At 36.5% G+C, this 53,405-nt stretch overlaps 2 protein-coding genes across 5 annotated transcripts; both read left to right on the forward strand.

Moving 5' to 3' along the window:
* Positions 1-20,008: 20,008 nt before the first annotated feature.
* On the forward strand, positions 20,009-27,665 carry SAMD9L (sterile alpha motif domain containing 9 like). 3 transcript variants are annotated; one of them, XM_011363644.2, is made up of 2 exons: positions 20,009-20,132; positions 22,599-27,665. In XM_011363644.2, the coding sequence occupies exon 2, from the start codon at positions 22,620-22,622 to the stop codon at positions 27,366-27,368; it is 4,749 nt and encodes a 1,582-aa protein (XP_011361946.1). In that variant the 5' UTR covers positions 20,009-20,132; positions 22,599-22,619; the 3' UTR covers positions 27,369-27,665. The 3 variants fall into 3 exon arrangements, with proteins under 3 accessions (XP_011361946.1, XP_011361950.1, XP_023388938.1); XM_011363648.2 differs by having other exon boundaries at positions 20,015-20,132; positions 22,603-27,665; XM_023533170.1 differs by having other exon boundaries at positions 20,026-20,147; positions 22,603-27,665.
* SAMD9 (sterile alpha motif domain containing 9) lies at positions 20,016-48,592 on the forward strand. 2 transcript variants are annotated; one of them, XM_011363624.2, is made up of 2 exons: positions 20,016-20,132; positions 42,337-48,590. In XM_011363624.2, the coding sequence occupies exon 2, from the start codon at positions 42,345-42,347 to the stop codon at positions 47,115-47,117; it is 4,773 nt and encodes a 1,590-aa protein (XP_011361926.1). In that variant the 5' UTR covers positions 20,016-20,132; positions 42,337-42,344; the 3' UTR covers positions 47,118-48,590. The 2 variants fall into 2 exon arrangements, with proteins under 2 accessions (XP_011361926.1, XP_011361934.1); XM_011363632.2 differs by lacking the exon at positions 20,016-20,132 and adding an exon at positions 33,708-33,992 and having other exon boundaries at positions 42,337-48,592.
* Positions 48,593-53,405: the final 4,813 nt, after the last annotated feature.

Here is a 53,405-nt window from a genome sequence, read left to right on the forward strand (position 1 = left end):
TGTCCTCTCTTCATATGTAGCAACGGAATACGGCACTGCTAAGTATGACCCTGTTTTTGTACTTCCGTGTTATGCTCTCAAATAAAGAGTGACTGCTATTTCTCTATTCCACCTCCCATGGCTGAAACACAGACATAGCAGCAACGGAGTAGCCATCCTGAGTCACAAAATGGAAGCCATGTGTTGAGGATGGCAGAGTAGTAAGATGGAAGAAACTTGAATCACAATGGCTGTGGAGTTTTCACACCAGCCTTGGTCTATCTATCTGAACTTTTACATGAAGGAAAAATGAACTTTTATCCTTATTAAGCCACTGGTACTTTTGGACAGAGTAAATAATGTTTTATCTCATATAACAGCATTAATATACACTATCATTAATGTTAAATTTTATACTTTCTTTCACAGTGTAGTGGGTAAAAAGTTCCTTAGTTTATTTCCCTGGTACTACTGCTGTGAAAAGATGAACTCAAAAATAGATTTTTTTTTTCACTACGAACATTACAGATAAAAGAAACAGTTTAAATCATTTCCCTAGAACTGTGTTAACTATTCAATTTAATGGATAAATGAAAGGGTGCTGGCTTTAGTAACAGATCAGACAATCAACATAGGCTTAAAACAGTCTTAAAACTTATAATCTTTTTACTTCTCCGCTGTATTTCCTTCCTTCATTTGTTGGACCACCATTCAACCTGTTTCTCAATTTTAAAAATTTAAGACTTCTTCCTTTCCCTCACACATCCACATCTACCTGATACTCCTAACAAGTCTTAGCAGGAAAATCACTGGAAATTTTCTAGTATGAATCAAGTATTTTTAAATAAGTTTTTCATAGGCTTATATGATACATATGGAAAGTGCACATATAAAAAGTGTACAGCTTGATGAATTTTCACTAAGCAACCACAGCTATGTAGCCAGCACCCAGATCAATAAACAGAACACTATCAGCAACCTAGAACGTATCCTTGTACACTCCCACTATCAGTGTATGAGAGCTCCAGTTGCTTGATCTTTATATATTTTTTTAATTCATCACTTTTTCCTTATTAGCACTTTTTTTGTCCTATTTAAAAAAGTATTTGCCTACCTTCATAGTCTTCTATTATTTTTTCTTCAGGCTTTCTTTTTCAGTATTTATAGTTGTGATAGATACTGCTGAATTTCTCTCAAGGTTATTATCATGTACATCTCTATCTATGGTTTATGAGTTAGCTTATTTCCCCATGCCTTCCCCAATACCAGATATTATTAAACTTTTTCATTTTGGAAGCATGATATGAGAAAAATATTTTATAGTGTTTTGCATTAAAACATTTGATTATGAGTGAGGCTGAGAATATTATTATGTTTACTGACTTCTTTTTTTCTTGAAAGTCTTCTTCATATCCTTTGCTTATTTTTTTTTTTTAATTGAGTTCCTGGATTTTCTAGACTGATTTGTACAGATTGTTTATAAATTAAGAAAATTAGTTCTTTATAGATATTACAGGTGTTGTAGTTTGCTTGGTTAATCAGTGCTCTTTTGGCTTATCTTGTGATATATTTTGCAAAGTGATTTACATGTTTATGCAACTCAAATTTATTAGCTTTTCCTCTGTATTCCTTTTAGGGTATGCATTATACCTTCCCCATTTGGATCTTAACTATCTGTTTCCTTTTTTGGCTTTCACTGCTGGAGATATTCTACTTTAGAAAAATCTGATTTTTCTATCATCTCTCTGCTACTTTCCTGTGGAGTGAGGATGGAGACACTGAGATGACAAGAAAGGTTTGTATTCTCAAGGGGTTTTGCATCTCTCCTCTTTGTTGTCTGCTGACCCATTTTGGTTGGTTTCACCACAAGCTAAGAGTATTTGACAATTTCCAGGATTTTCTATACTTACTTTTCTTATTTTGAATTTTGAAAGTAGATTCCATATGTCAATTCTTGGATTATTGTGGCTCTCTTTTCATGATTAACACTTTAAGTTTAAGAAATAAACCGATACCCCTTCCTTTGTTTGAATGTGGCTGGAGGTTTTTTCTTCTGATTTTTATCTTCCTTTTTATTCATTTATTAAGTTTTGAAAAAGATATATCTTTTATTTGTTTTAATACAAAAGAATGAAAGTCCAAGACTAGACAATTAAAAAAAAAAAAAGCTGGAAGGTTTTCCTTACCTGCTATCAACTTCATTATAAAACAATTTTAATAAGTCAGTGTGGTTTTTCATAAAGGGATAGCCAATACACAATGAAACAAACTGTGGAGCTGAGAAGTAGGCCAATGAATATTTTGATATTTGAAATATGGTATGGTTCTGAAGTTCAGTGAGAAAATGATGGATTTTTAAAGATATGGTACGGGAACAATTTGTTAACCCTGCGGAAATAAATGAAATTGGACCCCTTACCTCATACCCTATACATAAATCAACTCCCCACAGAAAGCAACTCCTTTGTAGAAAGCATTTACAAAACATTATGGAAGAATATCTTACAACCTCAAAGTAGGGATATTCTAAATAAGACAGAAAAAGCAGAAACCATATGGAAAAGACTCATATATGTAACCACGCTGAAATTAAGAACCTCTGATTATCACCACAAAATAACTGAAAAGACAAACTGAAAACTAGAAGATACAATATATACAGTGAAAAAAGGATTAGGATACAGAGCATATTAAAACATCCTAAAACAAATAAGAAAAACATAACCAATCTGATTGAAAAATGTAAATAAATAAACAAACAAACAAACAAACAAACAGAAAATTTCGTAGAAGGGGAAGCATAAATAGCCCTACTAATATGAAAAGATTTTCAACCTCAATACTAATAAGGAAAACAGAAATTAATACCACAACCACATACGACTTCATACTCACCCAAATGGTAAAAATAGAAGCCTCGTAATACCAAGAGTTGGCAAGGACGTAGAATAAGGAGAACTCTTTTTTATTTTCTGGCTTTATTGAAATATAATAGACAATTATATTTTTAGGTGCTCTTGTTTACACTGTACAATTCACTTTATATCTCCATGTCTATTTTATAACTAGCCATTTATACTTCTTAATACCTTTGCCCTTTTTCACTGTCCCCCCTAACCCCTCTCTCATCTGGTAGCCCTCAAAATATTCTCTGTATTCATATATTTTGTTGTCATTTATTTTGTTCTTTAGATTCCACATGTACGTGAAATCATGCGCTACTTGTTTTTCTCTGACTTACTTCATTTAGTGCAATACTCTCTAGGTCTATCAAGGCAATATCTTTTTCCATCTCCTTTCTTTTAGTCTGTGTGTGTCTTTTAATCTGAAGTGAGTCTCTCGTAGGCCGCATATGTAAGGGTCTTGTTTTCTTATCCATTCAGTCACCCTATCTTTTAGTTGCAGCACTAATTCTCTTCCATTTGAGGTAATTGTTGATAGGAATGTTAGGTATTACCATTCTTTATTCACGTTTTTGACACACGTTTTTTTTCTTCTTAAAAAAAGTCCTTCCAACATTTTCTGTAATATGGCTCGGTGTTGATAAATTCCTTTAGCTTATTTTTGTCTGAGGAGCTCTTTATCTGTCCTTCGACTCTAAGTGATAGCTTTGCTGGATAAAATATTCTTGGTTGTAGATCCTGGGTTTTCATCATGTTGAATATTTTGCGCCAAACCCTTCTGTCCTGTATAGTTTCTTTTGAGAAATCAGCTGCCAGTCTTATGGATGCTCCCTTTTAGGTAACTAACTGCTTTTCTCTTGCTGCTTTTAAGATTGTTTCTTTATATTTAACCATCGGCATTTTAATTATAATGTGTCTTGGCGTAGGCCTCTTTGGATTAATCTTCCTTGGGACTCTCTGAGCTTCCTGGGGTTGTGTCTATTTCCTTCACCAGGTTAGGAAAGTTTTCCATCATTATTTCTTCAAATAGCTCTTCAACTTCTTGTTCTTCTTCAGGTACCCCTATGACACACATTTTTACATTTAATTATATCCCATAGGCTTCTTAAATTATTATTATAGTCTTGGCTTCTTTTTTCTTGCCGTTCTCACTGGATGTCCCATCCTCTATATTGGTGGTTCGATCCTCTTCTTTATCTACTCTGTTGATTCCCTCTAATATACTCTTCATTTCAGATAATGTGTTCTTCATTTCTGACTGGTTCCCTTTTATAATTTCCATTTCTATTTTTATGTTTTTTATCTCTTTGTCGAAGTTCTCACTGAGTTCATCTATACTTCCTCTAAGTTCATTGAGCATCTTTATAACCAGTTTTGAACGCTGCATCTGTTAGATTACTTGACTCCATTATATCTGGATCTCTGTTCTTTGTCTTCCCATTTTGGCTGCCTTTCCGTATCTGTTTCTATGTACTAAGCAAAGCTCTTAAGTCTTCCAGTCTTATTAGTGTGGCTTTGTATAGTAGGTGTCCAGTGGCACAGTTCTGAGAGGGATTCAGCTGCAGGCCAAGTTTAGCTTCAAACTGTGCCCCTACGGGGCCACCTGTTAAGATTCAGCAAACAATCCACAGATGCTGTGCTTATAGTTACCTCAAAAGGCCATGCCAGAAGTCGAGGCTTGCTGCCACCAGTGTGGGTCTTGAAGTTGGCTCAGCTAGGAGGACAGAACTCACTGAGGACACACCTGGATGTGGCTTGGGTGGGGCTGCAAGGTGGGGGAGGTGGAGTTTCAGGGAATCCTCTGAGTAGAGCAACCTCTGTTATCTAGTTCAATGACATCTCAGCTATGGCGGTGCTGAGTCCACATACTGGGAGGGATGAGGGCTCAGCAGAGGAATAATGGATACTGCTGGCATTTCTTCCCAGGAGAGAGCCTCATCTCCAGCCGTGGCTCCGACAACTCAGTATCTCCCTGTAAGTCCCTGGTGCCCCCCGAGCAGCCCGCCTGATGCTGGTGCTCAGACTAAGCGAGTCTGTCAACATAAAAGTCTGGTCACAGACACGGCCCCTTTAAGAGGAATATCTACAGCTGCTGCTGCTGCCATAGCCTCTGTCCCACTCAGCTTCTCCAGACTGGACAGCCTTGCATCTTCACCCCTACATTCTACCATTACAGGTTGATTTCCTATTTCTCTCCCTAATTGCAGGGCTTCTGTTCATCTAGATCCCATGTGACTCTACTTGCTGTTTGCTCTGTGTTTCCATCACAACTTTGATTTGGTCATGAGAGGGACAAACAAAGCCTCTATCATCTATGCCATTTTTCCCCTGACTCCAGAAGAACTTTTAATCTACTATTCGTAGCAGTATAAACTGGTATGATAACTTTGGGAAACACTTTAGCATTACTTAGGAACGCTGATTATGTGTGTGGTCAACAAACAGCACTTGCCTTCCAGACAATCTTCTCTAGAATAGCTATTGCTCATGTGCATCAAAAGAGATGGACAAAAATGTTCAGAATTGCAGCATGCCAAATATTCATCAGTAGAAGCATGGATAAGTCAGATGTGGCAAGTTCATATAATGAGTATTAAATAGCTGTGAAAAAATTAACTATAGTTAGATCAATATGGATGAATCTCAGAAACAATGCTGAGTGCATAAATAAATAGTATAATTCTAATAGAAAAAAACTAAGCATTATATAGCTTAGAAAATCCAGAAACTCTAAACATATTTGTATATTGATACAATTTAAAGTAGGAAATTTAAAGTGTAAAGATAAGAAGGCAAACTGTTTGAGTTAATCCCTGAGCCTGAAGAAGAGAATGGACTTCAGAAGATTACATCTTTGTTTTATTGCGGATTAAGAGTATTATACAGGTATCAACTGTATGATTCTTTTTTTATTTTTAATAATCGCAAACCCACTAATCACTAATTTACAGGTTAGCAGGAACTGCAAGGACAAAACCTTTTGTTTAATAATTTCAGTAAGATGTCCAACCATCTTTTAATACTTTAGTGTGCATTTTAGCAAAGAAATTCTAACCACAATACAAGGAAATGTAACCACAACATAGCCATCAAAATCAGGAAGTTAACACCGATGTTTGTTAACTTAAGATATTAATGCTGATTACTTTAAGCTAAGCCTTGCACTTCATTCCAGTTTCACCAATTGTCTCAATAATGTCCTTTAAAGTAAAAAGAGCCAGTTTCTAAACACATGCTATATTTAGTATCTACTAGTCTGGAACAATTCCTCAATCTTTCTGTAATATTTATGACCTTGGCACTTTTTAAGATTACAGGCCAGTTATTGTGTAGAACGTCCTTCAATTTGAGTTTGTCTGATGTTCTAAAATTCTTAAGTTTAAGCTCTACATCTTGGCAGGAATACATCACAAAAGTGATGCTGTATTCTCACAGCATCCTATCAGGTGGAACATGATTCTCATTCGTCCCATACTGATGATGTTCACCTTGATGACTTGAAAATATCACTGAAAAAAGGCACATTGACAAGGCTTCTTCCACTGTAATGTTAGCCTTTCTCACATTTGTCATTAATAAGTATTTTGTAGGGAGCTAATTTGAAAAGTTCTAAATATGTCATTTGTTACTAAAGTTTTCATTTATTCATTTATTTGTTTATACCTATATAGACTTAATGGTTTGCTATTTCATTCAGTGGATTAAAATCTGTTACTATAGTATTTATTTTGATGCTCAAATTGTCCTAGATTTGGCTAGTGAGAGCCTATTCAAGTTGGTCTTTGAGACCTTTTCATATGTCCCCATCTTTCTTTGTACCCTCTTTTGCTTTCTGGCACAATGTTTCATGTTTATCTTATACTTTTCCTGTCCCATCCCTGGAATCAGCCATTTTTCCAACGTTCCATGGTCCTTTATAGGAAAATGAAAAGCATTTAGAAGTCAAGATCTGGGTGCTAGTTGTGTTCATCGCTATTAGGGTATCTCTCCTCCCCCTCTATGAACGATCCTAGATAAAACATTCACAGCTATATTTATTTATCTGAATATACTGAATATCATGAGTTCACACAGATATCTCCAATTGTTATACCATATCACAAGTTACTCTCTTTCCATATTTGAAAGCCACTTCTCTAATAATGAGAAATTAGCTTTCATTTCTTTGCATAATTCCTTATTGGATCAATTCTTTTATGTAATCAACCTCCTGCTTCAATGCTGCCACCCCCTGCCCAGCACAGATGCCTTCCTCTCCTTATTCGGCTCTGACTCTTGACCAAGATGGCCTTAATGAACCCCTCAGCCTGACTAACTCTAGACAGGCTTCATCCTAACCATAGGCACCTGACTAAAGGCCTCCCTTTTCTTAGAACATTTGTAACTGCCAATTCTTTCTTTGCTCCTTTAGAATGTATGCTAATATTCTCCCATTCTTTCGCCAGTTTTACAACCCAGGATTGTCTTTCTCCAGCACTAGGGAGTCATGTCTTTGAAATGTAAACATCAAAGGAGATAGCGCCTCTGTCTCCCAGTCTCTGTGGGAAGGTGGAAGCCTAACTTAGATGGGTGCCAACTAGCAAACCCAGATGGCTTAATGACAGAGAAGAACATTGGTAAACTCAGGAGTAACTCAATGTGCTCCACACATCCCATTGACCAACCTTCCCTCTGCTAGTTCAGTATGTTTCCACTAGCTCACCTCAGGGCTTAAAAACCTTCCCACCTTTTGCTTCAGTACAGTTGAGTTCAATCTCCTTCCCTGCTACTGCCATAGTTCTGAATAAAGTCTTCCTTGCCTATTGAACTTTGTCCGATGAAGTTTTTGTTTTTTCACACTTCATTTCGGGTTACTCTCCCAGAGGGACACTTATTACTCTGCTTGGTGTACTCTGGTATACTCAAGTACACCAGGCTGCATGTACACCCTCCTCACCCCCCTCAGGCTCTGACTCCGGACACTGGTTCACCGCTATAGGTGGACACTTTTTTCACAATGTCCAGCTTCTGACTCCCCTCCTGAGGTCAGCCCTCTGAAGGGCCACGTTCCTGGGCCCTGACTTACTGCTCTGGGCCACCTGGACTCCCTGCCTCTTCCATCAGACACCGATCTTTCTCTGCTCATATAATGGTTTTAAGGCTAAATTGTTTGAAAATGGAAAAGAAAGAAAGAGAAGGTAACAGAAAGAGGGAGAGGAAGAATTCATTCATTTTAGTCCAGATGTTCTTGCCGTGACTGTACATTAGAACTACTTAGGGAGCTTTTAAAAATTATTGATGCCTGGCCCTTTTCCTAGAGATATATGATTATCCAATAGAGGTCCTGGGCTTCTGCTTTTTATAAAACTCCCTAAATGAGGTTACTATGGAATATGAGTTGAGAACCTCTGTTCTATTAAGTACAAATAGTAGAAAGTAGGAGTGCAGGTGAGTTTCAGGATCTGGAGAATGGAGTATGTGAGGAAACCTACCTGATGACTTCAATTTTGTCCATTTGGTAGGAAGAAATGTCATCAGGTGAGAGTGATAGTGGTCAAAATTGTCAGGAGTGGGAAGCCAAGAATTATGAAAATATGCTGATTCTGAGAGACAACGCTTAATAAAGAACTATAGATTATGGGGCAGTGTACATTGTCTATTTGAAGTTACATGATTCAGGACCTGGTAAAATTTTTCAAATATTAAATTTACGTATTTTTACAGGTATTTACAGAAAAAAAATAAAGAAAGTAAACAATGGAAAATAGAGATTGTGTTTAGGTAATATGGTTTTGTCCCCCCTATCTTTGTATATTCTGTATGTCTTAAGTTTGAAAACGAACTCTTATTATATTTATAATGGAAAAAAAAATGTTCTAATTTTGGAAAGACAATGAAATAAATGGTAACCTGGCAAACAAGAATTTAGGGGCACTGTATTAGTTTACTATCATAACAAAGAGCTATCATAACAAAGTAGCACAGACTAGGTGGCTTAAAAATCAGAAATTTATTTCCTCTCAATTCTGGAGGCTAAGTAACCTAACAAGTACTTAGATCACACTAAGATTTAAATTTCCTCCCAGTATTTCTATTTTCTTTTTTCTGTAGATTCCCTCCCAGCCCCCCAACTCCCAATTTTTTCTTCTTATGACTTAAAACTCTGTTTGGTCAATAGTTTCTAAGCGATTGTTTGAATTTATTGATAATTTTTGCTCTGTCAACTTGTTAATATTTTACATCCTTCCAAATCCAAATAAATAGGTTTTTAAGCAAAACCGAAACTCCCTGCTCGTCCACTTCCTCATTCAGCTTCTGCAGTCAGCTGACACACCCTCGGGCAGAGTCAAAGTATCCGAAGACCAGAAAACTTGACAACTTAATGGCTTAATTTTTTAAAAAGTACCCTTACAATGAGATGTCTTCTAGCTGTCAGAAGAGGAATAAGAAAGCAAAGGTTACAATCAACTGTTTCAAGTTTTTGATATAAAAAGAGAACGTTTTCTGGAAAATCCTGGTAAGTTACTGAATCAAACTTTATTTTTTATGCTTATGAGGAGACAGCTATTTTTTAAAACTCCAGCTGTACCTTTTATATTAATGCCATGTGTTTGGATATGAATCATTACTTGTAAAAGCAATGAAATTAATTAGAAATATCAATGGATTAAATACATATCAATATAGTTAACTGGGGCTGACTTTCTAAGTGGTGAGAGTGTTTCTGATTGTGTTGTATGATGAGGAAGATGACAGAGAAACGATGTAAAGAAGTTCAGGAGTTTAAGCATAAAAGATTGTAAAAGAACCAGGGGTCATGTGCAATTATGCAAAATTCTGTCTTCATAACTTAAGATGTTATTAAAAGTTTTATATTTAGTCAAAGGTAACACCCTGCAGAGGCTAATTATTTTTCTATGTAAGTGTTTTCTTAAAATCCATCTCACATGCAATCTGGTTAAAAACAAATGAAAACTCAACTTCAGGAAACGAAACTTTACTTGTATGTAGTTTCAGTTCGTCAGACCAGTAGAGTATGTGTATAGTCCTCCTGGGCAGGAGCCTGGATTCTGAAGTGTCCATCCCCTACTATCAGCTCTAAAAGTACTGCAGAGCAGAACAGCTCCTCAGGGAATATCTGAGGTGCAGCTGAGGATTTTCCTGAGATGAGGGTAAGCAGGTACAGCTGCCGGGCCCTAAGAGCTCCTCTGATTTGGTACTTCCACTTCAATATCTAAAGAGAGAAAACTGGAGTAGTCACTCAAGAATGGCATCTTATATCTCCTTTGCCAATAATTAATGTTACTGCTACTAATAAGTAGAGTTATGTTCGTGATTGTTTCAAAACAGGAAGTGAAGGGCTCCCAGGAAGCCCAGAGTTATGTCAAGTCATTCTCAAAATTTGTCAACACCAGTCATGGCAATTTTGATCTTTACTTAGCTCCAACAATACAAATGCATGTTCTTAAAGTTTATAGAGTGCAAACTATTTAAAAATCATCACTGAACATAACAGATTCAAATCATTACATGTTCACAATTGCTATCATGTGGAGAGAGGGGAGTTGAGAAACTTTTGACATTGTTATCCATCTAATGATATTATTGAAGAGATTAGTATATTATATTGAGACAAATGCTGTCAATTTTTCCATTTAACAGAAGAAAAGCTCCAGATCTGGGGAACAAATGTCAGTGACCTTATTAGAGAAGAGTATTTCTATCTCCCTGGTATCTATTAGCAGAATCTGAACAGAAGGCAGTAAGAGAACGCTGCCACAAAGTTCTCCCTGCAGCATCCCCTACGCTAGACACAGCACACAATGAGTTATTAACTGTATGGAGACCAAAGAGCTGTAAGAAGAGATGGACTGCCGTGGAAATTTCCCGATGTCTCATTTTTAGAATGTTGAACCCTATTTGAATTTCGTGGTCACTAGCTAAACCAAAAGAGAAAATCTGGAGTCTGTCCTCTTAGTCTTTAGAATATCCAGAGAGAGGGTGAATGGTTAAATTACTGAAAGGAGACTCTGGCTCAGAAGAGAGTGAGTCTGTGGAAAGGCACAAGCCCCCACCAGGAGAACAGCTCCCCAGAGCAGAGAGAGCAGATGAAAAGAGCAGAGGTGCTGAGGCCCTGACCCTGAGGACCTGGAGTAGAAAGGGACCTCCTTTGGGGAAAACCCCGTATAAGTAATGGCATCATTTGGGGACTGAGAATGATACAACAGAAAATTGAAAGAGGGTATTGTGAAACTGGGATACTTAGAAGAAAACATTTATTAATTTCCAGGAGAAAATTAAAATTTATTAAAAATGCAAGAGAAAACATTTATTAATTTTCCTTTCCTTTTGATAAAACTTCCTTTTCATTCTTTTTAACAGATTAAACTAGAGTTAGTTCTAGCCTAACAGGTAGTACAATAGATATTTCCCCAGATATCTGTCCGGAATTTAAGCTAAATAAAATATTTGCCCTAGCAAAATGAGCAAAGTCCTTTGACCCACAGACATTGCTAACTCAAGAGTTTTCAAAAATTCATTATTTTTAACAACTGTAAGGAAATATATTCTTTTCAACAAATTTTAATTAAGAAGCTACTATGTGTAAAATAGTGAACAAAACTGTACAAAGATTCTTGTTCTCATGAAGTACACCAAATAATGGACAAGACAAAGTAAACAAGATGAATAGGTAAAACTGTATGGAATATTTAGTTGTGAGAAGTCATAAGTAGATTTAAAAAAAAACAAAACAGAAGAGGAATAGGAAATTGTGAGAGATGGGATAAAGTTTTCAATAGGCTGGCAAAGCAGTGCCTCCGTGAGGAAATGACATTTGATAAAGGACCTGAGAGAAGTGTGGAGTGTGAGTCCTACAAGTATCCAAGGACATTCCAGGGGGCAAAAACAAGTGCAGTGCCAGAAGCAGGAGAAGTTACTACCGGCAAGGAGCAAACAAGGAAGTCAGTAGGCTGGACTCGATTTAAAGAAAGAAATAAAAGTAAGATGTAATATCAGAAGGGTAACAGGGTGCCAGGTTATGTGAGGCTTTGTAGTTCATAATGAGCTCAGCTTTCACTCCGGGTCAAATGAAAAGTCATTGGAGGAATTAAACAGAGTACTGCTATATTATTTACATTTGAACAGGGTTACTCGGGCTGCTATTCGGAGAAGTCCCTAAAGGGATCAATAACAGCAAAGAGGGAAACTAGTGAGGGAGCTACTCCTGTAATCTAGAAGAGAGAAGATGGGGGCTTGGACCAGGCGGCAGTGGTAGAGGTGTTGGCCCGTGCTCAGATGCTGGACAGGTTTTGAAAATACAACCTGTAAGATCTGTTCCACATTGAATGTGGAATGTGGAAGAAAAGAAAGAACATATATGTGGTTGTTTGTTTCTTTTAATAATAAAAGTATTTAAACATAGAAGAGATGTGCTAGGTGAGGGATGTTCCTTTCTCTATTCTTTCAAATCTTCTATACGTTTGAAACTTTTCATGGTTGAAAGTTAAGGGGAAAATACGTCTTATAAACAGTTCCTAAGCAACAGTCCAATCAATTGCATTTTAATTTGCTGTAATATAATTTTTTCTGATGTATCAGATTCTCAAAAAATATATCCTCAGGCAAAACTAGAAAAGGACCAGGTCTGTTCTGCCTACATCTCTACTTCCTCATAGATGCTTTCCAGAACACGATTCCTGCAAATCTCAAGAAAAGGCAACTAACTTAACAGCTCCAGATTAAAGAACCTCATGAGGACTTACTTCGAGTTACTGATATAAAACGTGGAAGCTTTCAGAAAAGCCCTGGTAAGTTTCTAATCATAAAGATATCTGTTTCATTAACTTTCTTTAAAAGTGGTCTTTAAAAACTAATTCTAAACACTAAAGCAGAACTTTGAAAATGAATATACTTCAAAGTGTACAGAAGCTATTTCTAACAAAACAATTCTAAAAGGGATGGGAAATCTCATTGCTTTCATAAAAATATTGCTAGATGTTACTTGTGCTGACTGCAGAATTCTTTTAAAAAGAAATCTTTCCACAAGAATGGTATGGAGTGTTTCTGAAGGCGGAAGACCCTGGGGATGAGGCCAGAAGACCTAAGTGAAATATAGACCAGGAGATCAGGAAATGAAGCATACTAAAGTGTGTAAAAAACTGTAGCCAAGAGCGATTATGCCAAATTCTGTCTTATATAACTCAAGATGATATCAAAAGTTTACAACTAGTTAAAGATTAAACTCTCCAAAGTTTAATTATTTTATTTAAGACTTGCCTTCACAACTAGCTTGTACAGAGACTATGTGAAAAAATGCATAATTTTAACATGCATTTTGTAAAACGAAACTAATTTGCTTTATAGTTTCAGTTCTGAAGAACATCGGAAAGGGCAGAGGCCTGCTGGTCTCCTGCCAGGATTGCTAGCATTCTTTCCTGGAGATAAGGCTATCTGCCAGCTGCTGAGGCCTAGCATCCTAGGGATGGGCCCCAGTGCCTCTCCTGAAAGCTGCTGCTTTGATCCTTGTTAATCGGCTCCCAGAGAGAAAATAAAAGTCCTTAGAGAATAGAATCTAAAATTAAGGAGAACACTGGGGTGCAAAATTTTCCAGCACAGAATAAAGGAGATAAGGTGAAGGTCTCCACAGCTCCAATCAGAACCACACCTTTACCCATTTGAAGGAGCAGAACAAAAACAAACAACCACTATGACAACAATTTCCCTACACCATGAATGGGAAAACAGGTTGGCTGAGAGGAGACACAATTTAATCGTGATGTCGTTCTCCTGATCACAGCTGCTCCCCCTTTATTTACGCTACGTAGCTTCTTTTTCTTTCTTTATTAATTAATTAATTTTTTATGGTGACATTGGTTAACAAAATCCAATAAGTTTCAGCTGTACACTTTAACAGTAAGGCATATATATATATTTACACTGTGCGTTCACCTCCTATAGTTAGATTTCTTTCTGTCACCACATATTTAACCCCCTTTAATCCATCTACCTCCCCTCTTCCTCCCCCCTCAACACTCTGGTAACCACTAGTCTATAGTCCATGTCCATGAGTCTCTGTTTGTTTGTCCTACTCATTTGTTGCTTTTAGGATTACATCCCATATATAAGTGATATCATGTGATTTTCAACTTTTTCTGTCTGACTTATTTCATTTAGTATGATTATCTCAAGGTCCATCCATGTTGTTGCAAATGGCAGTATTTCATCTCTTCTTATGGCTGAGTAATATTCCATTATATTTATGTACCACAGCTTCTTTAGCCAATCATCTATCGTAGGACACTTCGGTTGCTTCCATGCCCTGGCCACTGTGAATAATGCTGCTATGAACATCGGTGTGCAAATATCTTTTCGGATATGAGTTTTCAAGTCTTTGGGGTAAATACCCAGTAGAGGGATTGCTGGATCATATGGTAGATCAATTCTTAGTTTTTGAGGAAACTCCATACTGTTTTCCATAGCGGCTGTACCAATTTGTAGTCCCACCAGCAGTGTATGAGGGTTCCTTTTTATCCACATTCTCTCCAACATTTATTATTACTTGTCTTGTTGATTATAGCTATTCTAACAGGTGTGAGATGGTTTTGATTTGCATTCCCCTAATAGCTCGTGATGTTGAGCATCTTTTCAAATACTTGTTGGCCATTTGTATGTCCTCTAAGGAGAAGTGTCTGTTCAGATACTCTGCCCATTTTTTGACTGGATCATTTATTTTGTTGTTGTTGTTGTTATTGAGTTGTATGAGTTCTTTGTATATTTTGGATATTAGGCTTTTATCAGAGGCATAGCTTGCAAATATATTTTCCCATTCGGATGGTTGTCTCTTTACCTTGTTGACAATTTCTTTTGCTGATCATAAGGTTTTTAGTTTGATGTAGTCCCATTCATTTATTTTTGCTTTTACTTCCCTTGCCTTTGAAGTCAGATTCATAAAATCCTCTTCAAGTCCAAGGTCCCTGAGTTTAGTTCCTATATTTTCTTCTATGCATTTTACTGTTCCAGGTGTTCCATTGAGATCCTTAATCCATTTTGAGTTAATTTTGGTGTGTGGAGATAGATAACAATCTAGTTTCATTATTTTGCAGGTGGCTTTCCAGTTTTCCCAGCACCACTTATTGAAGAGGCTTTCTTTTCTCCACTGTGTTTTTAGCTTTTTTGTTGAAAATTATTTGCCCATATAAATATGGGTTTACTTCTGGATTCTCGATTCTGTTCCACTGGTCCATGTGTCAGTTTTGCTGCCCAAACCATGCCATTTTGATTACTGTCGTTTTGTAGTATAATTTGAAGTCAGACAGAGTGATTCCTCCAGCCTCATTCTTTTTTCTCAGGATGGCTTTGGCAATTCAGGGTCTTCTGTGCTTCCATACAAACTGATGATTTTTCATTCTATTTCTTTAAAAAATGTCCATGGGATTTTGATGGGGATTGCATTAAATCTGTATAATGCTTTAGGTAATATAGCCATTCTATGTTGAGTCTTCTAATCCAAGAACATAGAATATCTTTCCATTTCTTTGTATCTTCTTCAATTTCTTTTAACAGGGTTATAGTTTTCATTATATAGGTCCTTCACATGTTTTGTTAGATTTATCCCTAGGTATTTTATTCTTTTTGTTGCAATTGCGAAAGGAATTATTTTTTCCACTTCCCTTTCTGACACTTCGTTGTTAGAGTATAAGAACACTATGGATTTTTAAACATTAATTTTGTATCCAGAAACTTTACTGTATTTGCTTATTGCTTCTAGTAGTGTTCTTGTGGAGTCTTTAGGGTTTTCTTTATAGAGAATCACGTCATCCGCAAATAGTGACAGTTTGGCTTCTTCGTTTCCTATTTGGATGCCTTTTATATCTTTCTCTTGTCCAATTCCACTTGCTAGGACCTCCAATATTATATTGAATAACAGTGGCAATAGTGGATAGCCTTGCCTTGTTCCTGTTCTTAGAGGGAAGGTTTTTAGTTGTTCACTATTAAGTATAATGTTGGCTGAGGGTTTGTCATAGATGGCCTTTATTATGTTAAGGTACTCTCCTTCTATACCAATTTTCTTAAGTGTTTTGATCATAAATGTGTGCTGTATCTTGTCAAAGGCATTTTCTGCATCTATTCATATGATCAAATGATTCTTATTTTTTAATTTGTTTATGTTAATTATATTTGTATCGCATTAATCGATTTGCATATGTTGAACATCCCTGTGCCTCTGGGATGAAGCCCACTTGATCGTGGTGTATAATCGTTTTAATACGTTGCTGTATTTGATTCACTAGTATCTTATTTAGGATTTTTGCATCTGTGTTCATGAGAGATATTGATCTGTAGTTTTCTTTTTTTTGCATTATCTTTACCAGGTTTTGGTATCAGAATAATATCGGCCTCATAAAATGAGTTCGGAAGTATTGCCTCTTGTTCGATTTTTTGGAAGAGTTTGAGGAGAACAGGTATTAAATCTTCTTTGAATGTTTGGTAGAATTCACTGGTGAAGCCATCTGGTCCTGGACTTTTACTCTTTGGTCGGTTTTTGATGATTGTTTCAATTTCCATACTGCTGATCGGTCTATTTAGATTTTCCAGTTCTTTATTCAATCTAGGAAGATTGTATTTTTCTAAGTACTGGTCCATTTCTTCTAGGTTATTAAATTTTGTGTTATATACTTTTTCATAGTATTCTTGTATAATTCTTTGTACTTCTGCAGTGTCTGTCATAATTTCCCCTCTTTCATCCCTGATTTTGCTTATTTGTGTCCTTTCTCTTTTTTCTTTAGTGAGTCTGGCCAGGGGTTTGTCAATTTTATTAACCTTCTCAAAGAACTAGCTCTTTGTTGTACTTATTTTTTCTATTGCTTTTTTGTTTTCAATTTCATTTATTTCTGCTCTAATTTTGATTATTTCTTTCCTTCTGCTGACTTTCGGCTTCATTTGTTCTTCCTTTTCTAGTTTTTTAAGATGAAGAAGCGTTAGGTTGTTTATTTGGGCTCTTTCTTCTTTTTGGAGATAGGCCTGTAATGATATGAACTTTCCTCTTATGACTACTTTTGCCATGCCCCAAAAGCTCTGATATGTTGTACTATCATTATTGTTCATTTTTATGTAACATAGCCTCTTGACAAGCATAAGTCCCCTGTGTTGAAAAAATATGCCAATATTTCAGAGTATAAATCTGATCAGATAATGTTCACAAAAGGACTTTGTAAGCCTCAGGACACTAAAGTATACTAAAGTTCTCTATAAATATTAACATATCATCAACCAAAGCTAGGTTGAAGACACTGATTGTGCCAAGGAATTATGTTAAAGCGTTATTAAAACCCTTTAGCCTAAATCTTTGTCACCTTGGATTAAATACATGGCTCCAGCCAAATACAAATCATAGATCATATAAGATGCTCATATAATTGACAGAGTGCAAAATTCATATGAAAGCATTTCCAAATATATAATAGCTTTGAAGAATTATATATCTTCTCAGTTCCCATCACAGGAGTGGGCAGCTGAGAAATTTTTTGATGTTATAAAGAATCTTCATCTTTGAACAATGAGGGACACTGTGAGATAAGGTAGAGATAAAAAGACCAGTTTGGGATGGGCAGATGTCATTCACCCTATTTGAGACAGGTGCTTCCATTTCCCTGGGGGTTCCTGGAAGAATTCAAACAATAAAGGAGAAAATGAGGGGAAGCTATCTCCCTGTAAGGAGACACAGAGACAAGCCCTTCTACCATCCCCACAACACACATACATACACATAGTGTCTCTGGGCATGTAGTAGCCAATAAGCAGGAAATCCTTCATGTGCTGCTTCCTGTAGAACAGCGGTCCCCAACATTTTTGGCACCAGGGACCAGTGCTCCTATAAGAATTTAATGCCTGATGATTTGACGTGGAGCTGAGGCGGTGATGCTAGCTCCAGGGAGTGGCTGCAAAAACAGATGACGCTTCACTGGCTTACCCATTGCTCACATACTGCTGTGAGGCCCAGTTCCTAACAGGCCATGGACCACTACTGATCTATTGCCTAGGGGTTGTGGACTCCTGCTGCAGAGTGCTGGAGCATGGTTGAATTGCTGTAATCGCTGGCTAAAACAGAAGATAAAATCTAGAGTTTTTCCTGATAATCTGTGGAGTGCACAGAGGAGACAGTGGGTAGCTTAAATTAACTGAGAAAGGACTCTAGCTAAGAGAAGATATTGCCTCAGACCTGGACAGAGTGAGTCTGCGATAAGATCATTTCCAGAGGAGAGTCTATTTGTCCAGAGCAGTGAGAGCAGTTAACACAACAGAGGGGAAGGAATACTGAGGCCTCGAGGGGTCTGGCTTGCTGAGGTCTAGGATAAAAAAAACCCTGTATGAGAAACATGCTCTTTCAGAGACGATCAGTGAGACAGCAAAACCTGATGAAGGGCGTAGGAAACTCAGGTCACAGCAATATGCCTGTTGGATGAAGAACATATGTCTACCAATTTTTCTTTTAAAAAATTAAACTCCTTTCTCACTCATTATGACCACCTGACTTGTAAGCTGGAGTTGGTTCTGGTATAAATGATGATGAAATGAAGATACTTCAAAACCACAATGAGATATCACCTCACACCTGTTAGAATAACTATTATCAAAAAGACAAGAAATAACAAGTGTTGGTGAGGATGTGAAAAAAAGGAAACCCTTGTGCACTGTTGGTGGGAATTTAAACTGATTCAGCCACCAATGGAAAACAGCAGGGAGATTCCTCAAAAAATTAAAAATAAAACTACCATACACCCTAGGATTCCACTTCTGGATATTTATCCGAAGAAAACAAAAACACTATCTCAAAAAGATATATGCAACCCCATGTTCACTGCAGAATTATTTACAATAGCCAACACATGGAAACAACCCAAGTGTCCAATAAGGGATGAATGGATAAAGAAAATGTGGTATATACACATTATGGAATATTATTCAACCATGAGAAAGAAAGAAATCCAGCCATTTGTGACAACATGAATAGACCTGGAGGGCATTACGCTAAGTGAAATAAGACATAGAAGGACAAATACTGTATGATCTCGCTTATATTTGGAATCTAAAAAAAATAATAATAACTCATAGATACAGAGAACAAATTGGTAGTCATCAAAGGCAGGGGATGGGAGTGGGTGAAATGGGGAAAGTGGGGAAAAAAGAAAAGAAACTTCCCAAGTCTTTTGTTCCATAGGCAATGCTAACACATGGGTTTCCAAAAATACAGTTCAAGCATTACGCTACTCTAAAAACTGTAATTTCTTCATTCAACTAATATGTACTGAGTATTTATTTTATGTCAGGCCCTAGTGATTCACCAGTGAATGAAAGGCAAAAAGCTTGCTCTCCTGGATATTACATTTTAGTCACAGACAGAGAATGGGAAAGATAATTAAGTAAAATATGTAGTGTGTAAATTCTAAAAAAAAAAAAAAAAAATGAAGCAGGGAAAGGTGATGGAAAGTGCTAGAGGAAGGACTGAAATTTTAGAAAGGGTAGCCAAGAAAGGCCTTACTGAATTTAACTAATGGGCTGAAGGAAGTGAGGGTGTGAGCTATGTATCTAGAGAAAGAGCATTCCAGGCAAAAGAAATGGCTACTACAAAGACCTAATGCAGCAGCGTGCCTTGCATGTTTGAGCAATAGCAAGACACCCTGGGTGGCTGGGGTAGAGTAAGTTGAGTGACTGGAGGTGATGAAGTTAAAAAAAACAGTGGAGTGGGCACATCGTGTCAAATCTTATGTAAGGACTTTGGCTTTTACTCTGAGTGAGATAGATGAGCAATCATTGGATGGTCTTGGGCAGAGTCTCAGGATTACACTTACATTTAAACAGGATCATGTTGGCTGCTGTATTGTAAATAGAGTGAATGGGTGGAGGATGTGAGGACATGATAGAGGAGTGAGGAAAAGTGAGAAAGTAATAGGATCAATGGGTTAAAGTCTTGGCGTTAAGAGAAAATATATTAGAGTTCAGGCACTAACGGTGGTGAGAATGAAATGTTTGAATCTGAGTTGATGGAAGGCTTGTAGCCATTGGTGATCCTGTGAATTTCCTAGGGATGCTATAACAAAGTACCACAAACTGAGTGGCTTAAACAACAAAAATATATTGTCTCATAGTTCTGGAGGTTGGATGTCTTCAAGATCAAGAATTGGTTGGTTCCTTCTGCTAACTGGCTCAGGACTAGGTGTATCTTGCAGACTGAAGACCGAGTGACTAAGAAGATTCAAGATACTACAGCAAGTAAGTGTCGTCAAGGCAAGTAGAAGATGTTATGCCCAGTGGTTGCATGACTACAGGCAGGATAAAACATTCTGGTGTGCTTATGGTCTTCACACCAGAAATGACTTGCATGGGTTTCCTCTCTGGCCAGTCATTAAGGCAAGAGGCTGAGGCCTCAGTTTAGTTCATCCTTCACATCTGACCTCAAGAAGACCTTCAGGGAAGCTTTTGCAAGCAACCCCAAACATAGATGGGTCAAATTTTAAGTTTGGCTAGATTTTGTGACTTGGTATACACTAAATTTTTTAAAAACATAGTTCCTTAAATTTTACATTTAAAAAATTACAAATCTTTTTAAAAATAATTTTAAATTAAATTTATTGCACGTCTACAATTCTATAATACATCATCTGTACATTGCTTTGTGTGTTCACCACCCAAAGTCACATCTCCTTTGTCACCATATATTTGACCCCCTTTATTCTTTTCTACCTCTTCCCTTCCCCCCATCTCTCTGATAACCACTAAAGATTACAAATCTTTTTAAATGTTCATATTTCTCTCTTTATAATTTAATATTTGGGAGGATTTTTGATCCTTAATAGACTTTAAGTCTATTTATCCTTTTAATACTTTCACTTTCTTGTTTTCTCTTATTTAAATGACATTATAGATTCATCTTTTTAATTCTGATTTAGTAGGTCTGGAGTGGGCCCTGAAAATTTACATTTCTAGGACATGGTTCCATGGCGTAGCAATTAGCACGTCTGCTTTACACGCAGAAGGTCCTGGGTTCGCGCCCCAGTAGAGCCACAGTCCATGGTCTACAGCCATGCCACCCTGAACAAGCCCAATGTCTGATCTCAGAAGCTAACAGGATCAGACCTTAGATGTGAGACCACCTAGGAGACCAGGTGCTGTAGGCATAAATAATGAAAGAAAGAGAAAGAAAAGAAACGAAAGAAAGAAAAGAAAAATTTACATTTCTAGCAAGCTTCCAAGTGATGCTGACATTACTGATCTAGAGATTACATTTCGAGAACTCCTCAAATAGAATATTCCAGACAAATTTTAATCCATTTCCTGTTTAGAGAAAAAAGTGTAGCTGGCTGCCTGCATTAATTTAATTTTACATAAACACAATCTTTGAGACTGAAGCAAATCTGACTGGTTTTCAATGTGAAAATAAAATATGAAAACTGTTCTTGGAGATATTTCTAAAATGGAACTTGTTTCTGATCCTAATGTGACAGAAATGTATACACAAATCGAATTCATCAAATGACTTCGGCTAACTGTTCGAGAACAAAGTTAAATATCACATATAGGAATGCTACTTTTTCTAGGATATGACATTTTCAGCGATCAAGAATTACTATATTATGGAAATGGAAACACCACTACTAAAAACAGAATGCTATAAATAGAATGATGTCATTTGTTTCCAAAAACTATCGATATTCTAGCACAATGCAAAAATAACAATAAAAGCGAGATATTTCGTGGCGAACTTTGGGCGTTAAGTTAGGACTGTAACCCACGAGTTATCTTGGGGTAAATGCTTCAGCCGCAAGCGCCACCTGCAAATGGGAAGTGCGTTAAAAAGTACTAAACCCTGAACGCCACTCCCACTCTCTCAGCCAATTAAATCAGAGTTTCAGAATGTGAAGCCCTCAGTAATTCTAATGTTCAGGCAAGGTAGAGAACCCCTGCTCCAGGATGTTCCATGGTACACAGCTCTTATGATTCAACAGAGTATATAATTATAGAACCTTAATTAGTTCACAAGAATAATTTAGGCTGAAATGGTTTTAAAAGTAAAAACTCAAAGTATTTTCCTTATTTAATTTCAGGCAGGCCAGGCCAGTTTGAACTACAGCATACACTTTGGTATCTCTGAGGGCCACAAGAATTAGCCAACCAAATCGATTATTCTAACATTTTGCTATCACATTGCCCAAAGCTCCACCCTTGATGGACTGACTGCTTGAGTTCCAAAAGAGTACAGGCGATGAGCTAACCAGCTGCCTTGTTACTGTATATCAAAGATGGCCAGCTTCCTAGCTGCAAATGGAGTTTCCAGTGCTCCAATCCACCTCCACTTATCCAGTTTCATATTTTAAAGTTTACTTGCAATATTCAGCTATGGGAACCAATTTCTGTATTACTTAAGATTCTTTTTTTGAGTTAAAAAAAAATCCAACTTCCATCAAGTTAAGCCTAAAAGGGGAAATTATATAGGGTAAAGGGGTATGTCACCCTAGTTAGCAGCTACTGCATATTTCATAATCACAATTACAATCATATAGGAAACATGGACACTAATTGGGACTTAAAACAGTTAAAATAAGTACCAAACAGTTTTAAGAATCAACCTTGAACAATATTTTATACACGCTGTTTATATAAAATTATATACATAATTGACTATATGATTTCAGTGATAAAGTATAATACTAAAATACTAATTGTATTACTTTTCCCAAGGAAGGAAGTTGCAGCTTTGATATGAGTGAACAAGCAAATCTACCCAAAATGACCAAAGACTGGACCAAAGAGCATGTGAAACAATGGGTAACTGAAGCCCTTAAGATTGATGAGAAATATGGGCAGATTCTGTTCAAAGAAGAAGTGACAGGATTAGTCCTACAGGAATTAACTGAGAAAGACCTTAGAGACATGGGGCTACCACGGGGTCCAGCACTTTTGATAAAACGTATGTTTAACAAATTGAATAATAGTTTCCCTGAAAACAACAATCAGGATTCTGGACAATTAGATCATATGAAACTCTCCAAAAATGAACACCAAAAAAAGCCACAACAGACAAAAAAGGACGAGCAAAATTCAGTGTCATCCAATATTGATCATGATCTCAGTGAGACTAGAGATACCAAAGAACAAGACTCGGTTCTTATGACAGAAAATGAATTAAATGAAGTAGCGACCACTAAAAACAAAAAAAAGAACAAGCTGAAAACTGAACAGTTGACTTGTATGCCATATCCTTTTGATCAGTTCCATGACAGCCAGCGTTACATAGAACATTATCTTATCCAACCTGAAACAGGACCACTCAATCTCATAGACCCTATACATGAATTCAAAGCCCTCACAAATACAGAAACAGCCACAGAAAAGGACATTAAGATGAAATTTAGCAATGAAGTCTTCCGATTCACATCAGCTTGTATGAACTCACGCACTAATGGTACCATCCATTTCGGAGTCAAGGACAAACCGCATGGAGAAATTGTCGGTGTGGAAGTCCCCAGTAAGGATGCCTTCATTGACCACTTCAATCAAATGATCAAACAGTATTTCGAAGAAAGTGATATCAATAAAGCCAAGAAGTGCATTCGGGAGCCAAGATTTGTAGAAGTCCTACTACAGAACAATACTTCATCTGGTAGATTTGTCATTGAAGTAGATGTTATTCCAAAACACTCTGTGTGTAAAGAAACCTATTTCTACATTAAGATGCAAAACTGTAAAAATGAAACATGGAAACAAAACCAAGATCATTCACTATTTGTGAGAGAAGGGGCTAGCTCTAAGGATATCCTGGCCAACGTCAAGCAACGGGATGTGGATTTCAAAAAATATATACAAAATTTAAAGTCACTAACAGCATCTAGAAAAGAGGCTGAAGAAAGATATGAGGTGAAGGCAAATAAGAAGGAGAGTGAAGGACAAAAGCTGGTTAAACTTCTCATAGGAAACCGAGACTCACTGGATAGTTCTTACTACAATTGGTACATTCTTGTAACAAATAAATGCCATCCAAACCAAACAAAGAACTTAGATTTTCTAAAGGAAATTAAATGGTTTGCTATATTGGAGTTTGATCCTGAGTCTGAAAGCAAGGGGGTGGCCAAAGCTTACAAAAGAAGCCGGGTAGCAAATCTGCACTTTCCAAATCAGTATGAGGAGAAGACAACTACCATAAGGGAGAAAATTTCTAGTCTGAATCTTTTTGATCAGCCCAGCTGGATCTTCTGCAATGGTAGATCAGACTTGAAAGATGAGAGGTATAGGCCCCTAGAACCACATTTATGGCAGAGAGAAAGAGCTTCTGAAGTCAGAAAACTGATTTTATTTCTCACAGATGAAAACCTAATGACAAGAGGAAAATTTTTGGTAGTGTTTCTATTACTCTCTCCAGTGGAAAGCCCAGGAGACCCACTCATTGAAACCTTCTGTGCTTTCTACCAAGCTCTCAAAGGAATGGAAAATATATTGTGTATCTGTGTAGACTCACAGTTTTATCAACGGTGGAAAGACCTACTACAAGCAAGACTGACAATGGCAGATGAATTAACAAACCATAGTATTTCCACTTTAAATTTAGAATTGATAAACAGTACTATCCTCAAACTAAAACCAGTGACTCAGTCATCTAAAAGGTTTTTACCCTCCAGTGGATCATCTTCCGTTATCCTAGAGAAAAAGGAAGAGGATGTGTTTACTGCACTGGAAATTCTCTGTGAAAATGAGTGTAAAGACACAGATATTGAGAAAAATGAATCTAAATTCCAAGAATTTAAAAAAACTAAAGAAGAGCATTTTTATCGAGGTGGCAAAGTATCCTGGTGGAACTTCTATTTTTCTTCTGAAAACTATTCTTCAGCCTTTGTCAAAAGGGACAGTTATGAAAAACTTAAAGATCTGATACATTGTCGGGCAGACTCTCCTAAACCAATGTTTGTAAAAATTATCAATCTTCATCATCACCCAGGCTGTGGGGGTACTACATTGGCTATGAATGTTCTCTGGGACCTAAAGAAAAACTTCAGATGTGCTGTATTAAAAAACAAAGCAACTGATTTTGCAGAAATTGGAGAACAAGTTACCAATTTGATTACTTATAAGGCAGCCAGCCCTCAGGATTACATTCCTGTACTTCTCCTAGTGGATGATTTTGAAGAACAAGAAAATGTCTACATTCTACAGAATGTCATCCATTCCATTTTAGCAGAGAAGGGTTTGAGATATGATAAAACATTGGTAATTATCTTAAACTGCATGAGATCCCAGAATCCTGATGAAAGTGCAAAATTAGCAGACAGTATTGCACTAAAATACCAACTTTCCTCCAAGGAACAAAGAGCTTTTGAGTCCAAACTGGAGGAAATTGAAAAACAACACAAGAACTGTGAAAACTTTTATTCCTTCATGATTATGAAAGAAAATTTTGATGAAACATATATAGAAAATGTAGTCAAGAATATCTTAAAAGGACAGAATATTGACAGTAAAGAAGCACAACTCATTTCTTTCTTGGCTCTACTAAATTCTTATGTTACAGATTTTACAATTTCAGTGTCACATTGTGAAATATTTTTGGGAATCATATACACCCGCACGCCCTGGAAACCTGAAAGTCTAGAAGACAAGATGGGAACCTATTCTACACTTCTAATAAACACAGAAGTTGCAGACTATGGGAGATACACAGGTGTGCGCATCATTCACCCCCTGATTGCCAATTGCTGCCTAAAAGAACTGGAAGAAAGCTATCACTTGAGTCGGTGTCAAATTGCACTGAAGATATTAAAAGAGAACGTATTCTATGTTTCTGGAATAGGAAGAGACAAATTTCAACATGACGTGCAAACTCTTCTGCTTACAAGACAGCGCAAAGAGCATGGAGATGAAACAGACACTTTGTTTTCCCCATTAATCGAAGCTTTACAGAATGATGAAGTTGAAAGAGTCCTGACTGAAGGAAGTAATCGATTCCCACAAAATGCATTTATTTGTCAGGCTTTAGCAAGACATTTCTACATTAAAGAGAAGAATTTTGACATTGCTCTGCGTTGGGCAAATCAGGCCCAAAAGAAAGCACCTAAAAATTCCTATATCTCAGATACTCTTGGCCAGGTCTACAAAAGTGAAATCAAATTGTGGTTGGATGAAAACAAAAACTGTAAGGATATCACTGTTAATGATCTAACACATTTCCTAGAAACTGCTGAAAATGCCTCAAGAGCTTTCAAAAAAGCTCAAGAGCAAACTGATAGGAAAGACTATGAAACAGAGACCTGGTCACCACAGAAGTCCCAAAGAAAATATGAAAGGTATAACACATCTGGTTTCTTGGGTGAAATAGAAGTTGGTCTTTACACTATTCAGATTCTTCAGCTTACTCCCTGTTTCCACAAAGAAAATCAATCATCTGAAAAAACTATGGTAGAATTTTTATCAGGAAAAAGTAATATTCCTACAAATTCAAAAAATGTATATTATTTGGCTCTTAGCAAGTTCACACCTTATTTACAAAATTTACAATCAGATATGAAAAGGTGCTTTGACTTTTTTCTTGATTATATGAATCTTTTGAAAAAAAGGGATACCCAAAAAGAAACAGAGGAAAACTTAAGCAAGAAAATAAGTCGTTGTTTCAGTAAATATATAGAATTTTTCTGCCATTTGGATCCATTACAAGGCAAAGAGAGTCAGTTACTCCAAGAGGTGAATTATAGGAAAGGTCTAGAAGCTTGGAGAGCAGATAGGTTTTCTGGACTCCTAGCATATCTTAATCCAAATCACAAAGGTGCCCCAACTACCATGGAAACTATAGTGGAAAAATACACTTTCCTCTTAGAGCAAAAGCCAAACAAACAAATGGTAAAGGATAAACAAAATTTCATTTTGGCTAACATTATTCTCAATTGTCTAAAACCCAACTCCAAGTCCATTCAACCACTTAACATACTTAAAAAACAGCTCCGAGAAGTGTTGCAATACATAGAACCAAATCATCAATATCCAGACCCTTATTTCTTAGCCTGCCTTCTGTTCTGGCCAGAAAATGAAGAGCTAGATGAAGATGCCAAACTAATGGAAAAATACGTTTCTTCCTTAAATAGATCCTTCAAGAGACAGTACAGAAGCATGTGCAGATCCAAGCAAGCAAGCACATTTTTCTACCTGGGGAAGAGGAAGGGTCTCAACAGTCTTGTTCATAAGGCTGAGATAGAGCAGTACTTCAGTAAAGTACAAAATATAAATTCATTCTGGCAGAGTGGAGATGTGTGGGAAAAAAAAGAAGTCAAAGACCTCCTGCGTCGTCTCACTGGTCTGGCTGAAGGCAAGGAAATCTCTATAGAATACGGGACAGAGAAAAAAATAAAAATACCAGTGACATCTGTTTATTCGGGTCCACTCAGAAGTGGTGGGAACATAGAAAGAGTCTCCTTCTACCTAGGGTTTTCCATCGAAGGCCCTCTAGCATATGATATAGCAGTAATTTAAGAAGATATAGTAGCACATATATGTTTATTCATCTCTCCCTCTCTGATTTTATTCCTTATTCCCATAGCATTCTGATGACATTATTGGCTTACCTCTAATCACAGATTTTGCTATTGTCTTCCCAAATAGATTAAAAGCCTTTGTAGGGCATGAAATGGGTCTACACACAGTGCTTGGCACACAGTAGTGTCAATGTTCGATGCCTTAAATATGCACTTTAAGACTAACAATTGGTATCCACAGGTCACATCATTACTGGTTGTAGGTCAATAAAATGTTTTAATTCTATTACTCTTATAAATTTTCTGAATTATGAATTATTTCTTCACTGTCAAAGATTTAAATAGGACGAATGTAGAAGAGAAACCCCTTCTTAGTTTATTGAAACTCAAACCCAGAGCTCCACACCAGAGTGCCAATTATTCATCTTGGTATTAATTAAAACATATGTGGAAGGTAAATATTTTGTTACCATCCTCCATCTACCCCTTCACACACACATACGCACACACACAATTCCTTGTATCCCCTTGCCCTTCTCTCAGGCATTGCTTTGGGAGGGGGAAGAGAGCAGAAAACAAGTATCCACAAGTTTGAACTCCCTTCAACAACTTGCTCCCAGTTAAAGATGAATCCGTTTTTGTCCATTCTTGCCTCCTGTCAACGCAGTCTTATCTTCACCTGTTCTTTAAGATTCCATCTTCCCTGGCATCTTTTTTCCGTGTATTTCCCTCTTTACTTCTCAACCTGTGCTATATGAATGCTGTTCTGTCAAATATTCCCTTATTTTCATCCAACATTTTCAGAGTATAGCTATTCTGATTTCTCCACCACAAGTCAGTTAGAGTAACCACCAGGAAGTCTTCCCTAACTACTGTAACTCCTATCTGATTACATGACTTTCTTCATGGCAATATGTGCTCTCTACTTTCCAGCACCAGGAATGCCATCGCAGAAACTTGTTCCTAGACTTACACCAGCCAGGACAGCCTCAAACAGCATTCTAGAGCTTGGATTTTAAGAGCTATCTATTGCCTATAAAGTGAAACACATGCTAACATAAATTAAATCGAATACTTCACAAATATATGTTTGCTTATCCATTTCTCTATATCTTCTTCTGATGTAACTTCGACATTCCAGGCTTCAAACCCAATTCCTCTTGTCATAAAGATGTCCTTTTCCCTCTCAGGGATCTTTTCACCGACTCTTTGGGCAATAGTTGTCTCCTCATAAGCATAAAAAATAAAGTTCGATTCAGTTAATTACCAGGAGTTCCCTGAAAACTTTCTCCTTTTATACAAAAACTTGAAACAATTTATTGTAAAATTTGCTATCTTATTCATCTGCTGCCGATACTGCTCCAAGCTGCTGCTTTCCTCTTCTGCAGCCCACCTGTCCATCTGGTAGCAGGCTCTTCCCAGGGGCTGCACTCCTCGAATGGTTCATAGGCCTTTGGACATAAGCCTGTCCCTTAATCCTTCACAGCTCAGCTAAGACTGGGCTACAGTGTTCAGCAAGATTTAACTAAAGGCTTTAATTAAGATTTTTGAAAAGTTAGAACAGAAAGAAGAAAAACTGTTACATGTTTCTGTTATTGATGACTGTCCTCAGAGTTTATAGGCCCAGCTCCTCTATAAGGTTCCTTAGGGGGCTTCTCTCGTCTCAGCCCCTCTTTCAACAACCATGTCGTAGGGTGGCCCTTGCTCGACTCTCCCAGATGAGACAAGCCCTAAACAGGAATCCTTGACTCACAGATTAGGCTACAAACCCTCTAACGTCCTCAGAAAGAATTATGTTTTTTTCTGAAAAAAAAAAATAGAAAATGCAGAGAGATCACCTCACTCAACAAAAAAGACAAGGTTCTACATTATTATGCAGAGAAGTTCAATTCCCCATTTCAGAAGAGATTCTTTGGTTTATCTTCTAGAATCAAAGAGCCCATTAAAATGCTTTCCCTAAAACAAGTGCTTAGTCTTCCTTCAAAGGTGAATTCATGTTTTACCTACAGAAAAACAAAAAAACTTAGGCTTAAATCTAGTTTATCCCATTTTCACCATCTATATTTCAAAAATATTGGGATCCAATTTCTACTCAGGGAAGTCCATTAAAAAATAAAAACAATAGTTTTTAACTGATTCTTTTCCTCAAACTCACTCCCTTTTCTCTTTTTTCTAAGTTGCCATCAGGGAAAACAAAGTCAAAAAAGAAATTGTTGGATTGGGTATTTGTAATACTACATGTTAATTCTACCACCTCATTCCTCAACTCCCTATTTATGAGGACTCAGTGCCCTCAAGTTATCTACTTGATAACTCCTGTTCAGGGCTCCACATAGTCTGTCCATAAATCACCAGCTCTACCCACACAGGTAAATTAACTCATAGCTGATAATAGCTCAACAACGGTTATCTCAGTAGGTCTTATAATTTGGAAACAGGATAAATGAAGACAGCCACTGAAAAAAGTTCACACTTAGAAAATAGACAGGCTTTCAATGCAAGCCTAACTGTGCCAGTCATTCACCAAGTCAGTGTACACAAGTAAGTTAGAACTCTGGTTTTCTCATTTGTAAGATGAGGAAAATAAACTTTGTTTGCAAGCATCTGATGAGGATTAAATTGGATAGCACGAGTTACATGTCCAACACTCAGTAGGCTCTTATTAGAAGACAAATTTAAACATCTTTATTGAGATAATTCATGTACCATAAAGTTCTCCCATTTAAAGTATACAATTCAATGGTTTTTTAGTATATCCTCATTGTGCAACCATCAGCACAATCAATTTCAGAACACTCCCATCACCCAAAAAGAAACTCTGTACCCATTAGCAGTCAATCACCATTTACCCCTTTCCCCAAGCCGCTGGCACCCACTAATCTTCTCTCTGTCTCTATGGATTTGCCTATTCTGGACATTTCATATAATTGGAGTCATACAACATGTAGTCTTTGGTGAATGGCTTTTTTCATTTTGCATAATGTTTTCGAGGTTCATCCATGTTGTATCATGCACCAGTATTTCATTCCTTTTTATTGTCTAAAATTTCATTGCATGAATATACCACATTTTTTTATCCAGTAATTAAAGGCAACTTATTCTAATGAAGCACTAAATGAATATTGTTTTGTTGATCTAAGATCAGTGTATTTTACCAGTCTTGTTTAGGTCTTCCTGAATTTAAACACTGGCTATCTTTGTTACTCCATTTCAGTCTTCAATTAAAAAAACTTATTCTCTGGTACTCTAATTCAAGCCCCTTCCGCTAACCACACAACCCTAGTTTTCTCGTTCTATATCATTTACCCCTTTTCCCATACTCATCTTCACATGCAGTTAAGATACATTACATCAACTTATATAATTTTTAAATAAACACAATATTTCTTCAATAGTTAAAAAACTAGTCCTCACATTGGAAATAGAGAACCGGACAGTTAGATGAAAGTAAAACAAAAAACAAACCCACAGACTTTTTACTTCATACTCACGCCGGAATTAAATATAAACTGGGAAAAAATTATACCCCAGGATATTTCTTCAAACAATTTGAAATGTTTTATTTTTCATTCTTATTTGAAAGAGAAAATATTATTCTTGAGCATGTATGAGTGATGTAAGAGCCAGAATATCTTTAAACATGGTCGGCTTCTACCGAGCATTGTGAAGCCACATTATAATATCTCAGGAAGGGTGGATATATACAGACCCTTCCGATCACCAAATCCCTTGGGAACAATCATTCTATTTTCCCATATTAACAATATTCTCAATATTTCTCAAAACATAGGACTAGGTAAACAAAGAGACTGGATTCAAGAAAATTAAATTTACATTAAGCTTGGTATCCTTCTGAAGGGATAACTGGTATACTAGTTTAGAAATACCTATGATATAAATACACACCCAATGTGGAATTTATAATCATGTGACTAGTACTTAAGGTTACCAGACTCTTAACAAAGAGAAATGTAACAAGAAGGAATAAATTTTTAAAGGGAAGTCAAAAGTCAAAGGTCTCTGCTTAAAGCTGAATAACCCTTGGGTAAATAAAGCATACCTAAATGCTCTGAGTAACTAATCTTTTTAAAAATATATATATTCTGTAGAATATAGACTGTTTTCCAAACATTCCTAATCCCTGTGGGACAGCTGGGCCTTCCAGATGCTGACAATGTCACATCTGACGCTCACAGGGCACGAGCCAGTTCCTGAAGAAAGTCAGCTCTTCCAGGAGCCTTGTGTTATAAAGACTGAAGATGTGTATTGGGCATAAATAGCCACAGGAAGATCCAACTTGTTCTCACAGTCTTAGAAAAATGGAAAGCAGCATTCAAAGTGAGTCATGGAATACAATCTATAGATCCATTCTGAAAGAAAAATTAGTAATAGCTACAGAGTTCATAGGAAATGCCCATGACGTCTGCTATTATTTAAAAGCTATCTCAATTGTGTGCAAAGGAGCAAGATCTGTCTGGTAGAATACAATATCCATATGTTACCCTCGTAATGTCATTTTACCTTGTTCTTTCAACCAAATGTATCAGATTTCTAACTGCCCCTCAATATGTATAAAACAGATTCATTTTGCTGGCTCATCTTGAGAGTTCTGAAATGATGTTCCTTACAGATATTGTAAAAATATAAATATTTATTCATGGCTGCCATGTCTGACCACTCCTAAGACAGTGAGACCATACTAGACATTCTAACACCAGGGCAGGTATCGTGGGTACCAATTAAACTATATTACCTGTTACTCTTAGATGTGGGTGGAGGGGTATAAAATTGTAACGCCTGGCAGCCTCAGATTCTTGATACTGATGTGCTGAGTATCACAATTTCTTTATTTCTAAAATGGCAAAGTAAGATGAACCCCAGTTCCTATTTCATTTTGACTTATACAGTGGCCTGACACAGAGACCCACCACGCCTTAAAGAGTATTGCTTCTCGTACAAATTTCAACAAAGCCTCAACATTGTTTTATGGAGCTAAACACACACCTATTTAATCTAGCAATTCCATGCCAAGGTATTTACCTAAGAGAAATGAAAACATATGTCCGCAAAAAGACTTGTACAAAAATAATCATAGCAGCTTCACGTATGACTGCCAAAAATGGAAATAACTCCATTGTCCATTTAAAGGAAATTAGATAAATTGTGTCATACTAACAAAACAGAGTACTATTCAGCATTAAAAATAAACGAACTACTGATACATGCAACACTAAAACCAATCTCAATTACATTATGTTGAATAAAAGAAGGCACAGAAATACCACAGAAGAGAACATACTATACAATTCCATATATATGAACGTCTAGATCAGGTCAAACTAATTTACGGTGAAAAAAAAATCAGAGGAGTGGTTTCCTCTAGGGGTAGTTAGGAGTGATGAGGGACAGGGGAGATATGCCATAACAGAAATGTTCTATATCTCGATTAGGGTGTGGGTTACTTCGGTTTGCCAAGCCATTTGTTCCCTGGTCAAATTAGTCAGGGTTCTCCAAAAAACAGAACCAATAAAGTATATATAGAGAGAGATATGTGTGTATATACATATACACGTTTATATACATACATGTAAACACTTAAACATACATAGTCACATTATTTAATGTCTTTGTGTTTCAGTTTCTCCAGCTGTAAAATGGAGATAATAAAGCATCTACCTCAGAGGGCTGTTATGAAGAGTAAATAAGTTAATATAAGGTACCTACAACAGCGCCTGGTACATAATAAATGCCTAATAAACATTCAAAAACCTGTGTGAATCAACAGAGGAATGTGAAAACCAAAAGCTATATGAGCACACACAATAAGTGTTAGCATTTACTGTTAATTTTTTTTTTTTAATGTTAACTATTTGTGTGGCTCTCACTTAGACAGTTCTCTACCTGGCCTTGAGACTGACCTTAAAAAAGATAAATCCCTGCACTGTGGCCATGGGGAGGCTGTAACCCTAGTCTGTCCTACAGAACTAACCCAGGAGCCTTGAGCATTCGTGGAGAGCTCAGAAGAGTCTCTGAAGGCCATTACTTTATACTTTAGGAAAACAGAGATGGATGGTTAGTCGACCTTGGAAGGCCAGTGAAATACCACAATAAGCTGCTTCATACTGCTCCCAATAGCAGTGAAAACCAGTGTTCACAAGGGATCTACTCAGAATATCCCAGAGCTTTTCTGTAGCTAAGACGGCAGGGCTCTTGGCAGTCCTCAAAACTCTCAAGCAAAGAACAGATTTGAAATCTCTGGATTTTAACCAAACAGACCAGAAGGTGGCAGAGTAAGGGCTTACTGGGGGAAGGGAAAAAAAGCATTTCAGAGAGAACAGTCATTTTCTATAAATTCAAGTCTAGGAAACGAAACTGAAAACGGGCTACCTTTCCCCGACTTGCTAGTTTTCAACACAGCCATTTCTGAGACACACCCTGTTGTTTCTGAGCCAGTTCAAGCTCAGACTGAGGTAAAGCAGAGAATAAACTTCCACAGAAAAAGAAAGGAAATGGTTGTCTCTAACATCGCTGAAGGAAGAAAATACAGACGTTAGATGTTTTCTGCACCAAAATACATGGTTTTCTCTTTATTTATGCAGAAGAAATTTGAAAGACAATCTGAGTAAGTACAATATTTATTATTATTATTATTACTACCTATAGCGTGTTATTGAATAGGAAGGAATCTTTTCAATTAGAAAATTGAAATATACCCCAAAACCAAAAATAATATTTTTAAGCTTAGAAATTCTATTCATTGCTGTGACAGGAATCTGCTTTATAATAGTTGAAAAATGAATCATAACATTCCAATAAAAGATGCCATCGTAAACTAAAGGCACTTTTATTAATGAAATCCCCCAAGGAATCTGCAGCATCTTCAGAAAGAACATATAATGAAAATTTAAAGATGTACTTTACATTAATTAAAGATACCTTCCACCACCTACTCTAAGAAGTAGGTGGCTGCCAGAAAATAAAACTCCCCGGTAGCTTCTCAGACATTAGTGTCAGATGATATATAGAGACAGACAGATCTGAGACAGAGAGACAAAAAAAGAGACAGTGGTAGAGACAAAGGCAGAGAGAGACAGACAGGCTGCTACAGGAAGTCCTTGAAATTATGGCAGCTATATGCTTCTGCTAAATACCTGGGTTAAAAATCTGACTGCCTCCAAGGTAATACCTGATCTGCAACTCTTTTTAGAAAAGCTAACGAACCTTACATTTAACCCTACAGTTAATAAATATATGTGGGTTCGATTGTGTAACAAATTGTTTTCTTTTTTATACTGGTTGCTAAGATGCTCAGAACCAAAATTTTAGGCCGCTTCTAGTATAGTATATGAAATTGAAAATAGTTATTTTAGGCACTAACTTTACTCCATGGCCTAACCTCCTCCTAGCTTCCTTCCCCTTAATTAGCCTTCCCCCTGATTTCTTTACCCAAGGGTTTTCATATATGTATGATCCTGGATCACTTTCTGAAAACTATTCTGGAACAAGGGAGGGTATAAAGAAATATGTGAAATATTTCTGAACAGTAGCATAAATGGGCAAAGCACAGATGTTAAATAGAAATCATTTCTCTAGCATATATTCTCCAAGAGTATCATCTTCAACAGTTTTTTTAAAGTAAGTTTTGAAAGGCACAGCCAACAAGTCTCGGATAAAGGCTTTAAAGGAAGCAATGTAAAGTGCAAGCTATTCAACCATAATTTAAAGATATTTTCCCTATTTAGAGAATACAGTCAAAAGTCAGTCCTTTTTTATTTGCTCACATTCCCAAACAAACTTTCAGGCCCAGGTCCCCATCCACCTGGCTTTATGTTTGTATTATATGTATATGGTATGCAGCTCATGCATAAATGAAATAATTCACCACTCAGTCTCATAATCTGATTTTTGAGGTATCATTTAGGAGACAAGGGCTGAGTTTGTAAAACTGTGACAATGTCAGGGAGACTCTGGGAGAACTACACTGGTAGGATGGGGCAAGAGATAGGGCATAAGAATTCTAGGTATGAGGACTCAGGAGCCTGAATCCTGCCAGGAGCAGAAGGATCCAGGTACCCCCTGCTTTAAGTGTTACAATACTGTAGGTGCAACCGAAGTGAGCTGTACTTTTATAGAGTAGAGTAGAGGAGGCTTAGCAAATGGACACATGGAAATGACTCAGATAGTAGTTATTAAAGGAGGGTGGGATCAAGTTTTAGACAACTATAAAACCAGTATGAATCAATGGTGGCTTGTAAAAACAAGCTATTCCCGTAATCTGAGGCTGCAATAATAAATCTCTAGTAAAACTTTAGGACTTCAGATGCCCAGAATTGAATTATCTTTATTTGGTAACATACTGTCATCTTTTTCTATGCGAGTACCTCTTTTATTTCATTCATTTGTTTATCATGTATTTTGAAGGTATCATTGGCTTTTTAAATAAAGTATAATTTATATGAAATGAATAAATTTTAAGGGTACACTTCTATGAGATTGTTATGTGTTCATCAGCATAACCACTGATGAGATCAAATTATCAATCTTAAAAATTGAACAAAAAAAATTGAACAAAGGTTATTGAGCAGCAAATCACTTTATTTGGATATAGCAGAGGAATTGCAATTTGGGACATGCAAACTATAGCAAACCATAGGCAAGTCTAAAGAGACAAAGGGAGGTCAGCTTATGGGGGGGGTTCTTGGAGGATATTGGGGAGGGCTGTTTTAACAGGAGCCCATTGGTGGGGAACAAGAGTACCAGGTCGTGGCAGTTTCTTATTGGCAGCAAGTGGAAGGCAGTTGCTATTGTTGATCTCAGTATGAGTCAGCAGGGAAGAAATCTTCCTTCTTCTTGTTTGTTATAAAAAACAAGTGCTTGAGAACTCTCCCTTCATGGCTTCCCAGCTCCATTTTGAATAAGGTTTCTTTTATTTGTTTTCACAAAATATTTTTATCACACCATTAGTTTTCCTCGTTCCACTTCCCAGAAAATATCTTCCTACCAAAAGGTAACCACTATTCTGACTTCTACTACAATAGATTAATTTGTCTGTTCTTGAACTCCATATAAATGAAATCCTACAATATGTTTTCTATTGTTACAGGCACATTTAACGTAATTAAAACTATCAAATAGTTTTGGCTGAAACAATTTATAATTTCACCAGAAATGTATGAGTGTTCTATGGACTCCACCTCATCATCAACATTTGGTATTACCAGGCTTTAATTTTAGTCATTTTGCTAGGTATGTAGTATTATCTCACTGTAGTTATACTTTGCATTTCCATGACGGTTAAAGATTTTGGAGCACTTCTAGATTCCAATTCATCACATCCATCCATGTGACTATCAAAAGCCCCACTAGTTTCTTTTCCTCCCGGTAGGCCAAGGTTAGTCCTCAAGCTTGTACATCAGATGTCTAGACATTCATCTTACATAACTGCAAATTTGTATAGTTTGATCAACATCTACCTGCCCCTTCCCCCTTCAGCCCCTGGAATCCACTGTTCTATAAATTTCACTTTTTTTTCTTTAGATTCTACGTATAAATGAGATCATACAGTATTTGTCTTTCTCTTTTTCTTATTTCACTTAACATAATATCCTTCATGGCAGACTTCCTTCTTTCTCATGGTTAAGTAATATTCCATTATATATACATGTGTGTGTGTACCACATTGTATACTACACTGTGTGTATATACATATCACATCTTCTTTATCTATTCATCTTTTGATGGATGCTTAGATTGTTTCCATATGTGAAAATGCTATAGTAAATATAGCAGTGCAGAGATCTCTTCAAGATACTCATTTCATTTCATATTGAGTGAGTTGTGGAAGATTGGTTTTTTTTTTTGAGGAATTGGTCCGTTTCATTTGGGTTGTCAAATTTATGTGTGAATAATATTCCTTTATTGTCCATTTTAAGTCTAAAAGTTTCAAAATGATATCCACTGTTTCAGTTCTTTAATTAAATTTCTTGAGGTGACACTGGTTAATGAAATTATATAGGTTTCAAGTGTACAATTCAATAATACATTCTCTGTATACTGCATTGTATATTCACCACCCAAAGTCAAATGATATTGGTAAATGTGTCTCTTCTTTTTTATCTTTTTCAGTCTTGCTAGGAGTTTGTCAACTTTACTGATCTTTTCAAGGAAACAGATCTTTGTTTCATTTTATTATATAACTTTCTCCATTATATTTGTTTTCAACTTAATTGATTTCTAGTCTTTATTATTTCTTTCTGCTTGTTTTTGGCTTATTTTGCTCTTCTTTTTCAAATTTTTCTAGGTCTTTGTGGCAAGAGCTTATTATTTTGAAATTTTCTTCTTTTCTAATATATGCATTTATTGCTATAAATTTTCCTTTTAATACTGCTTTGACTGTGTCTCATAAATTTTTATATATTGTATATTCATTTCCAGTCACTGCAGTGTATTTTTTTATTTTACCTGAGACTTTTTTTGGGTCCATGAATTATTTAGAAATGTGTGCTTTTAGTGTTTTCCTCTTACCTTTCTGTTATTAATTTCTTATAAGATTCCATTGTGGTTGGCAAATATATTCTGCATGATTTCAATTCTTTTAAATTTGTTGAAGTTTGTTTTATCATTTAGGATATGGTCTATCATAGGCACTTAAAAAGAATGCTATTCTGCTGTTGTTGGATAGAGTGTCTGTGGTTTGAAATCTGTTAGTTGATGGTGTTGAATTCTTCTATATATGTCCTCACTAATATTCTGTCTAGTTCTTCTACCGATTGCTAAAAGAAATGTGTTGAAATAGCAAACTGTAATTAGATTAGTCTGAAACTGAAAAGTTCTCTCAGCGATTAAATATTTTGCAAATTCTGGTTTAAAGCATACACTTTTAGGATTGCTGTGTTACCTTTTTGGATTGACCCTTTTATCATAATATAACATTACTCAGTCTCTGGTAATTTTCTTTGCTCTGAAGTCTACTTTATCTGACATAGCAACTCCTGTACTTATTAATTAAAATTTTTATTATATACCTTTATCCATACTTTTACTCTCAACCTACCTATATTATTCTACTTCAAGGGAGTGTCTTATAGATGAGGTATACTTATGTCATGTTTTTAATCCAGTCTAACAATTCTATATTTTAATTTCTGCATTTAGGCTATTTATATTTAATGTGGTTATTGATATATTAATACTTATATCTACCATTTTATTTTTTGTTTCTGTTTGTTCTCTATTTTTAATTTCTCTGTCTTAGTTTCCTGACTTCCTATTCATTATTTGAAATTTTTTTACAATTCCACTTTTATCTGCAGTTTTTTTTGTGTATCATTTTGTACAGCTTTTTCTAACAGATGCTCTAGATGTTACATTATATATTCATAATTTATGACAGCCTAAGTGTGTTGTTGTATTTGAGCAAAGTGTAGAAATCTTTCTTCCCATATATCCCCTTACCCTATCCACTTATGATATATTTATTTTAAGTATTTCCACTACATATATTCAAACCCATATCAGATAGTACTTTAACAATCAAACATAATTTAGAAAATCAATATTTACCAGTATTTTTGCTTACCATGTTATTTTTCTCTTCCTAATGTTCCAAGGTTCCTTTTCTTACCATTCCCTTTCTGTTTAGAGAACTTTAACCATCATTTTAGAGTAGGTCATGTAGGTTGCACCACTTTACATTCTCACTAACAATGCACAAGAGTTCCTTCCTATTTCTCCACATCTGTGCCAATACTTGTTATTTTCAAGGTAGTTTTTTTTTTTTAGTAGTTATAACAGATGTGAAATGATACATCATTGTGGTTTTTTTTTGCTTTCCTCTTATGATTAGTGATGTTGAGCATCTTGTTTGTGGGTCATTGTATATCATCTTTGGAGAAATGTCTATTCAAATCCATTGCTCAGTTTTACATTGGGTTATTTCTTTTGTTGTTGTAGAGTTGTTGGAGTTTTTACTATATTATGGATATTACCAGTTATATAATTCACAAATATATTCTCTCATTCCATAGCTTGCCTTTTCATTCTGATAATTGTGACCTTTGATGTAGTTTTGTGTAGTCCCACAAAAGGGGCTTACCTTATTTATTCTTTTCTTCCAAACTTTGTTTAATAAGTCTCTCAGCTTAGTATTGGAATTTCAGCCAATCTCAGGCTAATTATCTCCAAAGTTTGAATGTGATATATAGCTTTTTCCTTTTAAAAGGTCACATCACATTGAGTATCCCTGTCATAAACATACTGTCATGTGGATCCCCTTTTATTTTGATCTACAGCTGTGAGAGAGTAATCATCAGGTACCTAAAAGCAACTGTTGACAACATGCTCCTCTAGCCCACTCTTTTTATTTTTCCTTAATTTTTAAAAATTTTTCGATTGTAGTTGACATACTATATTATATTAGTTTCAGGTATACAGCATAGTAATTACATTTATATAACTTAAGTTCATTGAGAATCCTTATAACCAGTGTTTTAAACTCTGCACCTGGTAGATTGCTTGTCTCCATTTCATTGAATTCTTTTCCTGTGGTTTTGTCCTGTTCTTTCATTTAGGTCATATTTCCTTGTCTCTTCATTTTGGCTGCCTCCCTATGTTTTTTCTATGTATTAAGTAGTTCTTCTATGTCTCCTGGTCTTGGTAGAATGGCCTTATGTAGTAGGTCTTCCATGGGGCCCAGTGGCACAGTCTCCCTGGTCACCTGAGCTGAGTGCTCCAGGTGTGTCCTTTGTGTGGGCTGTGTGTACCCTCCAGTTGTAGCTGAGACTTGATTGCTGTTGCAACATCAGTGGGAGAGATTCACCCTCAGGCTTACTGATTGTGAGAAATGGCTGTGACTACAGCAGACAAGGTGCTGTGCACAGGCTGACCCCTCAAAGAGGAATTTGTTTTAGCAGGGTTCTGGTGCCTACCACCGTTCGGGTGTGTCATTTGTGATGCTGGTTGGGTGCTCCATTGTGGCTTGGAGCCCACCAATGGATATGGCCTCCTGGGAGGGGGCTCTGGTGCAGGCCAAGGTCAGCTACTGCCTGTGCCCTGCCTGAGGCCATCTGGTAGGAGCTATAATGTGATTTGCAGGTCATTGCCACCTGTGCTAGGCTTGGAGGCACCTGAAAGAAGCTCAGCTGTTAACCAAGGCCAGTGGCTTACAGCCACTTAGCAAGAGGTAAGGGGCACACCAAGGACAGACACTGCTTGTCTGGCATTTGTGAACCTTTGAAAGATTTCAGGAAAGTCCGCAGGGCAAGTTGAGCAGAGGTTCATCACTGAAAGAGGTTCTTGCTGATCACAAACTGTGTGGGAGAGGGTCTGAGGGAATCACCAGGGTGGGGCAAATGGTGTTAGCCAAGTTTAAAAAGCATTCAGATTTGGTGCCTGCTTGTGCCTGCTGGATGGGTGGAGAGAGAGCCCAACACAGGAAAATGTTGCCAGCACTTCTGAAAATGGCTTACTTTAAAGACTGGTACACCTAAAGCAATTTTACCCCCTCCACTCTTTTTTCTTCCCAGATCACTTTAAATTTAAGCTTCTTGATCTCTATAGGTCATATTACTGAAAGAAACTAAATCTAATTCATTTTGTAGGAGGCATTAAATGTTCTAGGTTTCTCATTGTCACAGTGTTGTAAGAGAGTAAAATTTCCACCAATTGTTTATTTTTACTTATTTTTTATTAATGTATCTGTAAAATATGGCTTTTTGTTCACTTTCTATGCATATAGGAGTTACTAATAATAAAATAATAAATAGTAAAATAATAAAAAAATAACAGCTTTAACCTTAGACCATTGCTCTGGCTTCTTTATGTCTGGAAGGGAAGGGAAATCCTAATCCTGAATTTGTATCTACCAATGGGAAGAAATATCTCTGTGAATTACTTTATACAAGTGGGCCTATGCAGTCTGTTATAATTCCCTAGGCTTATCTCCTCTGTTAATTTGATTTCTCCATGAAGAAGTCATTGGAATGATGTACATTTTGGAGCCATTTCTGAATTGTACTTAAAGCTATTATTATTTGGATTTTGTTTTTTCTAACCATTGCTATTTCTGTAACCCAGACTGACATTAATTTTCCAGACAGTAGTGTGACAATTTACAGGCCAAACAGTAATGCCATTTTTTTTTTTACTGTCCGCGTATCAGCTATTATCAATTATTATATGAAAAATTAGTTTAATGTAACAGTAGCCTCAGAGTTCACTACCCAGCAAGCTATCCTAGAAGTCTTAGAAAAGAATGGCTCACACATTGAATTAAGATGCTTAAGGCACATGTCTTATTATATCAATTAAAACATACAAAACAAAGAGCAGAGAGAAAAAGATAGGTAACACACTTTGAAGTCTGTCCAAGGGGGATCGACAGATAGAATATGTCCTGGTTAAGTAGCATACACTTGCTCTAATCAGAGAGGTGAAGAGGGGCACATATGTCTGATCACAGTTATAGCTTATCAATAAGCCTAATAAGCTACACTGAATTTTATTTATGTTTCTTGAGCAGAGGGCACAAAAGATCAGAATGAGTGTCATTAACAGGTGACCCAATTATGACCTTAGTAATATCAAGTGCTTCAACTGTTTCATGAATATTTAACACCTAATGGCCCTTCTATTCCCTTCCTATGTTTAACAGGCACATCGCCTACTTAATCTACCCCTACCATAACATGATTCACAAACTACTTGCTTCTATACTTACTTTCATATATCTTCCTTGTTTCATACATCCTTCTCTATTTAGTTTCATATATCTTCCTTTGTTTATCTTATTTTCTATAGCAGAACTGAATATTTTAAAATAATATAGCAAAAACCATTAACGAAGAAAACTAAAAGTGTATAAGACATATATAACCCATTATAAATTAGTTTATTATCTAAAATTTTACTTATAAAACTATCAAATTACTTTTTTTTTCTTTTTTTTTTCTTTTTTTTTTGGTATACAGGTATCAGAATGGCAGAGCAATGGAACCTACCAAAAAACACAGATGAGTGGACAAAAGAGGATGTAAATTGCTGGTTAGAAAGTCAAAAAATTGACCAAAAACACAGGGAAATCTTGACTGCACAAGATGTGAATGGAACAGTCTTGAAGTGGTTAACTAAAACTGACCTCATCGATATGGGCCTAACACACGGACCAGCTATCCAAATAGAACGTCTATTCAAAGAACTGCAGAAAACATCCTCCGAAGATCCTATTCAGACATGTAAGAGGAAAAAAGGTAGTAAAAATGTTCCTAAAACACAAACTTTGATGCAAGAGGAAAATGGAAAAACTTCAAAGCAAAAACAAGAGGATAAAGAGAAATCAGATATGGCTAATGCCTCTACAATAAATACAATTACTAAAGGTTCTAAGTCACTAAAAAATGAATACATGGAAGATGAAATAGAAGACACAAAGGAAAATAAGCCATCCATGGAACTGACATGTGCATCATACCCTTTTGATGAATTCAGTGATCCATATCGTTACAAATTGAATTTTTGTCTACAGCCTGAAACAGGACCACTCAATCTCATTGATCCAGTACATGAATTCAAAGCTTTCACAAATACAAACACAGCCGCAGAAGAAGATATTAAGATGAAATTTAGCAATGAAGTCTTCCGATTTGCTTCAGCTTGTATGAATTCACGAACCAATGGCACCATTCATTTTGGAGTCAAAGACAAACCCCATGGAAAAATTGTTGGCGTGAAATTCACCAATGTCACCAAGGAAGCCCTCATTGATCACTTCAATCTGATGATCCACCAGTATTTTGAAGACCATCAAGTCCCAAAAGCAAAGAACTGCATTCGCGAGCCAAGATTTGTAGAAGTTTTACAGCAAAACAGTATTCCATCTGACAGATTTGTTATTGAAGTGGATGTTATTCCAAAACACTCTGAATGTGAACATGATTATTTTCAGATTAAAATGCAAAATTACAAAGACAAAATATGGGAACAAAGACCAAAATTCTCAGTCTTTGTGCGAGATGGGGCCAGCTCTAAAGACATCATAAAAAATAATGCAGATTTCAGAGCATTTAAATTAGATTTAAAAAGACTAGCAGACGCTAGGAAAGAAGCAGAAGCAGAAGGAAAATGTAGAGTAAAAACAAGTAAAAAAGAGACTGATGGACCAAAGCTTGTTAAATTGCTGACAGGAAATCAGGATTTGTTAGATAATTCATACTATGAATGGTACATTCTTGTAACAAATAAATGCCACTCAAATCAAATAAAACACTTAGATTTCCTAAAAGAAATTAAATGGTTTGCTGTACTGGAGTTTGATCCTGAATCTGTGAGCGAAGGAATAGTCAGAGCTTACAAAGAAAGCCGAGTAGCAAACCTTCACTTGCCAAGTCTGTATGTGGAGGGGAAAACCACACCAATTGAGAAGATTTCCAGTCTGAATCTTTATCAACAACCCAGCTGGATTTTCTGCAATGGCAGGTTGGACCTTGACAGTGAAAAATATAAACCCTTAGATCCAAGTTCCTGGCAAAGAGAAAAAGCATCTGAAGTCAGGAAATTGATTTCATTTCTTACACATGAAGATATATTGCCAAGAGGGAAGTTTTTAGTAGTATTTCTATTACTCTCCTCTGTGGATGACCCAAGAGACCCCCTCATCGAGACCTTCTGTGCTTTCTACCAAGATCTGAAAGGAATGGAAAATATATTGTGTATTTGTGTACACCCGCACATATGTCAGAGATGGAAAGATCTGCTCGAAGCAAGATTAACAAAACAACAAGATGAATTATCAAGCCAATGTATTTCTGCTTTAAATCTTGAAGAGATAAATGGCACTATTCTTAAACTAAAATCTGTGACTAAATCTTTAAAGCGATTTTTGCCATCTATTGGCTCATCTACTGTCCTTCCAGAAAGGGAAGAAGATATCATGACCGCTCTGGAAATTCTGTGTGAAAATGAATGTGAAGGTACACACTTAGAGAAGGACAAAGATAAATTTCTTGAATTCAAGGCATCAAAAGAGGAAGACTTCTATCGAGGTGGTAAAGTATCATGGTGGAACTTCTACTTTTCTTCTGAAAACTATTCTTCACCTTTTGTCAAAAGGGATAAATATGAAAGACTTGAAGCAATGATTCAAAACTGGGCAGATTCTTCTAAGCCAACAAGTGTCAAAATTATTCATTTGTATCATCATCCAGGCTGTGGTGGGACTACCTTGGCTATGCACATTCTCTGGGAACTAAGGAAGAAATTCAGATGTGCCGTGCTGAAAAACAAGACAGTGGATTTTTCTGACATTGGAAAACAAGTGACTGATTTAATCACCTATGGGACAATAAACCATCAGGAATATTTACCTGTACTGCTCCTTGTTGATGATTTTGAAGAACAAGATAATGTCTATCTTCTGCAGGCCTCTATTCAAACAGCTGTAGCTAATAAGTGCATTCGATATGAGAAACCTCTCGTGATCATCCTAAATTGCATAAGATCACAGAATCCTGAAAAATGTGCAAAGATGTCAGATAGTATCGCCCTAATACAACAACTATCTCCCAAAGAACAGAGGGCCTTCGAGCTTAAATTGAAAGAAATTGAAAAGCAACATAAAAACTTTAAAGATTTTTATTCCTTCATGATCATGAAAACCAATTTTAATGAAGAGTACATAGAAAATGTGGTCAGGAATATCCTGAAGGGACAAATTATTTCCACCAAGGAAGCAAAGCTCTTTTCTTTTCTGGCTCTTCTTAATTCATATGTGCCCAATACCACCATTTCACTATCACAGTGTGAAACTTTCTTAGGAATCACAAACAAGAAGGCTTTCTGGGGAACAGAAAAACTTGAAGATAAGATGGGCACCTACTCTACAATTCTGATAAAAACAGAGGTGGTGGAATGTGGAAGCTACAAGGGAGTGCGCATTATTCACCCTCTGATTGCTGCTCGTTCACTAGAAGAATTGAAGAACAGCTATCACTTGGATAAAAGTCAAATTATGCTGGATTTGCTAAGAGAAAATTTGTTCTATGATCTGAGTATAGGAAGAAGCAAATTTTTTCAAGATATGCAAACACTGCTGCTCACAAGACAGCGCGATGAACATGAAGGTGAAACAGGAACTAGGTTTTCCCCATTCATTGAAGCGTTACATAAAGAAGAAGGGAATGAAGCAGTTAAAAAAGTATTGCTTGAAGGTATTCATCGGTTCAACCCAAATGCATTCATTTGCCAAGCGCTGGCAAGACATTTCTACATTAAAGAGAAGGACTACACCAATGCCCTAAAATGGGCAACTCAAGCAAAAAACATAGAACCTAGCAATTCCTATATCTCGGATACAATGGGTCAAGTCTACAAAAGTAAAATAAAATGGTGGATAGAGGATAATGGAAAAAACAGGAACATTTCGGTTGATAATTTAACTGAACTTTTGGATTTAGCAGTACATGCCTCAAATGCATTCAAAGAATCTCAACAGCAAAGTGAAGATAGAGAGGATGAAGTGACGGAAAGGTTTTATCAGAAATCAAAAAGGCGATATGATACTTATAATATTGCTGGTTATCAAGGGGAGATAGAAGTTGGGCTGTGCACAATCCAGATTCTCCAGCTCATTCCTTTTTTTGACAACAAAAATGAACTATCTAAAAGAGATATGATTAATTTTATATCAGGAAGTAGTGATATTCCTGGGGATTCAAACAATGAATTTAAGTCAGCCCTCAAGAACTTTATTCCTTATCTAACTAATTTGCAATTTTCTTTGAAAAAGTCCTTTGATTTTTTTGATGACTATTTTGTCCTTCTAAAACCCAGGAACAACATTAAGCAAAATGAAGAGACCAAAACTCGGAGAAAGGTGGCTGGATGTTTTAAGAAGTATGCAGATATATTTGGTCCCTCAGAGGAATTACAAAACAAAGATCTTAGATCAAAACTTAGTTTGCCACTTCAAGTAGAGCTGTATCGGAGAAGCCTAGAAGTTTTAAAAGCAGACAGGTTTTCTGGGCTCTTGGAATATCTCATCAAAAGTCAAGAAGATGCCATTAGTACCATGGAAGATATAGTGAGCAAATATACTTTTATCTTCGAACAAAGCACTGTCAGAATCGTGCCAAAGGAAAAGCAAAATTTCATCTTAGCCAACATCATTCTCTACTGTATTAAACCTACCTCCAAAATAGTGAATCCAATTAAAAAACTGAAAGCTCAGCTCCGAGAATTCTTACAACAAGTAGGACCGACTTATCAGTTTTCAGAACCTTACTTCCTAGCTTCCCTCTTATTCTGGCCAGAAAACCAACAACTAGACCAAGATTCTAAACAAATGGAAAAGTATGCTCGATCACTCGAAAATTCTTTTAGGGGGCAATATAAACATATGTATCGGACAAAGCAACCAATTGCATATTTCTTTCTTGGGAAAGGTAACAATATGAACAGACTTGTTCACAAAGGGAAAATTGATCAATGCTTTGGAAAGACACCTGACATTAATTTCTTGTGGCAGAGTGGAGAGGTATGGAAGGAGAAAAAAGTCCAAGAACTTTTGCTTCGTTTAAAGGGACGAGCTGAAAATAATTGTGTATACATAGAATATGGAATCAATGAAAAAATCACAATACGCATCTCACCTGCTTTCTTGGGCCAATTAAGAAGTGGCAGAAGCATAGAAAAAGTATCTTTTTACATGGGATTTTCCATTGGAGGCCCACTTGCTTATGACATTGAGGTTATTTAAGAGCCTGATCTTGATCTTCTCTCTACAAGAATGTAGTCTTGGTACCACCTAATTTTTTTTTTACCCAAAATCTATACTTTAAATTTCCTCTTACGTATGTTATGAGTCCTACACAGACTGTAGTGAAAAAGAAGGCGTGAGAAATATGGAAAGTATCAAATACCTTCCTTTATTTGAAAAACACCATCAAGGACAAGATAAAAAAAGGAGCTATGTATGGAATTAAGAGAGGTGAATGTAATATATCTGCCACACAGACCCGCACTAGTTTCCCCAATTACTCAATCAAGTCATGGACTGAGGAAGAGAAGAACTTCCAGAAGGACTTTCCTGTCAATTGTAAAAATTTTGCAGAATAGGAAAAAATAGCTATGATTTTAAGACATTACAAAATCTGGAAAATAATTTCACAAAAAAAGCAAAATCTTCTCAAACTGAGGAGCAACATTTATTCTTACCGAGCAGACCAGAAATGTACCACGCACTCAAGAATCTTTCAAAGCAGAGAACCAACAAGTTCTCTGAAGGTCAGAGTCATAGAAGTCAGCAGATCTTGCCAAATAATTGAACCTGAATCTGATCAAGCCTCTTGATGTTTCTTCCAGTTGAAAGAAAATACAGATGTTGGTTATGCTTCAAAGTAATTCCATGTTTGGAGTATGGGGATGGTGAAAGGAAAGTAGAGATGCAGAATAGCTGCAAGAAGACTGGACCTGCGCTAACAATGGCTTCGTGATGCATACATGGGAGTTCATTATACTCTTTTCCTGTGCTTTTGAAATTTTCTGTTAAAATTTCTAAAACAAAAAATGCAGTTTGTTTTTGTCTTCACAATTACATTCAAATTTTTCCCTGGGAGAGGTTTTTCCCTTGCTCCTGCATGAAATTTCAGTTCCATAACTGACCAGCTATCTCTTGGTTTAAAAAAAAAAAAAAAAAATCCTCTGGCCAAACACAGTAGTTTCAATTTAGAAAATGAGAATATCCAGCCACATTTCCCTATGGGGCCACTTCCCTCTCTGCCCCAGGTTTCAGTCTCCTCTACACAAAATGATCTGTTGGATTCCTCTTGCTTTCCCCACGTGATTCTTTTAAACTAAAATCAAACCAGTTTAAGCAGGTACTCTCTTTCTCCCATGACCTCCCTTGGGTGCATGGGAAACATTCATGGATATTTGCTCTACCATTGGTAGGAAGTACAACAAATTTCCAGTCTTGGGAACAACATGCCCCACAAAGTCAGGAGGACACAGGTCAAGAACTCCAAGTAAACTTCTTGTAGACAGTTCCCTTCTGCCCTTGCCAGCCCTGCTCTCTAGGCTCAAGATGAGATTCTCATGGTGGTTGGGAGAACTCTTGCCAAAAGAGGCTCTTAATAAACCCTGTCTTCCTCAGTGCCAGCAGAGGGCAAACTACAGCCTGTAGACCAAATCCAGCTTGTCTTTCAAATAAAGTTTTATTGAAACACAGCCACACTAATTTGTTTAAGTACTGGCTTTGGCTGCTTTTGCACTGCAACAAGAATTAAATAGTTGCATCAGAAACCTTATAGCCCACAAACCTAAATTATTTACTATCTTGTTCTTTACAGAAAAAGTTTGCCAACCCTTACTCTATGCCATCAAGTCTTATGTCTTTATTATAGGTCAGTTGTCTAACTGGTTCCTGGACATGTTCTTTGAAAATACGCATTTTGGTTTATCACCTAATTTTGGTATCTGATATCTATCATTTTAGGGCCAAAGTTAAAATTTAACACCCTTTTAACTCAAAATTCTTTTTTTACATTATAATAATCCAGGTTGACTTTTCCAAGGAATGGCAGAGTAATAAACGTATGTGGGTTTTTCTTTTGCAAATTAAAAAACCAGCCCAATTATGCTGGATAAATTTGAAAAGCACATTTATCTATCATAATTCTCTTTACCCATTTAGCTTTATATTTTCCTTAAGTCCATAGAATTAATTTAGTCTTGAAAAATAGAAAATTGGGAAAGTGAGATTTAAACATTAAATCTCATTTCAGATAGAACTTCGAATAAGAAAGCACCAGAATTTTTTTAAACTGTCCCATAATCATTGATTAGGTCATATAATACAGCAGTTTCCCAACTCAGTTTTCAAAAGAAAATGTTAATTAACACTCCCAAAACAAATGGTGATCTGAACAAATGATCGTTGGAAACTACAATATTCTGCTCCTGGCTATTTGGAATGTGGATTAGCAAAAAAAGTTCTTAGAAAGTAATACCAAAGGGAAGGTCATTTATTAAACGAACTAAATTATTTTTATATTATTTTTAAATCTCTTGCTCCTCCAAAGGTATCCTTGCTGCATGATCAGGAGTGTACTAGAAAAAAGTTCATATGCACTGAAATATTTATAGATTTCTTTTCACCTTCTCTATTGTCAAAAAATCCAGCTTCAAGTGAAATATGTGTACCATTGTTCTTTTCTGTATTTTTAAAACTCAAATGTGTATGTATACCATCATTAAAATATTATAGCCAAGTTTCCAACTCTAAGGCAGCCTTTATAGCCGGACAGTCCTACATCGCCACTGAAAACCCTCCACATAAGTAAAAAGGTGAATTTCCTTTCATCAGTGGAAGAAGGAAATTGTTCAGTTTGAAATTCAGAAATCTATCCTTTAACGAAATGCTATCATCATCTATTCCTAGTTGTAGGAAATAAAGTTTAGGTCCTTTTTTTAATGATTCACCTAAGATGATGATCTGCGAGCATTAAGTCCTAGCAGGAAGCAGATGGTACATTTAAAAAGTCATTAATTGAGAGTTTAATAAAATAACTATTTACAAAAGTATAAGTAGGGTTTATATCAGGGATATAAGCTGACTGAACACTCAAAAATTAATCAATTACCAAAAATTAATCAACTATCATATCAACAGGCTAAAGTAGAAAAATCACGATTATATCAACTGATAGAAAAAAAGCATGTGATGATACAGAATACACATTCGTGATAAAACCTCATAGAAAACTAGGAATAAATGAGGACTTCCTCAATTTAATAAAGGACATCTACAAAACAAAACAAAACAAAACAAAACAAAACAAAACAAAAACCCTACAGTTAACATCATACTTAATGGTAAAAGACTGAATGCTTTTCTCCTAAGACTGAGAACAAGGTAAAGATGTCTGCTCTTACCATTCTTATTCGGCTTTGTATTGGAAGTTCAAGCTAATGCAATAAGGCAAGAAAAAGGAAATAAAAACAAACAGATCAAAAAGAAAGAAATAAAACTGTTCCCATTTGAAAATGACATAATTTTCTAGGTACAAAATCCAATGGTATCTACAAAAAAAATCCACCTAGAACTAATAAATGAATTCAGCAAGGTCACAGGATATAAAATAAACAGACAACAGCCAATTTTCTTTCTACATATGAGCAGTAAACACAAGGACACTAAAATAAAACATCAATACCATTTATAATCACTCAAAAACTGAAATATTTAAATATAAGTCTAATGAAACATGTATTAACTTTTGCTGACACAAAATATCAATAAAATAAAGCAAAGATCTAAATAAACAGAGAGACACATCATGTTCATGGATTAGATTACAGCGGTCCCCAACCTTTTTGCCACCAGGGATTGATATTCCTATGAGAATCTAATGCCTGATGATCTTAGGTGGAGCTGAGGTGGTGATTAGCGCTGGGGAACGGCTACAAACACAGATGAAGCTTCGCTCGCTCACTGGCTACTCACTTCCTGCTGTGTAGCCCGATTCCTAACAGGCCATGGACCGATACCAGTCCGTGGCCCGGAGTTAGGGGTCTCTGGATTAGAAAACTCAACACAGTAAAGATATCTATTCTCCCCAAATTGATATATAGTCAATACAATTTCTATCAAAATCCCAGAAAAATTCTTTGTAGATATAGACAAGAGTATTGTAAAATTTACTTGGAAAGGTAAAGGAAGTAGAATAGCTAAAGCAGTTAAAAAGAAGAATAAAGTGGAGGAACCAATACCTGATTTCAAGACTTACACAGTGATCAAAGCTATGTGCTATTGGGAGAGAGATGACACACAGATCAATGGGACAGAATAGAGAACTTATACATTGACCCACATAAATATGCTCAACTAATTTTTGACAAAGTTGTAGAAAGAATTCAATAGTTTAAAGGCTTTTATTAAAAAAAAAAAAGGTGCTGGATCAATTGTACATCCATTGGTTAAGAAGTAAACCTCAAACTAAACCTCACATCTTATGCAAAAATTCACTCAAAATGGATCACATGTTTAGGTTTAATGATGTATTTTTTTCAACTTTATAAAATTATAAAACTTTTAGGAAAAATAGGAGAAAATCTTTGGTATCTAGGGCTAAGAGTTCTTAGACTTAATATCAAAAGCACCACCCACAGAAGAAAAAATTGAAAAAGTGGACTTATTCAAAATGAAAAAAATTTGCTCTATAAAAGATTTTATTGTGAAGATGAAAAGACAAGATATAGAATTAAAAAAAATTTATAAACCATGTATCTGACAAAAGACTAGTACCTAGAATATATAAAGAACCTTTAAAAGAAAAATACATCCACTTTCAGCTGTTAGCTGCTCAGGAGCAGGCAAAGCTAGCGGTGCTGAGCTGCACCTACTTCACAAGAATATTTCTTTTGGTGGGTTCCCTGGGAAGAAGATTCAACCAACAGCCTCCACTGCATGGGAGTCCAGGCCTGGCATGTCTCTGAGTGTGTGAGAAGTAGGACCAGCAGACAAACACTGATAAGGACATAGATGCTCCCCTGGCTACCCACTGGATCCAGAGGCCTTAGGGGTTAATCCAGATCCTCCAAATATCCTGAGGTTCTCTGCATCTGCAAAGTGGCCTTTTTTACATACCTGGAAAGACTGCTGTGAACCTTAAAAGCAAGTTTTGCAAATCTTCATCCAGTTTAAAGGAATGGCTTGTAAGTTTATTCTCCGAAACCTATATTTTAGAATAAGTCACAGTCCTCTCTATGGATCTTTCTGAAGATGAAACATTTGCAAAAGTATCAGAGCAAAACAATAACTCTCTGTAAATGATAAAAATTTTAAATGAGATGGGAAAAAATGGTGTAGATGATAGAGGCTTTGTTCATCCCTCTTGTGACCAAATCAAAGTTGTGACAGAAACATGGGGCAAACAGCAAGGAAAGTTGCCTGGTATCTAGATGAATGAAGCACTGCAACTAGGGAGAGAAATAATTAATCAACCTGCAACACTAGAAGGTAGGAGGGAGCAAAGATGTGAGGCTGCCCGGTCCCAAGCAGCCGGTCCCAAGCGGCTGGTCCCAAGCGGCTGAGAAGGACAGAAGCTATAGCAGCCAGGGGCTGCAGACATCTCTTAAAGGGGTTGGGTCCACAAGTGGACTTTGGTGGTGACGGACCTGCTCTGAGCACCAGCACCTGGTCAGCTGCTGGGTGGGGGCACCAGGGACTTACAGAGGGACATTGAGTTATCAAAGTGAGGGCCAGAGACGAAGATCTCTCCTGGGCAGAGGTGCCAGTGGTCTCCATTGTTTCTCTGTTGCGTCTTCCCCCTTCTCAGGTTGCAGACTCAGTGCTGCCATAGCTGAGACATAATCATCATCGAACTGGATAACAGAGGTCACTCTGCCCAGAGGATCCCCTGAAAATCCGCCTCCCCCATCTCAAAGCTCCATCCAAGCCACATCCAGATGTGTCCTCAGCAAGTCTGGTGCTCCTTGCTGAGCAGCGCCAAGATTTACCCTGGTGACAGCAGGCTTCAGTTTCTGGTGTGGTTTCCTGAGGGAACTATAAGCACTGTATCTGTAGATTGCTTGCTGAATCCTAACAGGTGGCTCTGGAGGGGCACAGGCTGGAGCTAAACTTGACCTATAGCTGAACCCCTCTTAGAACTGTGCCACTGGACACCTACTACACAAAGCCATGCTAATAAGAATAGGAGACTTAGAAGCTTCACTTAGTATATAGAAACAGACATAGAAAGGCAGCCAAAATGGGAAGACAAAGAAGCAGAAAACATATGAGAGAACAGAACAGAGATCCAGGAATAATGGAGTCAAGCAATCAAACAGATGCAGATAAAAACACTAGTTATAAATATGCTTAGTGAACTTAGGGGAAGCGTAGATGAATTCAGTGAGAACTTTAACAAAGAGATAAAAAGAACATAAAAATGGAAATGGAAATTATAAAAGGGAACCAGTCAGAAATGAAGAACACATTATCTGAAATGAAGAGTATATTAGAGGGAATCAACAGAGTGGATAA

Source organism: Pteropus vampyrus, unplaced genomic scaffold, assembly GCF_000151845.1.
Source record: "Pteropus vampyrus isolate Shadow unplaced genomic scaffold, Pvam_2.0 Scaffold4, whole genome shotgun sequence".
In the NCBI taxonomy this organism is placed as follows: domain Eukaryota; kingdom Metazoa; phylum Chordata; class Mammalia; order Chiroptera; family Pteropodidae; genus Pteropus; species Pteropus vampyrus.

What these genes read in the sequence shown, in the direction of transcription:
- SAMD9L (XM_011363644.2), top strand. Translation starts at nt 22,620, where the DNA reads ATGAGTGAACAAGCAAATCTACCCAAAATGACCAAAGACTGGACCAAA.
- SAMD9 (XM_011363624.2), top strand. Translation starts at nt 42,345, where the DNA reads ATGGCAGAGCAATGGAACCTACCAAAAAACACAGATGAGTGGACAAAA.